The sequence below is a fragment of the Mus caroli genome, unplaced genomic scaffold, assembly GCF_978045245.1.
Source record: "Mus caroli unplaced genomic scaffold, Mus_caroli_1 scaffold_5, whole genome shotgun sequence".
Taxonomy (NCBI): Eukaryota; Metazoa; Chordata; class Mammalia; order Rodentia; family Muridae; genus Mus; species Mus caroli.
Genome location: NW_028227260.1, coordinates 91,186,373 through 91,258,461, shown reverse-complemented (window position 1 = coordinate 91,258,461; position 72,089 = coordinate 91,186,373). Strand labels below are relative to the sequence as shown.

General features: G+C 37.7%; 2 protein-coding genes across 2 annotated transcripts; both read right to left on the bottom strand.

Annotated features, from left to right (window-relative positions):
• Window positions 1-52,050: 52,050 nt before the first annotated feature.
• Window positions 52,051-52,938, bottom strand: LOC110287929 (ferritin heavy polypeptide-like 17E). The gene is made up of 2 exons (XM_085837676.1): window positions 52,814-52,938; window positions 52,051-52,450 (listed from the first exon to the last, which is right to left on the bottom strand). Exons 1-2 carry the CDS (start codon window positions 52,936-52,938, stop codon window positions 52,051-52,053), a joined length of 525 nt encoding a protein of 174 aa, XP_085693802.1.
• Window positions 52,939-63,304: 10,366 nt separating this feature from the next.
• Window positions 63,305-64,681, bottom strand: LOC147004675 (putative protein FAM47D). Its single transcript, XM_085837675.1, has one exon. It carries the CDS (start codon window positions 64,673-64,675, stop codon window positions 63,491-63,493), a length of 1,185 nt encoding a protein of 394 aa, XP_085693801.1. The 5' UTR covers window positions 64,676-64,681; the 3' UTR covers window positions 63,305-63,490.
• Window positions 64,682-72,089: the final 7,408 nt, after the last annotated feature.

Genomic DNA, 72,089 nt, shown 5'->3' with positions numbered 1-72,089 from the left:
TGGTGGTAGAAGATTTTAAGAAGGGCATTCATGACTCAATTAAAGAAATACAGGAGAACACAAACAGGTAGAAGGCCTTAAAGAATTATAGAAAAACACTGCTCAACAGGTAGAAAAATGTAAGAGGAAAAACAAAAATCCCATAAAAAATTACAGGAAAAGACAACAAAACAGATTATGGAATTGAAAAAAAAATCCAAGATCGAAAAAAAAAAAAATGGAAGTAGAAACAATAAAGAAAACCCAAGGGGAGACAACTCTGGAGATAGAAATCATACAAAAGAAATCAGGAACCATAGATGAGAGCATTAACAACAGAATACAAGAGATGGAAGAGAGAATCTCAGGTGCATAAGATTCCATAGAAAACATAGACACAACAATCAAAGAAAATGCAAAATGCTAAAAGATCCTAACCCAAAACATCCAGGAAATCCAAAACACAATGAGAAGACCAAATTTATGGATAATAGGAATAGATGAAAATGAAGACTTTCAACTTAAAGGGCCAGTAAATATCTTTAACAAAATTACAGAAGAAAACTTCCCTAACCTAAAGAAAGAGATGCCCATGAACATACAAGAAGCCAACTTGACGTAGAAAAGAAATTCCTCCCAACACATAATAATCAGAACAACAAATGCACTAAATAAAGACAGACTATTAAAAGCAGTAAAGGAAAAAGGTCAAGTAACACATAAAGCCAGAACTATTTAGAATTACACCAGACTTCTCACCAGAGAAAATGAAAGACAGAAGATCCTGGACAGATGTTATACAGATACTAAAAGAACACAAATGTCAGCTTGGTATAGGCTACTATACCCAGCAAAACTCTCAATTACCATAGATGTAGAAGCCAAGGTATTCCATGACAAAACCAAATTCATATAATATCTTTCCACGAATACAGCACTTCAAAGGATAATAAAGAGAAAACTCCAACATGAGGGCTGAAATCATGCCCTAGAAAAAGCAAGAAAGTAATCCTTCAACAAACCTAAAAGAAAACAGCCACAAGAACAGAATCCCAACTCTGACAACAAAAATAACACGAAGAAACAATTACTTTTCCTTAATATCTCTTAATATCAGTGGACTCAATTCCCCAATAAAAAGACAGAGACTAAGAGACTGGCTACAAAAACAGTACCCAACATTTTGCTGCATACAGGAAACCCATCTCAGGGACAAAGACAGACACTACCTCAGAGTAAAAGGTTGGAAAACAATTTTCCAAGCAAATGGTCCAATGAAACAAGCTAGAGTAGCCATTCTAATATCGAATAAAATTGACTTCCAACATAAAGTTATCAAAAAAGACAAGGAGGGGCAATTCATACTCAGCAAAGGTAAAATCTTCCAAGATGAACTCTCAATTCAGAGATATAGAACTTCAGACCAATTTCCCTTATGAACTTTGATGCAAAGTTACTCAATAAAACTCTCGCAAACTGAATCCAAGAACACTTCAAAATGATCATTCACCATGATCAAGTAGGCTTCATCCCAGGAATGCAAAGATGTTTCAATATATGGAAATCCATCAAAGTAATGCACTATATAAACAAATTCAAAGACAAAAACCACATGATCATCTTTAAATGCTGAGAAAGCATTTGTTAAAATCCAACACCCATTGATGATAAAAGTCTTAGAAAGGTCAGTAATTCAAGGCCCAATATGTAATCATAACAAAAGCAATGTACAGAAAACCAGAAGTCAGCATCAAACTAAATGGAGAGAAACTTGAAGCAATCCCATTTCCCCTAAAAAAAAATAGAAGTAGTCATTAATAGTCTTCCAACCACAAAAAGGACCAGATGGGTTTATTGCAGAGTTCTATCAGACCTTACCTATTCAATATAGTACTTGAAGTCCTAGCCAGAGCAATTCGACAACAAAAGGAGATCAGGGGGATTCAAATTAGAAAGGAAGATGTAAAAATATCACTATTTGCAGATGATATGATAGAATATATAAGTGACGCTAAAAATTCCACTAGAGAACTCCTAAACCTGATAAACAGCTTCAGTGAAGTAGCTGGATATAAAATTAACTCAAAAAAAAAAATCAGTGGCCTTTCTCTACGCAAAGGATAAACAGGCTGTGAAAGAAATTAGGGAAACAACACCCTTCACAATAGTAACAGATAATATAAAATACCTTGGTGTGACTCTAACTAAGGAAATGAAAGATCTGTATGATAAGAACTTCAAGTCTCTGAAGTGAGAAATCAAAGAAGACCACAGAAGATAGTAAGATCTCCCATGCTCATGGATTGCAAGGATTAATATAGTAAAAATGGCTATCCAGCTGAATGCAAACTACAGATTCAATGCAATCCCCATCAAAATTCCAACTCAATTCGTTACTGAGTTAAAAAGAGCAATTTTCAAATTCATCTGGAATAACAAAAAACCTAGGATAGCAAAAACTCTTCTCTATGACAAAAGAACTTCTGGGGGAATCACACCATGCCTGACCTCAAGCTGTACTACAGAGCAATTGTGATAAAAACTGCATGGTACTGGTATAGGGACTGACAGGTAGATCAATGGAATAGAATTGAAGACCCAGAAATGAAACCACACACCTATGGTCACTTGATCTTTGACAAGGGAACTAAAACCGTCCAGTGGAAAAAAAGACAGCATTTTTAATAAATGGTGCTGGCTTAACTGGCGGTTATCATGTAGAATAATGTGAATTGATACATTCTGATCTCCTTGTACTAATCTCAAGTGTAAGTGGATCTAGAAACTTCAAATAAACCCAGAGACACCAAAACTTATAGAGGAGAAAGTGGGGAAAAGCCTTGAAGATATGGGCACAGGGGAAAAATTCCTGAATAGAACAGCAGTGGATTGTGCTATAAGATCAAGAATGGACAAATGGGACCTCATAATATTGCAAAGCTTATGTAAGGCAAGAGAAACTTTCAATAAGACAAAAAGGCCACCAACTGATTGGGCAAGAATTTTTACCAATCCTAAAACCGATAGGGGACTAATACCTAATATATACAAAGAACTCAAGAAGCTAGACCCCAGAAAATCAAATATCCCCATTAAAAATATGGTACTGAGCTGAACAAAGAATTCTCAACTGAGGATTACTGAATGGCTGAGAAACACCTGAACAAATGTTCAACATCCTTATTTATGTGGGAAATGAAAATCAAAACAACCCAGAGATTTTACCTCATACCAGTAAGAAAAGCTAGGATCAAAAATTTAGGTGACAGCAGATGCTGGCGAGGATGTGGAGAAAGTGAAACATTCCTCCATAGCTGGTGGGATTGCAAACTTGTACAACCTCTCTGGAAGTCAGTCTGGTGGTTCCTTAGAAAATTGTACATAGTACTACTGGAGGATCCAACAATTCCTCTCCTGGGCATATATCCAGAAGGTGTTCCAATTGGTAATAAGAGTACTTGATCTACTATGTTCATATCAGCCTTATTTACAATAGCCAAGAGCTGGAAAGAACCCAGATGTCCCTCAACAGAGGAATGGATACAGAAATTTTGGTACATTTACACAATGGGGTACTACTCAGCTATTAAAAACAATGATTTTTTTTAAATTCTTAGGCAAATGGATAGATCTGGAGGATACCATCCTGAGTGAGGTAACCCAATCACAAAAGACCTCACATGATATGCACTCACTGTTAAGTGGATATTAGTCTAGAAACTTAGAATAGTCAAAACACAATTTGCAAAACACATGAAAGTCAAGGAAGAAAGAATACCAAAGTGTGGATACTTTGTCCCTCCTTAGAATGGGAAAGAAAATACCCATGTAAGGATTTACAGAGACAAAATTTGGAGATGGGATGGAGGGAAGGACCATGCAGTGACTGCCCTATTCAGGGATACATATCATAATAAACCACCAAACACAGAAACAACTGCATATGCCAGGAAGATTTTCCTGACAGGACCATGATATAGCTGACTCTAGGGAGGCTATGTCAGTGCCTGGCAAATACAGAAGTGGAGGCTCAGAGTCATCTATTGGATGGAACCCATGGCCCCGCAATTGAGGAGCTGGAGAAAGTACCTAAGGAGCTAAAGGGGTCTGTAACCCTATAGGAGGAATAGTAATATGAACTAACCAGTACCTCCTGAGCTTGTGTCTCTTGCTGCATCTATAGCAAAAGCTGACCTAATCGGCCATCATTTGGAGGAGAGGCCCTTGGTCTTGCAAAGATTATTTGCCCCAATACACAGAAATACCAGGACCAGGAAGAGGATGTGGGTGGTTTGGAGAACAGGGTGTGGTGAGTGTATAATGGACTTTTGGGATAGTATTTGAAGTGTAAATGAAGAAAATATCAACTAAAAATTGTTAAATAAAAATTCATAATCTGCAAATAATGCTTTTGCAAAGATGAACACGGGAACTGAACAAGAATAAAAACAAATGGCTCAGTAATACCTTTAGAAAAATGTTCATTGTTTCTTGTAATTAGTTAAATGCAAATCTGAACAACTTTGAGATTTCATCTTAAACCAGCAAAAATGACAAAAATGAAGAAGAAAAAAATTATAAATGCTAGAAAATGTTGGCTAGAACAGGATCCTTTTTAAGTGTTGTTTGTATTGAAAACTCTTGTAGACAATATGGAAATCAGTGTGGAAAATACTCAAGAATATATATATTTAAAAAGTACCATATGGCCTAGTAATATCACTCCTTGGTAGATGGTCAAAGGACTTGATATGTTACTTCACAGATAATTGCTCAGCCATGTTCATTGCTGCCCTTTATTTTTAATACCTAGAAAGCAAAAACAACCTAAATGTCCTACAATTGATGAATAGATAATGAAAATATAGTAATACGTATGATGGAATACCATTCATCTGTAAGGAAAAAGAAAATGATGAACTTTGTAGACAAATTAATGGAACAAGAAAAGATTATAAAGGGTGAGGTAATCCAGGCCCAGAAGAATACTCTTTGACCTCTGTAGCTCCTAGGTTCAAATCTTCATTTATAAGTATAGTTTTGTTCCTTCATCAGTGAAACTTGTCTTTATCACAGAGGAATACTAGCATGGAAATGCAACCAATCAAAATACAGAGTTAAGGATCCCAGAGCTAAAATGGAGACATTTAAAAAATAAATTCTGAATATTAAGTTTGGGGACCATTGTGGAAGAAGAGGCAGAAAAAAATCGTGCCATCTAGAAGAATAGTGAAACTGCTGTGAAGTTACATCTCCTAGCAATGTCAGGGAAGGTGCACCCATGAAGTGTCACTGATATGGATGCCTAATATGAGCTCACAAAGGACATCAGCAATAAGTAAATAATCTTTGAGTGAAGGAAGACAAATATTACACAGAGAACCAACCATGTATGGGATGTTGAAAGTATGAGGAATAGTCTTCACTGGGGAAAGATCAACTGGTTTTCCAATACCTAAGGGTCATCCCTGAAAACATACATTTCAGTTACATTATACAGAATGAATAAGTTGTATTTAGGAATATATAAGTACATACAAGAACAAATATGCATCCATAAAAACAAAAGTTGAGGTATGGGAGATATATAAGTGTTTGGAAGGAGGAAAGGGAAGTAAGAAATGATGAAACTACATTGTAATCTCAAAATAAAAATAATGATAATAATAATGGAATCTAATTTAAATGATATATCTTTAGTGATAGACTTTTGAGGATAATAATCATGTAACTAGAAGCCATGGTAATTTAAGGAAAGCATCATAATGTCAAGTGTAGATAATCCTATATGAGTTGGAGAGTGAAAGATCAGAGATTGAGCAAATACTACAGGATCCTGCTGTGCTTGTTGATTGCCCCTACAACTAGATGGCAAGACCTTATTGATGAAGACAACACATGACTTGTTTGTGATGTGGAAAGAAGTTAAGGTGCAACTAGTCAGGGAGAGTCCTTTGTATAAGAATTTTAACAAGCCAACTTTTAGTTTGAATGTAGAGTCTGTTTTAATATTTATAAAGTTCCATTTACTATACATTATTTTTATACACTATTCAAATTTATTTGTTCTTTCATTCATTGTACTCATATTTATAACTACTGTAGATCTAACATCAAAGCTTCTGTTTTTGTTTTGTTTGTTTGCTTGTTTGTTTGTTTGTTTGTTTGTTTTTTGAGACAGGGTTTCTCTGTGTAGCCCTGGATGTCTTGGAACTCACTCTGTAGAAGAGGCTGGCCTCTAACTCAAAAATCAACCTGCCTTTGCATCCTAAGTGCTGGAAATAAAGGCATGTGCCACCACTGCCCAGCAAAATTTTCTGTTCTTTATGTAGTAATTTTCTCATATTTTCTTTACACTTGCTTTGGTACTGCTTTAGTATAATTACAACAGTAACTGGTGCTCACAAAATGAATGGAAAATCATGTTAATGTTGAAAGGGATTTCTAAGTAGAATAAGATAGAAGAATCTATCCTTATTGAAAAGAAATGTAAATTTTATAAAATGTGCACTTGAGAGAACCTACTTCATGTCAGGTGTGCTAAGAATAGTTATTAGATATGCCCTTCATCTAAACTTAGATATCATCTATCCTCAGCAGGATCAAAAAGAATATTGCATAGGAAACTAAGAGAATTAACAGCAGTTTTTGCTATGATTCTCCATTTCTGTTGCCTGAGTCCAATTTTACTTGGAAATGAGAACTTTGGTCTGTAAATAAATGCTTGTGGAGAATGGAACAAGGCAATACTTTGAATAAAACAGAACTTTTGATATGTGAAAAAAAAGAAATGTAAATTTTAAACATAATTTTCTCTGAGAGTGTGGATATTCTGGTTCGTACTTTTCAGGTTACAGTTCTAAGTTGTTTTAACTACAAAGTGTTATACTGAGGCTCAGAGCATATGTTTAAATGTACATCATGAAGGTCAAACATATAATGTAGGACATAGTGTAAGATCCCGATGCTTAGTCAATGGTACTTACTTCAAGATACCCCTGAGTGAGACACCAAGATGCAGATCATTACAAAAGGAAGAGTTTTACTTTCCAGTGCTTTGCTTTTTTCCTTCTGGGGGAGTGACTAGAACGTGACCCTGAATGGCTATCACAAGCAGTTTTTATACTTTTTAGGGGCACAGGTTACATCAGCAAGGTTGCATTTCAAACGTATTGTCTAAGCATATTGACCTTTAAATCTATTGGCTAGCAAGCATGTCATGAATTTGAACTCTATCTGGGACTTTTGAGAGGGTCAGATGACTATCATTCAGTACATTCTGCAGTTTTTCTGAGAATTTTTTTCTGAGAACATTCTGAGAATGTTCCTATGAGTAGAGAATGGAGTTTGGCCTCACCTTGACCCAAGGCAGGCGAAAGCCCCTAAGCTGCTTCAATAGATGTATACACTGTTCATTTTATTTACCATTATTTATGTGGCTATTCATTTAATGATGACATAAATGACAAGATGTTCATCTCTACCTAACTTTATCATAAGGCTAAGCTCATTATCCTAAGATCACGAGGTTTCATATCCATAAGAGTTGAACAGGAAATATTTAACAAACACAAATTGTTATGATACACATCCATTGGTTTATTACAGGGGATTTCTTCAAACTGATTGTATAAAAAATAGAGTCAGTTGAGATTCTCTGTGAACTACGAACCTCTGAACTTCTAGAAAAGACCAATAATATGCACCAACATGGTAAAGTTTCATTTTATGGCTCTTGCATTTAAGGTGGCTGTGGGGCAGTGGACCCTGAGAGGTACCCTGGTCCTTGGTTGAACTAAAAGTTTTGAAGTCCCAGAAAACCTGAAGGTATGATAGGAGTTTTTGCCTTTTCCTGGGCAACAGGCCCCATCACTAGCCACACCCCCCTCATAGATTTGTGGTCATCAGTCACGTAGGGCAATGGCCCAACTCTCTTCACATGTAAATGAGGGAAAACACAGTACTGGTGGTCACATAGGCTCAAGACAGATCTCCATGATGATGAGGTACATAGAGGCCTGGAGGGCATAGCCAATAAGCTTCTCTTACCAGACATTCCTTGCCACGGCACTCCGGTCAGTCAGCTTGTCAGGCAGTGATGCCTAAAAGCCACTCATGAGGCAAAGAGTTTCAAGGAAGCTCTCCTCCTGGAGTCTGGCATACTCTCTAACCCATACATTAATTTTCCATTCCCTCGTTAGTCTAGTGTATGGATCCACGTGGTCTCTTATAAGTGACTTTTAAGATTGAATTCTGACATAGCTAAACCCAGTGTTCCAAGATCCCAGAAGCCCCGAGTTTAGAATCCTGTGAGAAAGCAGCAAGGAAGTTTAACTTATTCAGTAACTAACTGAGCATTACAATAGACAGAGCCCATGGCTCAACTGGTCTGCAGAAAGAGCCTGGGAATCTCACTGAGATAGAAATCTTTAGTACAGGCTACATTCTATACCAATAGCAAGTTGGTATACTCTCCTGACAAATGGAGATTCTCCATATAAGATAAGAATTAGCAAGGCCTAGGAATTTAGGGGTCTGTGACATTGCATTATTCTTGAGGCCTGCCAAGAGCAGAACCCCCTGGTGCTATTAACACTAAAGTGTGAAATTCTTGCCTGTCACTAGGCTGATCCTAGGCAGGACTGCTTATCTTTTTTGTAAACATTTACTTGGTACCTGCAATTCCTTTCAAAGTCATTCCTTTGTATCTGGTAAACGTCAATGTACCTTGCCTGATGTGACTTGCAAAACCCTGGTATTCTCTGTACTATAAAAAAGTCTGATGCTCGACCTGACATTACATTCAGATTCAACACAACCTCTCCTGTGTGCATCTGTCTGTCAATTCATCTGATGCTTTGCCCACCTGCCCCAGAGACCCATTCCACGCAGACACAGGGACCCAGAGGGTCTGCGGCAATTCCTCCCTATAAAAGGTATTTAATCTCAGGTCCACCCTGAGAAGTGGGGTATGGTTTTACACATCCAATTTCCACCATGACAATAAATGCTTTGGAACCTCAAACTCTCTTTTTTCATCAGGTTCCACTGTGGGCAGCCAGGGAGAAGTTATTTGCCTACAGAGCCACTGTCTAATCTATAGAAGGCCTCTCTGCCACAATCGCCACCATGCCAAGTCTACCACAGTCAAGCCAAGGATTCTCCCTGTGGAACCAGTTAGAGCTCCCCTCCTTTGCTTCCCCCTCCTTACCCACAACTCCTGACTAGATCCAGCCCTTGGGGTCCAGATTCTGTTCTCAGCTCTTCTGCAACTTTCAGCAGTGCCTGGGTGTCCAAGAGACTGTGAACTCCAGCTCCAGTGGCCCCACACCTCAGACTGCACTTTCCCACCACCAAGCAGTGCCTTGACACTTTCCTATGGCCCTGCACCCACCCAGAGTAGCATGGGATACAGCGCAGTTAATCTCCCCATGTTCTGTCTCCCCAAGCAGCCATGCCCTGTGGTGGAGTGGAGACTAACGCTATAGGTGGTTCTTGCTGAACTTAGTTGATTTGGTCATAGTACCCATCCATCGAAAAAGAAGTTGCTTAGATGAGATGTGAAAAGTAAAGGACCAAGACACCTATTTATAAACATATTTTAGATGAATGAAGCAAATATAACTTAAGAACACCAAGCAATGGATTTGAGGAATTAAAACAACACTGAAAGGACTAACATGAAAAGGAAGAACAGAACCATGCAAATATAGTCCTAAGATATTAAAATCCCAAAAATAAAATTACCGATAAAACCAAACCAGATGTTTTCTTTTAAAAAAAGAGAGCTTTGCAAAGTGAAGTCTCCTTTGTCTGTTGGATACTCTACAAGCCCTGCAGGCATGAGGTTTGCTCTGTCCCCTCAGCATTCCATCTTCCAGTACAGGACTCTAACTATAATCCCAGAGGCTTGAAGTCATTAGCAAACACTAGGTGAGACCACTACCCAAATTCCCTGCCTGCTGGCCCCTCTGAGCAAACTCAGCACATGGTTCTACCCTGCCCTTTGTGTACTTCACTTCCTGGGCTACAGCTCTGTGTGAATCCCTGACGGCTGGCTGCTGCCAGAGACAACTAAGTTGAGACCCCTAGGCCCCAAATCCCTGTGTGCTGGGTCACTTGCAAGCCTAGCAGCCATGATGCCTGTCCTGTCCACGCTGCATTACATCTACATGTCTACCCCTCTAACCAAATCCTAGATACCTGTAGCCATCAGGTATCACCAGGAACCACATTTCCCAATTCTCTGCTGATGGTAGCTCTGGGCAAAACTATTAGTGGTGAACTGTGCCTGGACCCTTTTGAACTCCATTTCATAGGCCACAACTCTTCCTATACATCTGGAGGCTTGCTGTAGCCCATGGCAAAGGTACACAACAATCAGGGATTATAAACTCTCCCTGAATCCCTGGAAGACTGCTTCCACCAGGGACAATTTGCTGTACCTGCAACTCAAAAGATGTGTTGTCACCAGGGACTACAATCTATGCTTGAAGCTCTGGAGGCCAATTTCCATCAGGGACTATCAGGCCTGTCAACACTAGGGACAAACAGATGGCATAAGAACGCAATCAATAAAAGTCAGGGCAATATGGCACAGCCCGCATCCACCTATCCTATTACAGCAAGCCTTTAATATACTAACACACCTGAATTTCAAGAAAATAACCACAAGTCTAACCTTATGAAGATGATAGGAACCTTTAAAGAAAAAAAATGAAAAAAAAAATGGCCTTAAATAAACACATGGAAATACAATCAAACAGGTAAGTGTCTTTAAAGATGAAACAAATAAATATAAAGTAACAGAGGAAAATATAATCAAACAGATGAAAGAAATGAATAAAACTGATCAAGACCTGAAAGTGGAAATAGAATCAATAAAGAAAACACAATCTGAGGCAATCATGGAGATAGAAACCTAGGAAAAAGAACAGGAACTGTAGATACAAATATCACCAACAGCATAAAAGAGATGGAAGACAGAATCTCAGGAGTAGAAGATATGATAGAAGAAATCAATACAACAGTCAAAGAAAATGCTAAAGCTAAATAGATTCTAACATAAAACATTCAGGAAATTTGGGAGACTATGAAAAGACCAAGCCTAATAATAACAGTAATAAAGGAAGACCCCCAATTAAAAGGCCCAGAAAGCATATTCAACAAATTCATAAAAGAAAATTTCTCTAACTGAAATAAAGAGATGCTTACAAACTATAAACATAAAAGAAGCTTTCAGAACATCAAATAGAGTGGACAGAAAATAAAAATCCTCCCATTATGTAATAACCAAAACACTAAATGTACAGAACAAAGAAAGAATATTAAAAGTTACATGGGTTAAAGATAAAGTATTATATAAAGGCAGACCTATTAGAATTACATGAGACTTCTCAACTGATACTGTAAAAGCAAGAGGGCCTGATCAGATGACTTACAATGTTTCAGAGATCACAGATGCTAGCACACACTAGTATATGCAGCAAAACATTCAATCGCCATAGACAAAAAGCAAGATATTCCATGAGAAAAATTAAATTTAAACAATATCTTTCTACTGATCCAGCCTTACAGAGAACACTAGAAGGAAAACTTCAACATAAGAAGGATAACTATACGGAAGAAAACACAAGAAATAGATAACTCCATACAACCAAAATCATACACTCTCTCTCTCTCTCACACACACACACACACACACACACACACACACACACAGAGAGAGAGAGAGAGAGAGAGAGAGAGAGAGAGAGAGAGAGAGAGAGAGAGAGAGAGAACAACCACCAACATCAAAATAAGAGGAAATAACAATCACTGGTCACTAATATCTTTCAACTCCAATGGATTCAATTCCCCAATAAAAAGACCCAGGTAAACGGAATGGGTACTGTGATGGTTTGTATATCCTTGGACCAGGGAGTGGCATCATCTGAAGGTGTGGCCTTGTTGGAATAGGTGTGACCTGGTTGGAATGGGTGTGTCACTGTGGGTGTGGGTATAAGATCCTCACCCTAATTGCCTGGAAGTCAGTCTTCCACTAGCAGCATTTGGATGAAGACATAGAACTCTCGGCTCCTCCTGCGCCATGCCTGCCTGGATACTGCCATGCTCCCTCCTTGATGATAATGGACTGAACCTCTGAACCTGTAAGCCAGCCCCAATTAAATGTTGTTTTTTATGACTTACCTTGGTCATGGTGTCTGTTCACAGCAGTAAAACCCTAACTAAGACAGAAGTTGGTACCAGGAGTGGGGTATTCCTGTGACAACCTGACCATGTTTTGGGGAGGACTGTGGAAGGACTTTGGAACTTTGGGCTTGAAGACCCATTCGTTGTTAAGAGCTCTGTCAGATGTTGTGTAGGAGCTTGGAAGATAATGCTGAGAACAGTGCAAAAGATGGAGGCCTGGTTTGTGAAATTTCAGAGGGAAAATTAAAGACTCTCTTCAGGGCCATTGCTGTTTTTATTGTGAAGATTTTGTAGTTCTGGTTAGCTGGGGCTGAAGAATCAGCTGTGATTAACAAGATACCAGAACTACTAAAGCAAAAACTTTGCATTACTGGGACTATTGATGCTGGTTAGCTGGGGCTGAGAAATTAGCGGTGATTAAGAAGAGACCAGCATCCTTGAGGTGACATCTTCTGGGAAGTGTTTTCTGAAAGCACAAAGAGGCTGTGTTCCAGAGATAGCCAAGGTTGTCCTCCTTCTGCAGTGGGACTTGGTAATGTGTAAGGGTCACCCAGGTGGTACTGGTTTTGAAGGCATGAAGGGGTCACACAGCAGCTCAGGCTCGGCACTGTGAGAGGCCATGGAAGGCCATTGGTGAAGGTGCGGCCCCAGTTGTAATTGAAGGCCCAGGACTGAAGGGGTCACGCAGTGTTTTGGAGATGCCAGTACCATGAGATGACCACCAAGAGCAGCAGCAGCAGTAGAGTACAGGCATCTGGAGCCCAGAGGACTACGTGTGTGCTACAAAGGGCATGGCTGGAGAAGTGACCCAAGCCCTTGGAGGAGCCCAGAAGATCGTGAGTTGGATCCCAGACGTTGGACAGTTAGAGATTGATTTCTGCTTTGATTGTGACTGTGCCCTGATATTTTCCCTCTTGAAGGAAGAAACTGTTTTAGTGGAGCCCACAGTTAAGAGACTTTTAATTGTAAAAAGACTTTGGATTTTAAAAGAGATGTATATTTTAAAGAGATTGAAAATTTAAGAATATGTAAAGACTGTGGGACTTTTAAAGTTATTTAGATCTTGGGGATGAATAAGAATGTAAGGGTTGAGGTTTACTAGTGATGTGTTTGTGTGTCAAGTTGAAAAGGGGTCAATTGTACTGGCTATTTTTGTGTCAACTTGACACAGCTGGAGTTATCACAGAGAAAGGAGCTTCAGTTGAGGAAATGCCTCCATGAGATCCAACTGTAAGGCATTTTCTCAATTAGTGATCAAGGGGGAAAGGCCCCTTGTGGGTGGGACCATCCCTGGGCTGGTAGTCTTGGGTTCTATAAGGGAGTAGGCTGAGCAAGCCAGGGGAGGCAAGCCAGTAAAGAACATCCCTCCATGGCCTCTGCATCAGCTCCTGCTCCCTGACCTGTCTGAGTTCCAGTCCTGACTTCCTTTGGTGATGAACAGCAGCATGGAAGTGTAAGCCGAATAAATCCTTTCCTCCCCAACCTGCTTCTTGGTCATGATGTTTGTGCAGGAATAGAAACCCTGACTAAGACAGGTACAAAAGTAGGATACATCATTCTTCTACATACAAGAAACACAACTTAGCAATAGAGATAGACATTATATCAGAGTAAAGGACTGGAAAAAATTTTCCCAAGTAAAGAGATCCAAGAAGCATGCTGGAGTAGCCATGCTAATTATGTGAAGCTCATAGCACTAAGTGTCTTCATGACAAAATTAGAATGTTCTCATACCAGTAATCTAAAATTCCACCCAAAAGCTCAAGAGAAAAGAAAGAAAGAAAGAAGAAGAAGAAGAAGAAGAAGAAGAAGAAGAAGAAGAAGAAGAAGAAGAATGCACACGAAAATGAGTAGAACACAAAAAATTAACAAAATCATGGCTAAAGTCAATCAGAAACAAAGAAAACAATAAAAGCCAAAGAAAGCAAGAGTTAGTTCTTTGAGAAAAATAAGAAGATAGACCACCATCTACCAAACTATCAAAAGACAGAGAGACAGCATCCAAATAATCAAAATTGTAAATGAAACAGGAGACATAACATAACAACTGACACTAAGGAAATTCAAAGAATTATAAGGGCTTACTTCACAAGCCTGTACTTCACAAAAATGTAAATTCTTAAAGAAATGGATGATTTTCTAGACAGATACCACTTACCAAAGTTAAATTAAGATGCTAAACTATTTAAACAGCCCTAACACCTTTAAAGAAATAGAAGCTGCCATTAAGTCTCCCAACAAAAAATAGCCCAGGGCTATACGGTTTTAGTGCAGAATTCTACCAGACATTCAGCAAATATCTAACTCATTCTGTTGCATACAAGAAACATATCTCAGCCATAAAGATAGAAATTACTTCATGGTAAAGGGCTGGAAAAAGTTTTCCAAGCAAATGGACCCAAGAAGGAGGCTGCAATAGTCATCATAATATCTAATAAAATAGACTTTAAACCAAAATTAATCAAAAGAGACAGGGAAGGACACTTCATACACATCAAAGGAAAGAAATCAACCAAGATGGCATCTCAATTCTGAACATCTATGACCCAAACACAATGGCATCCACATTTGCAAATGAAACTTTGCTGAAACTTAAATTAAACATCAAAATCCACACATTAACATTTGGAGATTTCAAAATGCTACTCTCACCAACTGACAGAATATCCAGACAAAAACTTAACAGAGAAACAAGAAAACTAATACACATTATGAATCAAATGGACCTATTAGACATCTATAGAATATTTCACTCTAACACAGAATTACATAACTTCTTCTCAGCTCCTCATTGATCCTTCTCCAAAATTGAACATATAGTCTGTCACAAATCAAGCCTCAACAGATACAAGAAAATTGAAACAAAGCCTTGTATCTTATCAGACCCCCATGGATAAATGTTGGACTTCAACAAAAACAGAAACACTGGAATGCCTATACACTCATATAAATTGAACAACAGTCTACTCAATGAATTCTGGGTCAGGGAACAAATAAGGAAAGCAATTAAAGACCTTCTACAGTTCAATGAAAATAAAGGCACAAAATGTCCAAATTTAAGAGACAAAATGAAAGCCGTGCTGAGAAGAAAACTCATAGCTATGCGTGCATCCATAAAGAAACTGGAGAGAGCACAAACTAGCAGCTTAACAACACATCTGAAATCTCTAGAGCAAAATGAAGTAAATACACCTAAGAGGAGGAGATGACAGGTAATAATCAAACACAGGACTGAGACGAAGCAAGTAGAAACAAAGAGACCTATACAAAACAAAACAAAAAAACAAAAAACAAAACAAAACAAAACAAAACAAAAAACCAGTGGTTCTTGAAGAAAATCAACAAGATAGATAAATCCATAGCCATGCTAACCAAAGGGAACAGAGTAAGTATACAAATTAATAAAATCAGAAATGAAAAGGGAGACATAGCAACAAAAAATGAGGAAATTAAAAAAATATATATATATATATATATATATATATATATAATTTAATAGGGTTATTTGGTTCTATGGAGTCTAACTTCTTGAGTTATTTGCATATATTGGATATTAGCCCTCTATCAGATATAGGGTTGGTAAAGATGATTTCTCAATCTGTAGATTGGCAATTAGTCCTATTGACATGACATTATCCTTCTATTTACAGAAGCTTTTCAATTTTATGATATCCCATTTTTCTGCAGTTGATCTTAGAGCATAAGCCATTGGTGTTTTTTTCAGGAGAATTTCCCCTGTGGCAATGTGTCTGAAGCTTTTTCCCACTATCTCTTCTATTACATTTAGTGTATCTGGTTTTATGTGGACATCCTTGATCTACTTGGACTTGAACTTTATAAATGGAAAAAAAGAATGAATCGATGTACATTCTTCTACATACAGACAGCCACATAAGCCATCATTTATTGAATATGCTGTCTTTTTTCCATTGGATGGTTTTGGCTCCTTTGTTAAAGGTCAAGAGACCAGAGATGTGTGGGTTCAATTTTGGGTCTTAAACTCTGTTCCATTGATCTACCTGCTTGTCGCTGTACCAATACCATGCAGTTTTTATCACTATTGCTCTGTAGTACAGCTTGAGGTAAGGGATGGTGATTCCCCCAGAAGTTTTCTTATTGTTAAGAATAGTTTTCACTATCCAATATCTTTCCTTATTCTAGATGTATTAGAGAATTTTTATTTCTATCTCTGTGAAGAATTCAGTTGGAATTTTAATGGGGATTGCATTGAATCTGTAGATTGATTTTGGTAAGATGCCAATTTTTACTATTCTAATCTTGCCAATCCATGAGCATAGGAGGTCTTTCCATCTTCTGAGGTCTTCTTTGATTTCTTTCTTCAGAAACTTGAGCTTCTTATCATACAGATCTTTCACTTCCTTAGTTAGCGTCACATCAAGGTATTTTATATTATTTGTGACTATTGTGAAGGGTGTTGTTTCCCTAATTTTTTTCTCAGCCTGTTTATCCTTTGTGTAGAGAAAGAGCAATGATTTGTTTGAGTCAATTTTATATCCAGCTACTTCACTGAAGCTCTTTATCAGGTTTAGGAATTCTTGGGTGGAATTTTTAGGATCACACACACACACACACACACACACACACACACATATATATGATTATATCATCTGCAAATAGTGATATTTGACTTCTTCCTTTCCAATCTGTATCCTATTGACCTCCTTTTGTTATCTAATTGCTCTGGCTAGGACTTTGAGTACTATATTGAATAAGTAGGGAGCAAGTAGGCAGCCTTGTCTAGTTCCTGATTTTAGTGGGTTTGCTTCAATTTCTCTCCAGGCAGTTTGATGTTGGCTATTGATTTGCTGTATATTGGTTTTATTATGTTTAGTTATGGGCCTTGAATTTCTGATCTCTGCAATACTTTTAACATGAAGGGGGTGTTATATCTTTTCAATGACATTTATCAGCATCTAATGAGATGATCATGTTTTTTTATTTTCCCTTTGAGTTTGTTTATATAGTGTATTATGTTGATAGATTTTCATATATTGAACCATCTTTGCATTCCTGGGATGAATCCTACTTGGTCATGGTGAATGATCATTTTTATGTTTTTGGATTGTTTTGTGAGAATTTTTTCATTAATGAGTAATTTTGCACAGATATTCATAAGGGAAATTGGTCCGAAATATTCTTTCTATTTTGGGTCTTTGTGTGGTTTAGGTAGCAATGTATTTGTGTCCTCATAGAATGAAATAGGTAGTCTTCCTTCTGCTTCTGTTTTGTTGAATAGTTTGAAGAGTATTGGTATTAGGTCTTCTTTGAAGGTTTGGTAGAATTCTGCACTAAAATCATCTGGTTCTGTGCTTTTTGTTGTTGTTTGGAGGCTCTTAATGGTTGCTTGTATTTACTTAGGGTTTATGGGGCTGTTTAGATGGTTTATGTGATCCTTATTTAGCTTTGGTACCTGGTATCTATCTAAAAAAATCATCCATTTCATCTAGATTTCCAGTTTTGTTGAGTATAGGTTTTCATAGTAGGATCTGATGATTTTTTTAATTTCTTCAGTTTCTGTTGTTATATCTCAATTTTCATTTCTGATTTCATTAATCTTGATATTATCTCTATGTTCTTTAATAAGTTTGGCTTAGGGTTTATATATCTTGTTGATTTTCTTAAAGAACCAACTCCTGATTTTGTTGATTCATTGTATAGTTCTCTTTGTTTCTACTTACTTCATTTCAGCCCTGAGTTTGATTATTTCCTGTCATCTCCTCCTCTTTGGTGTATTGCTTCTTTTTGTTCTAAAGCTTTCAGGTGTGCTATTAAGCTGCTAGTTTATGCTCTCTCCAGTTTCTTTATGGAGGAACTCAGAGATATAAGTTTTTCTCTTAGCTTTGCTTTCTTTGTGTCCCATAAATTTGGGTATGTTGTGCCTTCATTTTCATTAAATTATAAAAAGTCTTTAATTTATTTCTTTTTTTCTTCCCCTACCAAGTTATCATTGAGTAGAGAGTTGTTCAGCTTCCACGTGTATGTGGGTTTTCTGCTGTTTTTGTTTTTATTGAAGATCAGCCTTAGTCCATGATTATCTGATAGAATGAATAGAATTGTTTCAATCTTCTTGTGTTAGTTAAAGCTTGTTTTGTGTCTGATTATGTGGTCAATTTAGGAGAAGGTACTAGGATGTGCTGTGAGTCCTGATATTTCCTAGTTTACCATCTCTAGAGTTGTCTCCCTTTTTGATTTCTTTTTTGTTGGTATTTCCATTTTTTGATGCTGATGGCTTTGTTCAACTCGTTCACCTGTTTGGTTGCCTTTCCCTTATTTCTTTAAGGGATTTATGTGTTTCCTCTTTAAGGGCTTTTCCAGGTTTACCTGGGTTCTCCTGTATTTCTTTAAGGGATTTATTTATGTCCTTCTTAAAGTCCTCCATCATCATCATGAGAAGTGATTTTAGATCAGAATCTTGCTTTTTCGGTGTGATGGGTTATCCAGGGTTTGCTGTGGTGGGAGCTCTTGCCATTTGGTTATGTCTGGTGCTAGCTGACCTTGCTATCTCTTACTGGAGCTTGTCCCTCCTGTGAGCCTGTGAGCCTGTGAGCCTGTGAGCCTGAGAGCCTGAGTGTGTCAGCACTCTTGAGGGTCAAGCTTTCTCTGGGTAGGTTTGGTGTGCAGAAGGCTGTGGCACAGGGTCAGCTCCCAGTCACAAATGGAAAGCAGAAGGATGGTATTCCAGGCTGCACTGAGGTTCCTGCATCCACTACGTCCCGGGTGGGTCCCACTTGGGCCAGTTATTGGGACTGCAATGGTGGTCTCACCTATGAGCTTAGATGTGTCAATAGTCCTTGGGGACAAGCTTTCTCTGCGTGAGATTGGGGTGCATAGGACTGTAGCTTCAGGGACAGATCCTGGGCACATATGGAAACTAGAATGTGGCAGCAGTCTTTAGTGACTCTTTTCATGTAAGAACAGAAAGGTGACATACTTCCAATATTAAAATAATTTCTTATAAAAATTTAAAATTTATGAAAGTAAAGTAGGCATTGTTGTCTCCAATTCTTCAAGTAGCTAGAAGAACAAAGTACTAATTTTATATATGCCTATACATCATCTTTTAATTCTCTAATTTTTGTTTCCTATCTTAGCAATTGCATGGCCTCATGTACCATACTTCTAATACTATTTGTTTCTAAATCATATACAAGCCTTCCTCTTCTAAGGTAAACACATCTATCATTTGCTTGCATTTTATATATTCCTTCTTTTGCTACCCATCCCTTTTCTTCTTGGGACTACTTTAACTCTCTATACTTAATGTCCCCAAGTTCACACTGGCTAATTAATGCAGCAGTTGTTGGACTGGAGGGTACATGTATCTATTCATAGTTCCAAATTTAAGTCCAAGCACAGCAATCAACCTTTTCTACAAAGGAACTTGTAGGCTTGTATGGCGTCTCTAGTTATGTTGTCTAGCTCCCTTCTCATGGCCCTAAAGAGCTTCCACAGCCTTTGCTGATACAACTCACAGAACACACGAAGCTTAAGAAGGAAGGTTAAAGTGTGAATGATTCAGTCCTACTTAGAAGGGGGACCAAAATAATCACTGGAGGTAGAGTGATGGAGGGACTTTGAGACAGATGGAGGGTGGTGGGAAAGGGGGAAAGATCAAGTGTGGAAGGAGACCAGGGGAGAAGTACAGAGGATCAGGAAATTAAATGAAGGTGCGTAGCAGTGGGGGATGAGGAACTGGGGGTAGCCACGAGCAAGTCTAAGATGCCAGGAAAGCATGTGGCTCCCAGGACCCAACAGGGATGATTTTAGCAGAAATATCCAACAAAGGGGAGAAAGAACCTGTAAAGACCATGAAGAGAGGTTAGGCATGGTCCCAGTTGAGGGGTGGGGCCACCCACCCATCTCAAAAATACTAACCCTGAATTGCTCCTGTCTAAAGAAAATACAGGGTTGTCCCTGTATTTGCTTCCAACAACAGTGGAACTGAGACTGAATTTAAGGCCATCCAGAGACTGCCCACCTGGGGATCCATTCCATATACAGTTATCAAACCCAGACACTATTGCTAATGTCCAGTATTGCTTGCTGACAGGAGCCTGATATAACTGTCTCCTGAGAGGCTCTAGCAGAACCTGACCAATAGAGATGCAGATGTTTTCAGCCAACCATCAAACTGAGCACTGGGTCCCCAATGGAGGAGTTAGAAAAAGGACTAAATGAGCTGAAGGGGATTACACACCCATATGAAGAACAACAATATGAAACAACCAGACCGCAGAGAGCTCACAGGAACTAAACTACCAATCAAAGCAACCAAAGTGTACACATGGAAGGACCCATGGCTCCAGCTGAATATATAGCAGAGAATGGACTTATCTGGAATCAATGGGAGGAGAGGCTCTTGGTCCTGTGAAGGCTTGATGCCCCAATGGAGGGGAATGTTAAGGTGGTGAGGTGGGAGTGGGTGGGTGGGTGGTTGGGGTAGCACCCTCATAGAAGCTGGGTTGTGGGGGATGGTATAGGAGGTTTGTTGAGAAGAAACGGAGAAGGGTATAACATTTGAAATGCAAATAAATATAATAACCAGTAAAAAAAATATAAAATACTCATAACATTTTTCAGTATGTTTGCAAAGAGTTGTAAAAAGTGTTCTAGATACTTCTTATCCACCAGATGGAGAGGACATATAAACTAGCATTTCCACTCTGTTAATGGCTTTCAGAGTTTACCAGAATTTTAGATAAGGAGCCAAAATGATATAGAGAGACCATTAGTTAATGGACTGAATATTTTACACACTGTCAGTTCTGTTGTTTTTTGTCCAAATCCCGTTTTCAGAGAGAATAGAATGTGTATTAACCAACCAAATTCCTGTAATATAAGGATCTCCACCCAGGCTTCTGGTCCATGATGCTATAGGATCACCTAAACCAGTAATACAAAAAATAAAATTTTTCTGAACTATTACCTTTCTCAAAAATATATTGTTAAAGCTACAACTAAAGTAATTAATGAGTATGAATTTAATATACTATATACATAGTTTTTATACTCAAATGTAAAAATATGATACTCACTTGTTGTGCCTATAGTGAGAGTAAGGAACTTTTCAAATAGAACTGCATACAGTTGGCATCCATTCTTTTGCCTAAACACAAAGTAACAACCATTCCATTACCTTTAAGTAATATTATACATATATTGTTTAACTAATATACATAGAATATTTACATTGCATCTTATACACTATAAACAATAACTAATTTTACTAATATGCTCATGAATGCTCCTCATATAGAACTTCTGTGACCAAATTACAAGTTTTATACATATGTGTACTTAAAGTTTTGGTAGCATAATGCATATACATATATGTGTGTATACATGTATATTCATATACATATATGTGTGTACATATATACATATATTATATTATGCATATTATATATATACATATATATGTATATTACATATACATGTATATAATGTTTTCACTGTAGATTATGAAAATCATGAAAAATCTAGACTGTCAGAAACTAATAAGTGTATTAGAAAGACATCTTCATTCACGTATTGTTATACACTTACAGACTGGTTTGGAAATGCAGGTGTATAAATCCTGATGTGAATTGAAACTCTGTTTCTAGGACTTACATCAATTTAATTATCTTGATTTTCCTGGCCTAAACATATACAGCTCCAAAAAATACAAAACTTACTAATTCTCTGAAATCACATTTAGTGATTTAGAGAGAAGATTCAATTTTTAAGAGTATTAAAATCTGATATGGATATAGTATTTTTATCCATATATATATAGGATAATATTTTTTTAACCTATACTTGAATCACAGATTGGAATTCCATGCTAGTCTCTCTAATGTATACTTTAAATTCAGGGTTAATAACATTTTAGTATTACAAAAAAATCTATCATGCTGCATTTATATGTTTAATATTATGTATACTGATATATATGCATATAATAAAAACAATAAATTAAAAAACTAGCCCATGCTTTTGGTAGAGGGCCACTATGGGAGTCTTATCATACTTTTAGGAGGAAAGGGGAGAGGTGTGATATAATTATACTCTAAATAATCAATAATAATAATTTTACAGAATTAAAAGAAACTTGCTCTTTTTTTTTTTAAAAAAAAGAGTTATTTACTTTGTTTTTCTGTGTATACTCTAGCTGTTTTCAGATCCCATTACAAATGGTTGTGAACCACCATGTGGTTTCTGGGAATTGAACTCAGCACCTCTGGGAGAGCAGACAGTGCTCTTAACCACTGAGCCATTTCCCCAGCCCTAAAAAATAACTACCACTTAACACATTTTTGCCTTACATTTTATATTATCAGTGACATATAAGAACATCTAAATGAACACAATGAGTATCATTATTTCATGACATGAAATATTAATTACTTATATTCCCATATCACAATTTCAGAGGTAATACTCACCCAAGCTGTACCTTTTTAACTTATAGTCTACTCTAGTGAATTTGAGGAGAAATGAATAGTATTTTTCATCATGTCAGTTCCTATGCATTTATACAGTTCCATGTAGTTAATATGAATATTGGAAACTTGTCTTCTGTCTACTGACTGCTTGGAGTACAAACACAACCCAGAATAAGTTGCTTTGATGCATTTATAAAACTGTTTATTTACAAACAATATATTAAAATGGTGAGACTTTGTAGATGACAAATTGTGTGACTGTAATGCAGAAATTATAAGATGGATCAGTGACAATCAGAATACAAGATGATACTCCTCTACCTACCAGAAGTGAGTTCACATTGCAGAACATGAAACTTGGAGGTTGGGAATGATGTAGAGATTATATCAAATATAGATTTACAGAAAAATTCTTGGATTCTGACACCTTAATGACAACGTTGTATCCAGATGCTTATAAAGAGTGGACTATGTCATTTTCTACTTTGCTGTATTGGTATCTGAGAGAAAATCTTTGCACTTTACTGCATTTCCTGATTGACATGTTTGACATGGCACTATAACATGATGATTTATTATGATTAACCATCTAGCTTCATAGACTTGTTTTCACATAACATTAATGAAATTGAGGCTGAATACATTTACCTTACCTGATATAAAAGGTGATGATCATTTTCTTGTAATAATTATAATATAGGATGTGGTGTACATATATTGGTAGCAGTTCATTTCTTTCTATTAACTTTAAATCGTCAGCTGCTAGGTAGAGGGTGCAAAATTCCCCTGAAAACTGAACAAATAATAAGAACTCTAAAAGTCAGTAAAACACTGTTCTTTCTTTTCAGTGCCAGTGAAAATATTATAGCAGATGTTCTCATACAATACCATGAGCCGAGATACCTTTGTAAACAATGACATTTCTAATTGTTAAATGCTGCTGTTCAACAATAAAACAATGTTGACCTTCTGTGCACATCTGTATTGTGTCAGTAGGAGAAAATGGCAACCTACAGATTGGGAGAAAGTCTTCACTAGCTCCACATCCAATAGAAGGCTAATATCCAAAATCTATAAAGAACTCAAGAAAGTAGATTCCAAATCACACAATAACAAAGAATTCTCAAGAGGGGAATCTCAAATGGTTAAGAAGCATTTAAGGAAATGTTCAACATCCTTAGTCATCCAGAAAATGCAAAACAAAACAAAACAAACAAACAAACAAACAAACAAACAAAAAACTAGAGATTCCACCTTGCACCAATAAGAATGGCTAAGACCAAAAAGTCAATCATCTGTACTTAATAGTGAAGATGTGGAAAAAGAGGAACACTTCTCCATTTCTGGTGGGATTGTGGACTAGTACAACTACTCTGAAAATAAATCTGGCAGTTACTCAGAAAATTAGAAATATTCTTACCTGAAGACCCAACTATTCCTATCCTGGGAATATACCCAAAAGATGCATCATCACACTACATGGATAAGTGCACTACTATGCTCATAGCAGCCTTGTTTGCAATAGCCAGAAGCTGGAATGAACACAGATTTCCCTCAACCAAAGAATGGATGTTTAAAATATGGTACATTTACACAAAGAAGTACTACTCATCTATGAAAAATGAGGATATCATGAAATGTGTAGGCAAATGGAGCCTTATCATTATGAATAAGGTAACCCAGTCCCAAAATACCATGTACTCACTGATAAGTGGATATTAGCCAAAGAGTTCAGAATACCTAGGATAAATTGGGAAGAGAGGCCCCTTGGTCTTGCAAACTTTATATGCCCCAGTACAGGAGAACTCCGGGGCCAAGAAGTGGGAGTGAGTGGGTAGGGGAGCAGGGCAGGGGGAGGGTATAGGGGACTTTTTGGATAGCATTTGAAATGTAAATGAAAAATATATCTAATAAAAATTTAAAAAAAGAAGTGTAACAAGCAGAAAGGCCCAAGTGAAGATGTTTCACTCCCACTTAGAAGGGAGTGCAAAATGAGGACTTCATTGGAGATGGAAGGGGGAGGGGGAGAAGAGGGCATATAGTGTATAGAAGAAGATAGGAGAGAAGCTCATAGGTTGAAGAGAAAGAATGGAAATATGCACCAGTAGGGGTAGGGGGGACCTCTAGAATGTCCTGGAGACCTGTTATGTGTGAAGCTACCAGGACTCAATGGAGATGACATTAGCAGATATGCCCAACAGTGGGGAGATGAAACGTGAAGAGAAGCCCTACAATTGATGGCCCCCAGTTGAGGAAGTTAGGGATTTACTGCTGTGAACAGACACCATGACCAAGGCAAGTCTTATAAAAAACGACATTTAATTGGGGCTGGCTTACAGGTTCAGAGGTTCAGTCCATTATCATCAAGGTGGGAGCATGGCAGTATCCAGGCAGGCATGGCGCAGGAGGAGCTGAGAGTTCTATGTCTTCATCCAAAGGCTGCTAGTGGAAGACTGACTTCCAGGCAACTAGGGTGAGGATCTTATACCCACACCCACAGTGACACACCCATTTCAACCAGGTCACACCTATTCCAACAAGGCCACACCTTCAGATGGTGTCACTCCCTGGTCCAAGGATATACAAACCATCACAATACCCATCTTCAAAATGTTTAACCCAATAGTGTTCCTATTTAAAGGAAATGCAGGAACAAAAATGGAGCAGAGAATGAAAGAAAGGCTACCCAGTGACCAGCTCAACTTGGGATACATCTCATGCATGCACAAAAAAACCTGACACTATTGTTGATGCCATTTTGTGCTTTCAGACAGGAGCCTGACATGGCTGTCCTCTGAGTGTCTCTACCAGCAAGTGACTGAGTCAAGTGTAGATACTTATAGCCAACCACTGGATTGAGGTCAGTGACCCCTATGGAAATGTTAATGGATAGATATAAGCAGCTGAGGAGGATTGAAACCCCATATGAAGAACAAAAGTTTCAACTAACCCAGACTTTGAAGAGCTCCCAGAGACTAAGCTAAAAATTAAGGAGCATACATAATCTGGTATGTGTTTCTGAACACATGTGTAGCAGAGAACTGCCTTGTTTGACTTCAGGAGAAGAACATGTGTTTAATCTTTTAGAAAATTGATGCCCTGTTGATTCTGTCATTCATTTCACCGATTCCTTGTCCACCTGCAACCAGAGACCTGTTCTACACAGACAGGGACCAAAAGGGTCTGCAGCAGTACCCTAGGTAACAGGGATGCTGGTGGGGTTGAAGTGAGGGTAGTGGAGCAGAAGAGCCTTTCAGAAATAAAGGGGATAAATAAAAATAAAAATAAAATAAAAATAAAAATAAAACCCTGTAATTTGCAAGAAATTAGGATATATAATTAAAAACAATTTTCAACAGATGTGTAAAACACAAGTAAGCACTTAAGTTCCATAAGCATTGGATTATTAAGTAAAAGTAAGGGGCAAGCATGAGTTAGTTCACAGTGAGTACTTTATCAAAGAGTTCTTAGTAGCCCCTAGAAAAGTCATGTTTTAACTTACTTCCTGGTTGGTAAGTATAACTTTATAATAACATCCTATTTCTAGAGAAACCAAAAAATTTAAATGCAGAGCATAGAAAAATTATTCTTGAAGTCACTGGGAAGGATTCTTTCCTCTGCTTAGCATTCATAATGCTGTCATATGCTTCCAAGAGAGCTGTAGAAGGGAAGAAATCCTTGGATGTTTTACTGGATCTTGCTAGTTACAAATGGATCATCCACCCAAGAAGACCCTCTGATACATTAGTGTCAAACATGTTTAAGAGAGATAAACATAGTCCTCGTGATTTAATTTGAGATGGACTGGTCCACAATAGTTAATTTGTGTCCAGAATTGTAAATTTGGTGAAAACCCATACTGATGGACACTATGGGCACCAGGAGAGGAACCACTATGATTTTCTAAATCACCATGTTTTTCAAACTGCCTTCCCTTTATTAATATTTATATACATAGTTATGATCTCTACCTTGTCCAGGGGTAGTTTCTCTTGTAGTGAATATGTAGGATCCTAAGTGCACAATATTCTGAGAATAAGCTATTGAGCATGCTTATAGCAACACACCAGAACACAAGTATAAGGTAACATCTAGGAAGACATTATGTAAAGACTACAATTGTCAGAGCATAGAGATGAGGTAATTTGGAGTAAATTGAAGTATAAACATCACTTTGGTGATGTACATATAAATAAAAAGAAGCCCAGGTTACCATCATGAAACTTTTATGAGATCATGACAGTTTATAATTCCAGGAAACAAATGCCAATAAATCTGAATCCCAGTCCCTAGCCATAGAGATACTGGTAATTGATAGTTGTGGCTGAAGCAGAAATCAATATCCTTCTTGGTCTGCCATTTCTAGTTTTCTCACACTTCAGCATCTTACTGCTCTCTAATATCTGCCCAGGCAGAGCCAATTAGATTTGTTTTATTCTTAAAAAGGGTCATAAAAATAAAAACTTAAATAAGGAAGAAGACATGTTTGTGGATGAGCACCAGTGGATTGAGAGGCAATGAGTGGAGGATACACCTAAAGTTCTCAAATAATGAATGTGTATATTGACTGAAAGCTAAAATGATAAGGCAATGATTTATATCATCTGAAGAGAGACCAAAGTAGCTTGATATTGGGAATCATTTCCTCCTGTTGTATTGTCATGTCCATCTTTGATAAGATAGTTTTGCTTCATCTAACTATGTTTTATTTTGTCATGTTTGTCTTTTATCTCTTTGAATCCTGTTCTTCTGTAATGAGAGGCAGAAAGGGAGTGGACCTGGAGGGGAGGGAAGGTGAGAATGAACTGAGGGGAATAAAAGGACATGAAACTATAATTAGTAAATATTGTATGAGAAAAGGACCTACATTCAATAAATGAATAAGTGAATTCAGATTTTCTTTACTATTTAAAGGTACTATATAAAAGTTTAAAAATAAATTAAAATGAACTTTCCTGATATATGTGACTCAACAACTCCACAGTTAAATTTAATGTATTATATCATAAGAAAATCTAGAGATGCAAATTATGAGCAATAACAGAATTGCAAATTCATAGACAACATATATATAGCAACAAGAAAGATAAAAATAAAAAAATTATACAAGGAAATTAATGTTTTAATTGAAATTAAATAAAAATACAAAGAAAAACTTTTATCTTGGTGACATACGTAGTTCACTTATTATTTCAAATATGTTACTTCCAACTTTATTGACAGGTCTTAATTTGTAGTGGTACTGCTAGACTTGAGAACTGCTCATTAAAATAGTCATAGACAATATGAGATGAAAAGAAGGAACATAAATTTTCATAAATGTACTATCTATGTCTCAATAGGGCATGATTCTTGAGTTATTGTTTTACTAATCTCCATGTAGGAAATAACAAGAGGAATTTAAATAATTTGAAACTTAGATTCTACTTCTATTAACCAAAATTTTATATGACATAAACTTGTACAGTAAACTACTTTTTCCTAAGCTCAATATATATTTATTAAAATATCTAAGTCACCAGGGTGGACATTGTCTTGGTATCAATATCCATATATGCATACATTACAAACCTTGATTAATATAAATATGTACATGGAAAATGTCATAAACACAACCATTATCTAATATATATTTATTGCTGAAAAATTAAATCCCAAATTCATTTCAGAATGTTCCTTGACTTTTAATGAACTAGTATCACATTTACTGTAAATCCCAGTCTGTTGCTTCTTCTCTGGCAATATACTCTGTTTAATATTTCCAAATATTCAAGATCTGGCTGACAATTTTATTGGATAAAATTCTACTATTGCCAAATATCCAAGAATATTAATACTTATATTATTTCATTGTCAAAGCAAAGAAATATGATTATATAACCAGTGGACTACAAAAGGACATTCATTGCCCTTACACAGTAAGAGCAATAACAACGGCAATCAAGTCAATAATTATTCTGTAATTATAGCCATCCAGTTAGCTTTCTTAGATTTAGAGGAGAGTATACTTAAACTATTTTAGCTTATGATTCATCTTAGAATCTCTTTACACATCCAGTCACCAAATAGACACTAACTGTTATAAACTGCATTTTTAGATACAAAATATGCTTCCCACATAGGACATTTATGCATGCACCAATTAAAATGCATTTCTTTTTTTTATGCTTGTTGTCAAATAGTAGCATTTATTTTCAATTTGTGTTCTCTTCATTAGGTCATTAGTATCCTTAACAAATGAAACAACTGTTTTTTTTTTAAATATTTTTTATTAGGTATTTTCCTCATCTGCAATTCCAATGCTATCCCAAAAGTCCCCCATACACTCCCCCACCCAATCCCCGACAGACCCACTCCCACTTTTTGGCCTGGCGTTCCCCTGTACTAGGGCATATAAAGTTTGCAAGTCCAATGGGCCTCTCTTTCCAGTGATGGCCGACTAGGCCATCTTTTGATACATATGCAGCTAGAGTCAAGAGCTCCTGGGTACTGCTTAGTTCATAATGTTGTTCCACCTATAGGGTTGCAGATCCCTTTAGCTCCTTGGGTACTTTCTCTTGCTCCTTCATTGGGCACCCTGTGATCCATACAATAGCTGATGGTGAGCATCCACTTCTGGGTTTGCTAGGCCCCAGCATAGTCTCACAAGAGAGAGCTATATCTGGGTCCTTTTAGCAAAATCTTGCTAATGTATGCAATGGTGTCAGCGTTTGTAAGCTGATTATGGGATGGATCCCAGGATATGGCAGTCTCTAGATGGTCCATGCTTTCGTCACAGCTCCAAATTTTGTCTCTGTAATTCCTTCCATGGGTGTTTTGTTCCCAATTCTAAGAAGGGGCAAAGTGTCCACAATTTGGTCTTCGTTCTTCTTGAGTTTCATGTGTTTAGCAAATTGTATCTTATATCTTGGGTATCCCAAGTTTCTGGGCTAATATCCACTCATCAGTGAGTACATATTGTGTGAGTTCCTTTGTGATTGGGTTACCTCACTCAGGATGATGCCCTCCAGGTCCATCCATTTGCCTAGGAATTTCATAAATTCATTCTTTTTAATAGCTGAGTAGTACTCAATTGTGTAAATGTATCACACTTTCTGTATCCATTCCTCTGTTGAGGGGCATCTGGGTTCTTTCCAGCTTCTGGCTATTATAAATAAGGCTGCTATGAACATAGTGTAGCATGTGTCCTTCTTACTGGTTGGAACATCTTCTGGATATATGCCTTGAAGAGGTATTGCGGGATCCTCTGGTAGTACAATGTCAAATTTTCTGAGGAACCGCCAGACTGATTTCCAGAGTGGTTGTACAAGCTTGCAATCCCACCAACAATGGAGGAGTGTTCCTCTCTCTCCACATCCTCCCCAGCATCTGCTGTCACCTGAATTTTTCATATTAGCCATTCTGACTGGTGAGAGGTGGAATCTCAGGGTTGTTTTTTCAGGTGCTTCTCTGCCATTCGGTATTCCTCGGGTGAGAATTCTTTGTTCAGTTCTGAGTCCCATTTTTTAATGGGGTTATTTGATTTTCTGGAGTCCACCTCCTTGAGTTCTTTATATATATTGGATATTAGCCCCCTATCCGATTTGGGATAGGTAAAGATCATTTCCCAATCTGTTGATGGTCTTTTTGTCTTATTGATGGTGTCTTTTGCCTTGCAGAAGCTTTGCAATTTTATGAGGTCCCATTTGTCGATTCTTGATCGTACAGCACAAGCCATTGCTGTTCTATTCAGGAATTTTTCCCCTGTAACCATATCTTTGAGAATATTCCCTACTTTCTCCTCTATAAGTTTCAGTGTCTCTGGTTTTATGTGGAGTTCCTTAATCCACTTAGATTTGACCGTAGTTCAAGGAGATAGGAATGGATCAATTTGCATTCTTCTACATGATAACCGCCAGCATTTCTTTTATAGTACTTTTTCATGTTTTTAAAATCTATGGTTTGATTTTCAGTCAGTCCAACATAATAGTGCTATAGATAGATTTCTTTTACATTAAACTAAAAAACCTGGCCATTCCAACTTATAATTTATTTTAATTTGAAGACAAAATGAATTAATATTGACTTGAGTAGTCCTTTACATATCTCCAAGCTCCATTTTAAAAAACATACAAAATATATTCTATCAATGAGTATTGCATATATAATACTATGGATACAAAAGCATATATTTGTACTTCATTATTAAATTCCCAAACATAGTTGATCCCAGAATATTATAAAACTCTTTTTTATTTGGAGTGATAGAATTACTGTGAGTATAAAACTATAAATGTGGACTGATCAAAAATCATGTCTTGTGCCAGGAATTCAAAAACTGTAAACAGTTATGAAAGTGTAATTTAACAATTAAAAATATTGAAATAAATATTTGTCAACAGATTATAAATTAATATGGAAAATAGTTTGGTTAGAATAAGAAATTTAATTAAAACAAATGTCTTTTAGTTTTTTTCCATAATTAATCTAAACAAGCAAGGAATTATGGTGCAATATATATATGTGTGTATATGTGTGTGTGTGTGTATATATATATATATATATATATATATATATATATATATATATATACAGGAAAGAAGGTCATTCAGAGTTTCCTGGACAAGACTGAGAAATCAGAATTTAAAAGGATTAAAGATAACAACCAACAAGTAATATACCCTATGCCATGTCAAAACAATCTAGCTAATTTCTTGTGTTCATGCACTATCAATCGCTACATGAATACCCTCATATACACATACATGAATATCTACAAATACATAATAACATATGTGAACAAAACAGTACAAAATATGCATGCTAATGTGAAGAATTTTGCTTATCAAATAGGCTAATATGATAGGAAACCACATACAAACACACAATCAGACTTACCTTTTCTTCTTCCACTTCAGAAGGAGGAACCTCTTCAATGACAAGAAAGCTGATGACAGCAGCTAACAACAGAATCTTCATTTTGTTATTTCTCAGTTTCCACCTTCTTGAAAAGTTATCACTACTTCATTTTTTGGATAGGATGTGAATTAAAACACATTTCATGCATTTTCCTTATTGGATCAAAGGCAATATCAAGTGTGGTTCATTCTGGAAGCTTTATTGTTTTTTGTCAATGCATCCTGTTGGGCAATCAGTCCAAGAGTTATATGGAAATTTTTATATTTTGCCAAAGATATTATCACTTAAGAAAGGTTAGCATGATGTGGATTATTGACAAAAGGACAAGTTTCAAAACATATTATGTAATGTAGAAAGACAATGATGAGATTGTCCTCTTAGGTGCTCAATTAGATAATAGAGAATGAGGCTCAATTATCAATTTTTCAATAGTCAATTTATGTTATTTGTGTCATAAGATATTCATATGCTATAAGAAATAACCTAAGAAGTTACTCAGCTAAGTGTACCTATATTGACCAAAATATTCTCATGAAGGTAAATTCTACAATGGTAGAGAAGATTGTCTAGAGAAACAAATTTCAATAAGTAGAGACAGTTACATATGTGCAATGAAATTCGCAGATTTACATATAAGCCTTTAAGAATATCAAAGATTCATATTATTATAATTCTTATTCTCATTGTCTAGAAGCCACATTTGATCCTATCATCTTCTATGTAATCCATCTGGTCACAACATTTTCATGCTATTGAACATGAGGTAGTGTAAGTTTTACATTTTCACAATTTAAACTTATATTCATGGTCTCTACATGTATTGCTACACATTTAAGTCTTAACTCCTCCTAAGTTTATGGAAGTAGTATGTTATAATCTTTCATGCATTCATAGTCACATATCTGTCTTGTACACAGACTCTTGATCCTTGAGTGCTTACCTGGCAGTATGCCAAATGCTGACCATCATAATTTTTAAAGAAATATTTAGGCATCCATGATAGAAATGTGATGTTATGCTTATAATAGTTTCATTGATTAATTATATTAGAATGAAGTAAATGTAAAGATGAGCTTCAGAACTGACCTTGAATATTTCAGAGTCCTATTAACTACAAGTGTTTAAATCATGCCCACATTTTCTGATATTCACATATGTATAGTCATTTAAGACAATTTCTAAAGTAATAATATAGACAATGATTATAATAATATAATATATAAATACTAATGCATATATATGCAAAACTATTTTAAGAAAAAATGAATTTGGATGAGAAGAGATATAGGCAGAATTGCAAGATAGGCAAAAATAGTGATGATGTTGTCACACTCATGTGCTATGTTCTGGCAAATAATTTTAAAATGAGGCCATGTTTCTTGACCTGAGATTTGCACTGTTAGTATTTTAGCATTGTAATCAGAATATACTAACTGAGGAAAAAGTCTATTTTCAATACAAATATTAAAATGTTAATGAACTGAAATAATGACAGACCGTATGCTGTTTACAACTATTTTTATCTTTTTGTATGCTATCTAATCACACTGTGGTCAATTTTTATTTCTCTTTCAAAAGAATCATTTATCACGGGTTATATTTTAGATGACTCCAGAGGGAAACACATTCAACTACATGATGATTTTAGACATCTAAAGAAGATAAAAATATACAGTAGTGAAATTGCAAACTGCATGAATCAGGGGACAATCTAGATGGTGAAAACCTCATGAAAACAGTAGGTACAAAGTTATCACTTTGTGATAGAGAAGAAATTGGGGGGTTTAGTATTTGTTCCGTCTGTTCTTCTTCATGTTGGATTCATCCTTTCCATATGGACCTGTATGTGGAAATAGTTACTTTGCTGAGCAAGTTTTTGTTTGTTCTTTGAAGCTAGAGAAAGGTACAGTGGTTCAAAGTTATTAATATTGTAATGTAAATCACATTCTTTGAGGGACTAAGTAACTTCTTGTTACTGCAAGAAGAAAAATCTGGAAAAGGCACAATGCCCATCACTCAAAAGTCAACATAGTACATAATCATATTATGGTTATTGCGTTTGTAAAGAAAAGTATTATTTACACTTAGTCAAATTTACATTTTTATGAATAAATCCCTTAGAAAAGACAATAAAACACTCAAATATGAATATGTTTCGTAATTATGTAAGGCTTACCCTATGCTTTATTTCCTGTTTGAAAGTTGTTTCCTAACTTTTCTTTTCTTTTTTAGTATTACTCTTTATAGGATACATTTGGATTATGAGATTCTCAGTGGAATATTTTTGATTAATATTTTGATTTCACCTAAAAGTACTCTTGAATTACAATAGGCAAAATGTTTTACTAGCTTCAAAATCACCAAACTAATACTGTCATTGAGAATAGGTGTCTATTAAATATGTGATGTACAAAGGAAGTTGAAATTTATTTACTTGATTTCTTTTTTATTTATTTGTCTTTCATCTAGTTCATCCTGACTACAGATCCCCCTCCTGCCTCTCCTTCCCATCCATCCCCCACAACCTCCCCTCTCAGCTAGATCTGCTCATCCTCCGTTCCCAGACCTCCCAAGGATGTCAACTAAACAGGGCATTAAATGTTTGAGTAAGAATATCCATATATCAAGGATGTAAAGTCAACTCAGTAGGAGGAAAAGTATTCTAAAAGCAGGCAAAATTGTCAGAGACAGCCCCTATGCAAGGAGTCCCACAAAGACTCAAAGCAAAATAACCATAACATACATGCAGAGAATCGAGGTCAGACCTATACAGCATCTCTGATGGCTGGTTCAGTCTCTGTGAGCTTCTATTATGCACAGTTATCTGTGGTCTCTGTTCTTGCGGTGTCCCTGTGTCCTGTCTCTCCTACAGTACTTTCCCTTGTCTGCAGGATTTTCCAAGCTCTGCCTACTTTTTGCTTGTGGATCTCTACATCTGCTTCTATGAGTTTTTGAATGAAGCCCCTCTGAAGATGATTATGCTGGGTTTCAGTCCACATATAGCAGAATATCTCTAGGAATCTTTTGGTTTGTTTGTTTGCTTGTTTGTTTTTCTTTGTTTGTTTTGGTGGGTGGATCAGTCCCTTTTGTTCTTTCCTACTTTTTAAAACAATTTTTATTAGATATTTTCTTCATTTACATTTCAAATGCTATCCTGAAAGTCCCCTATACCTTCCCTGCTCCCAAGTCCACCACTCCTGCTTCCTGGCCCAGGCATTCCCCTGTACTGGGGCATATAATCTTGCAAGACCAAGGGCCTCTGCTTTGGGCAATCTTGCCTCTGATTCCTGCCACTCCAGGCAGTTTCAGGCATGGGCTCCATCTAGTGGCATGTGTCTTCAGTTGGATCAGTCATTGGTTGGTCACTCCTACAAGTTTTAAACCACTATATTTTTTAATTTAAGTTTTCATAAACAGAAAAAAGGAAATCAACATTTTTTCATGATTGATTTCTGAATTCAAATGTATATTTATACAGCAGCAAAGCACAGTAATTTACCATTTTTTGAGGATACCTTGAATGTGTTCAGTTGCAGTTTTGTGCAGTGATTTCCTTTTACTCATTACTCTTTATTTATTCACCATAAATCCCGATTGCAGCCCCCTCCTTTCTCCCCTTCTAGTCCCACCCTCACAAATCCACCTTGCCAGGCAAGGGCCATCAAGTAACACAGGAATAATCACATGCTTTCCCACTGAGGTTCAACCAGGCAGTCCAACTAGGGAAAGGGGTCCAATAGCAGTAAACAGAATGTTTTGGTTATCAGCTTTCACTCAGATATGGAGTTAGTGAAGATCTTTTCCCAGTCTTTAGGCTGCCATTTTGTGCCATTGACACTGTCCTTTGACTTAGAAAAGCTTGTTGATTTTAGAGTCTGAGTCAGTGGTGCTCTATTCATTAAATCATCTCCTGTACCAACGAGTTCAAGGCTATTTGTCACTTTCTCTTGAGGTTTAGTGCATCCAGTTTCATGTTGAGGCCCTTGATCCACTTCAACTTGAGTTTTGTACAGGGTGATAAATTATGGACATATTTGCTTTCTTCTACATGAAGACTTCAGTTGATTTCTACATCATGGTCCAATCCTTCTGTTCATCATAGGGGTTAAGGCTTCCACAAAGAAACTTACAGTTAAAAAAAATCCACCAAAAATTTCATAGGTATCAAAGTGATTAGATTTCTACCAGGTCCAAGAGAAACGAATAATCAAAATATACAAGGGGCTGTATGCAATGAATGAGTTTAATCATTGAAGTAAATAAACACCAGAGTAGAGAGGATAACATAGACAGGAACGGCTTGAAGTAAGGAACTCAGAAAAATGGAAATATATTTGAAATGTGATGGGAAAGAAAAAGTATTTAAAACATATGGTTATGGTTATAATTCTATCTAGATACTGTAGCATAACAGGATGGCTAGGATGAAGTATGAATAAAATAAAGAATACTACTTTTCCATTTTGGTGCTAAAATTAGCTTAAATAAACCTTTATATTAATATAAACATAGTATGATATTGAAGATGGTGTATATATGTGAATAACGATGAAACATCAGTTATAGATGGAGCAAAACTGAAATAATTCTCAGTAATAAATCTCATTAGTGGACTCTAAGGCTGATAAATATTTTTGTGATTTTAGATTTTTTATAGTCTTTTCTTAATTAATAGTGTTTCCTTTCTCAAGACTTGAGTTAGATTTTTGTGTACATTCTGATGTCTCAGACAGATACAAATAACATGTGCATTTGAGTCACAAATGATGAACTTTATTAAAACTATGGAAGATTTGAAAAATACTGTTTAGAAAATTCAAAAGAAATTTAGAGTACTACTCATACTTTCCTTACTTCTTCACTAAATTCATTCATCTCTGCCAGTAAATAAAAAACTCATTCCTGCCTAAATCAACTTTATTTATCTCTACATGAGTCCCATATATTAAATTATGTCATTGTATACTCCATACTTTATATGGGAATATTTTGTTATTAAATAGCTCAGTTGCCTTAAAACCTCCTTTACTATTTATCGTAGAAAAGTGATAATAAACATGTTCTATTTACCCAATCAATATCTTCATATAGAACACATGTCTGGGAAAAACAAGTATAAACAAATATAAAGTATATGTTCATTGATAGTCAAGTTATAGGCATAAGAATATTTATTTTTCCATATTCATTTGTGTGTGTACACGTATGTGTTAGCATGTGTTTATGTACTACATAAATGCAGAGGCCTGTAGAAGTAGAGGGCATGGGCTCTCATTGTACAGTGGTAGTAGATACTATTCAATTATATGGTTGAGGGTAATCATTCTAGGACCTATACAAGAGCAATATGAAAACTTCACCACTGAACCACTTGGGTATTCCAGAACTAAGAATTTTATTATTGTTTTCTGTACTGGAGATGAAAATCAAGAATCAAATTAATTTAATTTTACTTGAAGTTCATGATAATTTTTTTACAGTAGAAGGTGAATTGTGTCATTATCAGATCGGCTGACGTCTTGGATGTTAGCAATTGGGATGTCTAACCTAATCGTCAGCATCATGTATGCTTCAGGCTTGTGTTTGATAAGGTTGGACTTTTTATAGCTCCAGTTCATGCAGAAAAATTATGAAGAAATATATTAGAATCCTGCCAAAATAAAAATGTTTGAGTTCAACAAACTTAGCTGTCCAGTTGTAAACTCTGTAATCTCTACCCACACTCCAACTTCTAGTAGGTATTCAATAAAGCAAACACATCCCAGCCATTAGCTTCAAAGAATAGGTAGACTATACATAGTCTATATAACGTCCCATCCTCTAATTCCCAAGGATAAAACATCTATTAATTAAAGACAATGATGTCAGCCACCAACACATGTATAGGTATAAGCCAATAAAGCACAATTACATGACTGTTTCATACTATAGACATTGTTCCAATCCTATTGTTCCATATAATTTATTTATGGTGTAGATACACTCCATCCTAATATTCATTTTACATCAAATTAATTGGAAAGTGATATGGACTTTTGTCTTAGCACATTGACTCTCTCATCTTTGCTTATGAACAACCAAATGACATATTAAATATTCACTTTATAAAAATATGTCAGTCGTGATCTGAGGCATGTTTCCTCTGTATTTGTGAATTGATATGAACTTTGCTCATTTAAATTTAGAGGGCTTTGTTTCCCTGCTGTCTCAAACCCTCTTTCTTGCTAATGAACCTGATATATTCCTTTCCACAGCAGAAGTCGACCTTTGCAAAAAGTCAGGAAGTGTTTCTTTTGGACCTTGAGAAAATGGTTCAAGTTTTTTTCCTGTTTCTGTAACCTTGTCCAGACATTTAAGACTGACAAGAGACATAATGTCAAGGTTTCTCCTTCATATTCAGCCTGTACCTCTATTTCAGCAAAATGACCCTTACCAAACAGCTGATCTTTACAAGTATTGCCACCTCTGACTTTATTTTGTAATGCTATCTCCTTTGCCTCTTCTCTCCACCATGAAAACCATTGTAAATGTGGCCCAGGTTCTAATATTTCTTTTTCTATATCCTTCCAGTCATGGGGAATTATTCTATTTTTAATAGCTCAAGAAGTTGGGATTTGTTTACAAACATCGAATGCATTCCAAAATTAGTGACACCTTCCTTAAATTTTCTCAATCACATACACGGGTTGCTATCTAAATTCCTGACAACCCTGTGGATGATCATCATCTGCTGGCCTTTGTTGTATACTAACTGGAAAACTAAATTTTGTTTTCTATCAAATTTTGCTTGCCTTTCTCAAATTTTATCTTCTGTTTCTACATGAGTCTTTTCCCTAATTAATATTTTAAGTTCCTCTCTTAAGGTCTGTACCCATGCACCTTTTGTTATTCATCCTGTTCCATAAGTTTCTGTATTCTCTTTTCAATGTTGTGCTTCCACATTTTAATTCTTTCTTTACATCATAAATCTAATATTCTGATGTCTATTTTTATTTTGATTGATCAATTTTAAAAGTTTTTTTTAAAAGCCTTGCTTCCAATCCTCATTATTTTCTCTCTGCTGCTCTATGAGATGTCACATGCTTTGCTCTTTCTCACCTATGAAATTCTGCATTTTTTGTTCTAGTATCTTTTCTAGCTCCTATCTCCAACCTTCATGTTCTACTCTCTGTCACTTATCATGACAGAGAGTTCTATTGTTTTCTCTAACCCTTGTTTCCATCTTAAATTTCTCTCTCTTTTGTTCATGCTGCTCTATAAATTCTTATATCTTCTGTTCTAGACCCTGCTTCCATAATTTAAATTCCTCTTTATGTATTAATTCTGATATTGTAACATCTACCTTATTTTGATTTACTAACATTAGTCAATTATCCTCTGGACTCTGCTTCCAAAGTTTATTGCTATCTCTTTGCTGTTCAGTCTGATCTATGAAATTCTGCATTTTTGTTCTAACATCTTTTCCAGTTCCTATCTCCAACCTTCATTTTCCTCTGTCCCTTAACACAACCTATGAAACCCTGTAATCTCCCTTTAAGGCTTATAATTTTTTATCTAGGGCTTTGTCTTGTGAAAAGACATAGTAATCCAAGGTATTTAACATTGTAATGATGATAGCTGGCAAAGTGTTTGTTTCCTTTTTTTGTCTTAATTTTAGCATTTATTTTTGGTTTAAGCTATTAAATATTTTTAAAAGACATATATATTTTGTTATTACATATATATATTATTAGATATTTTCTTCATTCACATTTAAAATGCTATATCTAAAGCCCCTTATACCCTGCCTCCAACCCTGCTCCTCAACCCACCCACTCCAGCTTCCTGGCCCTGGCATTCCCCTGTACTGGGGTTAGTTTCCTTTATTTATTTTATTAGATATTTTGTTTATTTACTTTTCAAATGCTATCCCGAAAGTTCCCTATATATACCCTCTCCCTGTCCTGCTCCCCTACCCACTCACTCTCACTTCTTGTCCCTGGCATTCCCCTGACCTGGGGCATATAAAGTTTGCAAGACCAAGGAGCCTCTCTTCCCAATGATGGCCAACTAGGCCATCTTCTGCTACATATGCAGCTAGAGACACGAGCTCTGGGGGTACTGGTTAGTTCATATTGTTGTTCCATCTATAGGGTTGCAGACCCCTTCAGCTCTTTGGGTACTTTCTCTAGGTCCTCCATTGGGGGTCCTTTAAATCCACCTATATCTATCCATTCTTATTACCTGATCAGAAACTTCTTGTATCTTTTTATCCCTCTGGTGTTTGATTCAGGACACTGCAGTCCTCTCCAATTCTTTTATTCAGAAGGGCTAACTGTAGAAAGAGCCAGACTTCTGAGCCTTCTCTGTCTTTGTTTGGGTTGCAGCTGGCAGTGTGTATACAGATCTCAGACAGCCTGCAGTACAAGCAGTCAATAGAACCTGTCTGACTGTCCTGTATCCTGTTTAGAAGTAGGGGATGCAAGAAAGTGAGCACAGGAGTGCTCAGTAGGGCAGAGATTGCTGGATCAGCCAGCTGTGCCTGTGAGGTCTTTGAAAAGATAGCTGATGAAGTTTTGTTGTTGTTGTTGTTGTTGTTTGTTTACTTGTTTCAGCTGTTGATTCTCAGATGTGAAGACTGCTTCAAATACAGTTGTACTCCAGTGTCCTTGGTCCTTCTTCAGGAAGGAAACCAAACCTTGTTGTGGCACTGGTGCTGCCTAAGTCCTAGCTCAGGCTAGGGGTCTGCCTCTGATCTTTGAGATTTGCTTGAGGCTTGGGGAGGGAGTATCTCAGTTAGCTCTCTGTATAACCATTAGACCCACTCTTTGTTTAATTTCCACCGAGCTGGAGCTTTAGAGCACAGCCTTGGTTTATATTGGGGAGGCGAACTTTTGTCTCACATTATTTGGGTTCTATGTCCAACATATATGGTGGTGTGCCAAATTGTTATTGGGATGTCCAATCCCAATAAGCCCATATAATAAACACACAACCCAGTTATTATAATTATAAGCTATAAGCCTAGATTAGGCAGATCTAACACTATATTTAAGAGTAGTTTTTTTGTTTGTTTTGTTTTGTTATGTTTTTTTTTCTCCAGTGAGACACCCTGGAATAAAAACTAAATTTTTATCTGTAAGTAGTTATCAGTTGTGTTAGGGATGGAGGTTTGATCATTCCTCTTTCAACTTGTAGGACCTAATCTATAGCATTCCAATGCATTCCCATGCATGCGTTTCTGTGCACGCTGCCTCAGTTTCCGTGAGTTCAAATATGTGTCATTTGTGTTTAGAGGCCTTGTTTCCCTGGGGGCTCTCTACCCCCTCCCCCTCTTAATAGCAGTAAGGTAATAAGGTTTCTATACCTCTTCTTCAGCAGGGTTCTCTGAGACCTGAAGGTCGTGGATTTCATGGAGACATCCCATTGATGACAAGAGTGTCTATATTCTCTCACCCTATGCATATTGTCTGCTTTTGATCTATATTTGTTTCCATCTGCTGCAGAAGGAAGCTTCTGTGATGATGTCTGAACAAGAACTAATTTAAGATTATAGCAGAATGTCATAGATGTCAGGCTTAATGGTTTTTAAAAGAGTATATGGGATTGTGGGTTTTTGCACAACAGTAATGTGCTTGATTATCAAGGACAAGTCCCTGGGTTCAGTCTTCATCTTCCAAGTTCCCTCTTCCACCCTAATTTTCTTCACATTTGTGTATATTGTGTATATGTATGTACACAGCTATTTTTCTTGGCACATGTAATGAGTTATGATAATTTTACTCCATACCATAGTACTCATAAAAATTATACTGAGATAGAAAATCTTTTCATTTGAGTGCATTTAGTTCCCATTTTCTCATGCTCACAAACTTCACCTAAAATTTCACAGTCCATCCAACTGCCTATTCATGTAACCCATTCAATACGTTGTTAGGAACATAAAGGACCAGAAAGAATAGGATGGAAACTAATCATGTTTTGGTATTCAGGTGTGAGGAGCCACTTCATGTATAAGTGACTTGAAGGGAACAGGTTAGAGATAACTCAGAGTAGGCTACAAAGATTCCCTGTGGCCACATTGAGCTATAAATATGACAGGCAAAACACACTATTCTTTCTGTCCTACCATTATGATCTGCCTATTCTCAATAGCATCTATGGAGCAACTGCTTGAAAGTGTATCTCCTCCCACATCAATTCAGTTAACTGGAGATTCCAACACTCTTTAGCCCTTTCTTTTATTCCTTTCTTTCCAGGTATATTCTTTGTCCTATTATAGCATACTTGCTTTATCCCCCTCCTATCTCCACATAGCTAAATCTATGGAAACACCATCTCCTTGTGGAGACAGTTCTATTAGCTTTTCAAAGGCAGTCCCTGGGCCAATTTTCCTCTCTAAAACTCACTGACCTGCAGAAAAAAATTCCCAAAAACAAGGAAGCCACAGCCACAGCACTTCCCCAGTATGCAGAAATGGCAACAAAATCTAAGGAATCAAAGACTCATTGAAAAAAGATAAGAATAAATATCAACACGTAGAATCACATCAATCATCATAATACAGATGCAAAGACACAAGGGAAAAACAAAACACATTAAGGTCAAGGCAATATCCCTCCACCAGAAACCAGTAACTACTAGAATTTCTGCTGAAAGCTATAATATATCAGAAACCCAAGACAATGGCTTCAAAATAGTGATTACTACTATTCTCAAGTACCTCAAAGAGGATAAAATGGAGTCATTGGCCAACCCAAACTGACTGAAATTAGTGAAATTAGCATACTGTGTTTTGCTTTGCTTTGTTTTGTTTTGTTTTCTCTACATTTTGTTTAGATTTGATATTTTTAGCTTTGTGGGAGTTTCGTTTGTTTTGATTTTGAGTATGAGGGTCCCATGAAAGAGACAGAGAGAAAGAGAGAGAGAGAGAGAGAGAGAGAGAGAGAGAGAGAGAGAGAGAGAGAGAGAGAGGAAGTAAATAAATGAAAGCATTATTGAAGCGAAGGTTTAGAAACTCACTAGAAATGGGGCTTTTGTCAGTCAACATTATCAATTAAATTGGCTCAATTCTCTACTTACAGGAGCTGAGATCATTAACTGAAAATAATCCTGGTTTCTAATAGTGCTGCCAATCATATTAAAGTGTAAAATTGACTCTACTATAGCTGTCTACTATTTACTAATGGCAATAACTCTAAACTCATAGTTACCTGTTTTTACACCCACAGGTGCATTCCTTTAACTGAGAAAGAAATTGATATTAAAATTAGGAAAACAGTTTCCATGTTAATCTCCATCTAGAGCAAAAAATATACTCAGGTGGGGATTGAGCAACAAACTAATCTATGAGTATAAGGATAATTTATTAGAACTCAGTTCAATGCCAGGTCCATTTAGCAGAGTAAGTGCAGTTGGCATTTACATAGAGCATATGAACTTTTCTGAGTATAAATGTCATTGGCAAAATATAATGTCATTCTAAGACCAAAACTGACTGCCAGAGTACAAAATAAATCTTCCATTATGAACCACATTTAATTTATTGCCCTTGATCCAGTAAGGTAAACCCATGAAATCCATGTTGTTTTATATTCAGTTAACAGCAGAACAGAGAAATTCTTAAAATGGTGGAAATCAAGAGGTAGCAAAATGAAGATTTTGTTCTTTACTGCTGCCACCGCTTTGGTCGCCACTAAATCAGAACCTCCTTCTGAAGGAAAATATGTAGAGGAATAAAGCTGTAATTGTGGTCCTGTGATGTGCATGTGTGTGATCACTGTCACGTAATTCTACATGATTAGCACATTGGTTATTATTAGCATTCATACATGGCAATAATTTATTAAGATGTATAGTTATGAGTGTTTATTCATACTGTTTACTTGGTATATTGTATTCTGGAGGCATGATCTGTTACTTATAAGTAAATATGGTCAACTTTTTAGTTCTGACTTGTCTGTAATCCCCAGGACATTCTCAATGCTGGCTTCCTTAGTGCTACAATTTTACACACCACCTTATTTGGTTAATTCACATAAATTACAGGGAAGAAATTAAATTCTCATTGTTTCATTATATTGGTATTTCTGATAAAATTGTTTTACTCACATTAATATATAATGTTTGAACAGATATTTAGTTCAATAATGTATGTTGTTTAAATTATATTTTTCCCGATTCACTGTTGATTGCTTGCTTCCAGCATTTACAACCATGGTATAATATATCCTAAAAAAGTCACTACACATCTATTGCTGTTAGGTACACAGTAATTCTATTTATAATATGAAGCAACTTTAAGCTCTGTGACTTTTAAAGAAACTTGACATTTTAATAATATATATATGTATATATATAATGTTATACATGTAAGATACATAGACAGTAGATTCCATATTTTAGAAAATAGAGATGAGTGAGTAAATGTTTACTCAAAATTAATATTAATTAGATTTCTGCTCAAAAGTAAACTTAATTATTATAAGGTGAAATGGTTATTTTATTTAGAAAAATATAACTGAGTGTTGTATATACCAATCTTTCATGTTGGATTGTCTAAAAACAGTCAGTAATCTCAAAAGCATAAAACAAAGTGGTATAAAAGAAATGTATTTTAATGAGGGTAGATAAAAAATCCCATGTAGGAATAGAAATCTGTCTCTTAAAATGTAGTTAATTAAAGTTAGTAACTAAGGAAATTTTGAAAATAAATGTGACCTTGCTCTTTTTAGTCATTCAGTGTTACAGTGTCTACACTTCTTTTTTTTTAATGAATTTTTTTATTAGGTATTAATTTCATTTACATTTCCAATGCTATCCCAAAAGTCCCCTACAACCTCCCCCACCCACTCCTCCACCCACCTACTTCCACTTCTTGGCCCTGGCGTTCCCCTGTACTGAGGCATATAAAGTTTGCATGACCAATGGGCCTCTCTTTCCACTGACGGCTGACTAGGCTATCTTCTGATACATATGCAGCTAGAGACACGAGCTCCAGGGGGTACTAGTTAGTTCATATTGTTGTTCCACCTATAGGGTTGCAGATCCCCCTAGCTCCTTGGGGTACTTTCCCTAGCTCCTCCATTTGGGGCCCTGTGATCCATCCAATAGCTGACTGTGAGCATCCACTTCTGTGTTTGCTAGGCCCAGGCATAGTCTCACAAGAGACAGCTATATCTGGGTTCTTTCAGCAAAATCTTGCTAGTGTATGCAATGATGTCAGCGTTTGTAAGCTGATTATGGGATGGCTCTCCGGGTATGGCAGTCTCTAGATGGTCCATGCTTTCGTCTCAGCTCCAAACTTTGTCTCTGTAACTCCTTCCATGGGTGTTTTGTTCCCAATTCTAAGAAGGGGCAAAGTATCCACACTTTGGTCTTCCTATCTCCTTGTACTAAGGTGTCTACACTTCTTTGTTGAGTGGGTGTTTGCAGAGAGTTCCCCATGCTTATAGGATATAGTTGTTGAAACTGTTGTGGATCGCCCAGGGGCTAATTATATTTGATGTTAATTCTGTTCTCCTCTGAGTGGCTCTGAACAAGGAATGAGTCAGCACTCAGGTGATTTCCTGTAAACCTGCTTCCCACCTTAATTTGTAAAATAAAGAGAGTCGGTAATTGGACAGATAAAGGGAAGGTGGAGCAGAAGGTGGGGAGAGATAAGAAAGAGAAAAGGGAAGAGGGAGAGGACACAGAGGAGGAGGAAGAAGAAGAGAAGCAGAGCAGAAAGCCCATGGCCTGAAGAAACCGCAAGTTCTAAGGGGTCTCATAGATGTAGAAGATGGTAGTGTAGAGGTAGATCTGTCCAATCTAGGTGCACAGCATGTAATCATATTAACTGTGTTATGTTTTCACTTCCTCTCTCACTGACTGTGCTATCTATGCTTATTCCTTTGAGCTTTTCTTCAAGGTTGACCTTTCATTTCCTTCTGATTTCCAAGAAAAAACAAACAGGGAAAACAGGAACCTGTCTGCTAGAGCACACAGCCACCTCATGGCAGAGCATGCCCCTCCCCCCTCCACCTAAACCCACCAAAGACAAGGAAAAACTGTACTTGATGTCCTTAAGCATCAGGTTTTCAGGCTTTGTTTAAATGTTTGTTCTTCCTAACAGGAATACCTGAAACAATGTTTGTGCTTTTCAACCCCAAATTGATGTTATTACCATCAAACTGTACTACCCATGAAACAATTAATTGATTCACTAATCCCTTGCCTTCCCAACCCCCATCCTTAGCCCTCCTTACCACTCTGGCTTAGCTGTTTTTGCCCTCCGGCCTGTGTGGTACTGCCTCCCCACCCAAAATTTTTACTACAATTTACATGGTCACTCCAGTGACCCCTCTCTTTTAAAAAAGTAAAAAAAGGGAGTTGTGGGGCAGTGCGCAGTGATAAGCAGCCTGGTCACCATGCCACCTCAAATCCAGAGAAATCATATCTCCCTTAAAGAGTTGTTCGATGAATTCATCAGAAGACATATTGGCTGTGGAGATGTGGCAGCAGGGGGCTTCAGCAGGATGGTAAAAGGTATTATGCTAGTACACATGCAAAAGCATACAGAGATGTTGAACTATAAGGGAACAAGACTGGTAATGTTCAAAATCCAAGGATGGTGGTGTGATTGCTCTAGGAAGACTCTACTTTGTAACGATTCCCTAACTTCCAAATTCCCTATTACTGATGAAGAACCAAATGTTGAACATGTGGAGACATTCTTTGTTCAAACCATTAAAAGTTCATAGCATGAATTTTAGTCTATTAAACTAGCCTATGTTCCAAGTAGCTTCTGTTTTTGTTGTTACTTTTGTTTTGTATTTGTTTTTTCCAGACAGGGTTTCTCTATGTAGCTCTGTTCCATGTAAATTCTAATACAACTCCTCTGTCTTAACCCTTCTTCTTCCCTCTCTTTTCACTTTTCACTTCATATTACTGTGTTCATAAATTGTTCACCCCCTTTCCATCTACTCATTACATTATATTACATAACATACTATAATTAAGTAGTATTATACTACCAACTTCGCTAATGCACCTTTCCTCTTGGTTTATGTCTACTTTCCTGTGTTCTAAATATACTCAAAGGTAAAAATACAAAACAAAAACAAAAACAAAGCAAAACAAAACAAAAAGAAATAGACTTGAAGCTAGTCTCTTCATATGATGAATAAAACATGGTTTTCTTTATGGCCCAGGGACATTTTATACACTATTTTATACATTTTGTGCATTTACCTACAAATTTTATGATTTCATTCAGCCCCTTTTTGATTGTGTACCAAGTTTTCTTTACCCATTCCTTTTTTGCATGACATCATTGTTTATTTAAATATTAACTATTATGTATTAGATAGTAATGAAAATGAAATTGATACATCTATGAAGCATGATACAAAGTTCTTTGGGTATATGTATAGGAGTGATGCAGGTTGCTCATATGGTATTTTAGTTCTAGTATTTGAGCAGCCTCTACAAACACTTCAAATGTGTCTACACAAGTTTAGAGTTCTATTATCAATATATAATATACTCAGCCATCCTTGCATTTTTCATCGGTTGTATCTGAGACGATGGCCTTCTGATGGTGGTATGACGGAATCTAAACATTATAATGAGCATTTCTCTGAAGCTTATGAATTTTAAACAGTCTTTCTTCTTTGGAGAGTTTTCTGTTTCATTCTAAACACCAGATGATCCATTATCCCTACCCTACCCCTTCTCTGCCTTTGCTGTGCCAGCAAATCTCTAACAGCCCCTCCTCTCCTCATAAACATATCCTGGCCTACACCTCCCCTGGAAGCCTCCTTCCCCTCCAGATGCCATGCCAGCTCACTGTTCCCTAGGTAGCACCACCCACCCCTCCCTTTCTTGCCCAATATAGTCCCAACATCCCTTCCTCCCCTTGTCACCAAATATCTGGTGGAAACCTAACGCTCCATGCCTGGACAACATGCTGAATACTAGTCACAAGGCTAGCTCCCTGAAAACCAGGCAGAAGCCTGCTACTCCACCAAAAGCCAGGCCAGCACCCTATACCTTAGAGGTCAACAGGCCAGATGAGATGCTCTGTGCGTTGCCAGAAGTCCAGCCTGCAGCTTATACAGTAACCCACTGATAAACCAGAGACCATCCAGGTCATTGGAAGTCAACAACTCAACTTAAACAGAGACTCTGTACTCAACCACAGGCCACTTCAGCCAGAAGACCATAGAGAAAGCAGAAACCAACAAAAAAAAACACATATCCAGCAAGGACAAACCCAGAAGTCTGCACCTATACTTATACATACTCCAAAGCCAGGTGACTAAACCTTAGTGTAAAAATACAATAAACAATAGCCAGGGTAACATGTTACCACCAGAGACCAGCCATCCCACAGTAGCAAGCCATGAATATTCCCACATAACTGAAGCATGAGAAAACAACCTTAAGTCCAATATTATGAAGATGATAGAGGTCCTTAAAAATAAAATGAGTAAACCCTTACAGCAAATCTAAAAAACAAACAAAACAAAACCAAAACAAGACAAAAAACAAAAATAAAAACAATATATGACTGTTATAGGAGAATCATCATGCCAGGGATGGGTTGCCACATAAAATGTTGGTTGACAGGCCCCTACAATTTAAAAAATAATTATCACCAGTGATGTTGGCTTCATGCCTGAACAAGATAGTAAGACCCAACTGATAAGGATATTGCATGCTGTGAGTACATATGAGGGATAAATGAATCTGAGACTAAGATGGAAACGATCTCCTCTTATCCCATTTGATGGTGCTAGCAGTGCCTGAAGATGACAAGCTGGTAGCTGTCAGTTGGAAGGCTGTTTAGGAAAACTGTGAACTTACTGTGAACTGCAGATGGAGCAGAGTGAAGAATGTGGCCTTCTAGAAAGAATTGCATAAGCTATAATAATGGATGCACATGAAAGCAAGACCATGAAAGGAATGCACTGACATGGACAAATTATCCCCATGCAAAGCAAAGGACCTGAATGAATATTTTTGGCAGTTTTGGTATGAATAAAAATGAGGACATGACCACTTCAAGGTAAGCTTGAGAGGAAAGATTTTATTGTACATGCAATGGAGAAGACTCAGAAGCATCTGCAAGAGTTCAGAGAAGGGAGAGAAATAGTAGAGGAAATATTGCCAGCAAAATACATCAGGCCATGAGATGAGGGAGCAGTAAAAGTGGAATAAAAAAGACAGGGGAGAGGGCCAAGAAAAACAAGAGAGGAAACCAAAAGAAACAGGAATACCAAGGGGAAGGAAGGGGGGAAGGGAGGGAGAGAGGGAGGGAGGGAGTGGGAGAAGAGAGGAAGCAGAGGAGAAAGAGAAATAAGGACAGAACAAGAGAGCACGTGGGTGGAAGTGCATGGTCATATAAGAAAGAGAAGTTGAGGGAAAGAAGCAAATCTCAAGGGTGGGATATGTTTAGTGTAGGGACAGGGGTGAGAAGTGATGAGAGGAGCAGAGACTTTGGAACAGGTACTTAGAGAGCCTGGGGGCTGGAATATTTTATTATGTTTAAAAGGCATCACAGCTCACCATTTTTCCTAAACTTTGAGTTCCTTTGAAACTGACAGTATATGTGCCTGCCTGTGTGTGTCTGTGTAGTTGTTGTTGCTGTTGTTATTTTTCTTCTCCTTCTCCTTCTCCTCCTCTTCCTCTTCCTCTTCCTCCTCCTTATTCTGATGAGATGGACCACCCACATACCTTGCAAGTTATTTGTGTTTATGTCCATAGTTTATTGCCAGAGTCAGAATCCAATAGGTATTTCTTTGGTTGTTGTTTCCTCCCTTTTGTGTTTTTGTAATCAGACTGACTATGAAGCTCACCAACTGCCATGCTGTGGAGAGGCAGGAATGAATATAAAGGCATGAGAATATAACCCCTTACAAGAGGTGGGCAATTATAGCCATATATCTTTAAAGTTCAGCAGTCTTTGAAAGAGGGGGCTATGATGGAAAGAATATAAGAACTGGAGGAAGCCTGAGAGTTTGTGTGCAGGACTGTCTCTTTAGACAAATTTTTTTTCATTTTTCTGTGCTCCTTACACACACACACACACACACACACACACAAAATGAGGCAGAGAAGCAGACAGATACAATCTCAATCTAGGCTGAGAGTAGAACTGTGTAAGGCTCCAACCTTTCTGTGTGATGAATGTTGGGAGCCTTTAGAGGTCAGGGAAGCATGTATATATACAAAAGTATCTACCATGAAGCTACAGTTACTTTTTAATAATTTAACTGGGAGCAGAGTGGGATGAATTTTATATCTAGACATACAGTTTCTGCAGGTGTAGCAAAAATTAAAAAAAAACAAACAAACAAATCAAAAAACAAACAAACAACAACAAAAACAACAGAAAATGAATCAGGATAGGACTAAACAATATTTCATGGCTAGGGGCTATTTCCCAGTACAACCTTACTGAATTCTTCATGACCTGAGGCTATTACCCAGCAATTCCTTAGAAAATATCATCTTACATGGTCTTGTTGATTATTTACATTCCCATCCCATACTACCTAAATGCTATCTATTAAGTAATAGCTCTTAAAGTTTCTGAGGTAGGAGATAGGTTTGTGTGTGTGTGTGTGTGTGTGTGTGTGTGTGTGTGTGTGTGTGTAAGTTTATTTTTAGATGTGGGCCTACATACATACATATATGTAGTCTCAATCTATAAGATTATGGGGAAGCCCTCATCCCTACCTTCCTGATATTCCTGGTTTGGGTTGTTGTTGGAAACTTAGGAAGAATGGTAGATAACTGCTCATGCCTACCCCTGGGAAGGAATTTTAGAAATAGGGTAAGTAAACAGGTTAGAAAAACCCTGTCCTGAATATGGGCTGCATCATAAATTAGGCTCATACTCTGAAGCAAACACACAGAGAAGTGCATAACAGGCTTGCATACTTACTGGATATTTTTTGAGGTGGTGTGTCTTTTTGCCTCTGTTTTAGCTGTGGGTTCATAACTACAACATCTTCTGCCTTTAAATCTCTAATTATGTTAGAGAGGTTTCCAGGCTTTCAGCCTCAGGCTGGTGTTACTTTACATTTCTTCCTTTCCGTCTTTATTGAAAGGAAATGATGTTGCAGTTGCAAGGCCTTTAGAAGGCAGTATCAGCAATACCCTGCTTCTAAGCCTTCAACAAGATTAATAAAAACTCTGTAAATCTGAATTGAACTTCTTCCATCAACTTTCTGTAAGCCTTGAATATTCTGAACAGCCAGCTCTACAGCCAAGTGATATTGATACCTTTATATTCAATATTACAACCTTGACCTTCCTTCTTGGTATCAGCCCATCTGTGTTGGTAATAAACTGTTTGGAGTAGGGTACCATGTTACTTCAGTTAAAGAAATATTGGATTTAGGAAAACAGACGTTAGGTTTTTCTCTCCTGAATAAGTCAATTTAGCAAAACTAAAGGAAAAAGGCAGGTTTATTTGGGAATGTGCTATTGCTTGAGTTCACCAGTCTCCGGGATGAAACCAGTATTTACAGCCAGAAGATGGTCTGGGAAGGGGGCTTGTGAATTTTGGATGAAGGGACTACAGATACCTGTCTGGAATGTGAGAACTGTGGGACTGGGCCCTTTTGCCAACCTTTTGCTGGCCAAGTGGGTAGGGTTGGAGGGGAAGGGAAGAAATGGAATTTGCTGGACCCTGTGTGGAGAACAACCAAACAACATACACAATAAGTTATTGTACAGAAAATATGTATGTTTCTTTCCCTCCTCTCTGGTTATGGTAATGGTAAGAACCAGCTAATCCACACTGAAATTTTCTCTGTAGTCCAGAATGACATACTCAAATAAATTCTATGTAGTATGTTCTACTATAACCTACATTGGTTGTCTAGAAACAATAAATATAAGCATTTAAATATTTTACTGAACGGTGATTCTTTGGGTAAATTTTAAATTTAACTTCCTCTGTGTGTGTGTGTGTGTGTGTGTGTGTGTATGTGTGTGTGTGGGCCCGCATGATCCCAGTGTGCTCCCAGGCACTTTTCAGAAAACCCAGGGACTCATAGGCAGGATAAGCATCTTATGACATAACACAATTTTTTTTTTATTTGAACACCTGCCCAATCTGATTTTCTTCCACGCTGTTCCAGTGTCACTTATGCTTACTCTTTTACAGTACAAACCAAACTACCCATCCTATAAAAAGGAAAACACTTGGAATCACATGCTCCCATCAAAAATAAGAGAACACTAAGCTTGTTTTAAAGGCTCCAGGATCATTTTTACTCAATGCACAACCACTAGAAATCTAAGCTGGAAAGAGAAGGGACATAGTAGCCCTACTTTCACCCATTTGACAAACTTGAGAGTAGATGGACCTTGATTTTTGAAAATGAGTTTTGCAAAAAGACTCAATAAACTTTGATTTTGCTTTGAAACAAATTTATCGCAAACAGAGCCAGAAAACGAGTAAATTTGCTTCAAAAGTATCATGAACTGACACCTGGTCTAATGACCAGAGGAAGACCCCATGGCAGTGGGGACATCCCTGTTCAATCCAGTTGAAGCTTCAGGACAGGCTGAGCTTGTCAAAGAGGTACTCGGCCAAGCCGTACTCCGGTGCCTCCATCTGGCGCAGGTTGGTCAGGTAGCTGCCCATCTTCTTGAGGACATTGGCCTGCTCGTCCAGACAGTGCTGCTCCAGGAAGTTGCAGAGGTAAGCATCACCCTTCCCCTTGGCCAGCTCGTGCAGGTTGAGCAGGTTCTGGTTGATGGTCATCTCCATGTGGAAGGCACATTCCATGGCCCTGAGGCCCCCCTGCCAACTGTTGGGGTCTGGTCTCACAATGCGGGTCAGAAGAACATGGCCACCATGCTCATTCTGCAGGAACAGGAACACCTCCACACTGGCCTTGCAGATGAATCTCTGGAAGAATCTCTTGAAATTCCCCAGGGACACGTCATCAAGTATGAGGAGCAGATGTGGCAGCAGTCCCAAGAAGGCGCCAGGGATTGCAGCTAAGTCATATGACTTGCACCTGACTTCCTCATATAAACCACAAACATCTTGAGAGCTGCGCAGGTGTACCAGGTTACTGGCGAAGCCATTTTGGTGGAGATATGCCCCTGCTGCCCTGATTAGCTGAAGCTGCGTACCTGGTGAGGTGATGTGGCCTGCTGTGAGTGGATGGAAACTGATAGTATATAAGAGTGAGAGGCCCAGGGCTCGGGGTCTTTCGCCTACACAGTCAATGCTCTCCCAATAAACGTGTGCAGAAGGATCCTATTGTGGTGTCTTTCTTGCTGGCAAGTCAGGCGTCCCACAATCAAGGTCAAAGTAGAAGGCCATAGCCAGGTACACATAGGAAGCATGGAGCAGCAGCTGAATATGGGTGTTGATGGCGTCCTCACAACAGGGGTCATAGTTTTGTAGCACTTGTGAGGGCACTTCAGCCATGGGGGCCTCTTGAAAACAACCACAGTCTCATCAGTACTGTACCCTCTCAGAAGTGCAGAGCGGAGTCAGATGTCATGGGCTGGCTGTCCAGGAGCCCCTCCGAAGTGTCCCAATGGAGCTGAAAGCAGAGGTCTCAGGCTGCTCTGGGTAGCCCTGCTCTGCTCGTGCTCCGCCCCACTGGAAATGATGGTTGGCACCTGATGATGACATCATTTCAGCACCAGGGCTTAGAGAGGGGCCGGGCAGGCTCAGGAGTGCTGAGGGCCATGTCAGGGCTGCCTGCTGGGTCCTGACTGACCTGCACCTGTGAACTTTAAACCACCATGGTGTGGATGGATAATCTACAAGCCTTAGACTAAATTCTCTGGATGTTTACAAAGCCATTTCTCTAGATAACCACAAAACGTTATTCCTTTCAACTTGCTGCTCTATGCTTTCTCTAGAAAATTTTGTATCAGAATGCTTTATTTGACCGACCTCAACTATTATTCACCTGACTCTATGAGAACAGGGTCAGTGCTCAATTCCATCAGTTGACCAGGCAACTGTACGATGACTTCTGCATACATATAAGATTTCAAAAAAGGAGATTTTAAGATTTTAAAGTTTGCCGGGCATGGTGGCGCACGCCTTTAATCCCAGCACTCTGGAGGCAGAGGCAGGCAGATTTCTGAGTTCCAGGCCAGCCTGGTCTACAAAGTGAGTGCCAGGACAGCCAGGGCTACACAGAGAAACCCTGTCTCGAAAAAAACCAAAAACCAAAAAATCAAAAACAAAAACAAAAACAAAAACAAAAAAAAAGATTTTAAAGTTTTATTTTTCAGGAGTAATAGTATTTGTGTTTGTTTGGTTTAGTTTGTTTTGATTTTTAATGGATGAGGAGGGTCCCTGAACAGCAGAAGCTTTGATGTCTCTCCATGGAAAGTACAATTATTCCTCGTTACCAATCATCAGTCAACATTTGTTTTACTCTCATTGCCATTAAAGTAGCTTTTTGTTGTTTATAATAAAAGTATTACTCAAAGGTGCTTAAAACTAACATTAGAAATGTAGTTTAGGAGAGTGTGCAATACAGAAGCTAACAGTTTCTGGGACAGGCAGGAGCTACAGAGCTTCTGAGGCAGCACCATTTTCCGGCTCCAGACATCCTGCCACCTTCCCGGCCAGAGGAAAGGTGTCTGCCTGGCCCAGGAGGCTTTTGTCTCAGGATCCGCGGTAGCCATCTTGGTTCCAGGACTCCAAAAAAGTAGTCTGCACTGGTGAGAGTGTGGACTACTGAAGCTAACAGCTTCTGTGACAGGCCAAAGCAACACAGCTTCTGGGAAAGGTCCTGTTTTGGGCCTTCATCTTCGGCCAGGAGGAGGTCCAAATGCCAGATAACTGTGCACTTCCTCTGTAAGAGGAGAGCTTGCCTGCAGAGAATGCTCTGACCACTGAAACTCAGAGGACAGAGCTAGTCTCCCAGGTCTGCTGATAGAGGCTAACAGAATCACCAAAGGAACAATCTCTAACCAGAAACAACTATAAAAACTAACTCCAGAGATTAGCAGATGGCGAAAAGTAAACATAAGAATCTTACTAACAGAAACCAAGACCACTCACCATCATCAGAACCCAGCACCCCCACTTCGCCCAGTCCAGGGCACCCCAACACACCGGAAAAGCTAGACACGGATCTAAAAGCATATCTCATGATGATGGTAGAGGACATCAAGAAGGACTTTAATAATTCACTTAAAGAATTACAGGAGAACATGGCTAAAGAGTTACAAGTCCTTAAAGAAAAACAGGATAACACAATCAAACAGGTAGAAGTCCTTAAAGAAAAACAGGATAACACAATCAAACAGGTAGAAGTCCTTAAAGAACAACAGGAAAACACATCCAAAGAGATGATGGAAATGAAAAAAACCATACTAGACCTAAAAAGGGAAGTAGACACAATAAAGAAAACCCAAAATGAGGCAACACTGGAGATAGAAACCCTAGGAAAGAAATCTGGAACCATAGATACGAGCATCAGCAACAGAATACATGAGATGGAAGAGAGAATCTCAGGTGCAGAATATTCCATAGAGAACATCGGCACAACAATCAAGGAAAATGTAAAATGCAAAAAGATCCTAACTCAAAACATCCAAGAAATACAGGACACAATGAGAAGACCAAACCTACGGATAATAGGAGTGGATGAGAATGAAGATTTTCAACTCAAAGGACCAGCAAACATATTCAACAAAATTATAGAAGAAAACTTCCCAAATCTAAAGAAAGAGATGCCCATGAACATACAAGAAGCCTACAGAACTCCAAATAGGCTGGACCAGAAAAGAAATACCTCCCGACACATAATAATCAGAACAACAAATGCTCTAAATAAAGATAGAATACTAAAAGCAGTAAGAGAAAAAGGCCAAGTAACATATAAAGGCAAGCCTATCAGAATTACACCAGATTTTTCACCAGAGACTATGAAAGCCAGAAGATCCTGGACGGATGTTATACAGACACTAAAAGAACACAAATTCCAGCCCAGGCTACTATACCCAGCCAAACTCTCAATTAACATAGATGGAGAAACCAAAGTATTCCACGACAAAACCAAATTCACACATTATCTCTCCATGAATCCAGCCCTTCAAAGGATAATAACAGAAAAAAACCAATACAAGGACAGGAACCACGCCCTAGAAACAACAAGAAGGTAATCCCTCAACAAACCTAAAAGAAGACAGCCACAAGAACAGAATGCCAACTTTAACAACAAAAATAACAGGAAACAACAATTACTTTTCCTTAATATCTCTTAATATCAATGGACTCAACTCCCTGATAAAAAGACATAGACTAACAAACTGGCTACACAAACAAGAACCAACATTTTGCTGCTTACAGGAAACTCATCTCAGAGAAAAAGGTAGACACTACCTGAGAATGAAAGGCTGGAAAACAATTTTCCAAGCAAATGGTATGAAGAAACAAGCTGGAGTAGCCATTCTAATATCTGATAAGATTGACTTCCAACCCAAAGTCATTAAAAAAGACAGGGAGGGACACTTCATACTCATCAAAGGTAAAATCCTCCAAGAGGAAATATCAATCCTGAATATCTATGCTCCAAATACAAAGGCAGCCACATTCATTAAAGAAACTTTAGTAAATCTCAAAGCACACATTGTACCTCATACAATAATAGTGGGAGACTTCAACACACCACTTTCACCAATGGACAGATCATGGAAACAGAAACTAAACAGGGACACAGAGAAACTAAGAGAAATTATGAATCAAATGGATCTGGCAGATATCTACAGAACATTCTATCCTAAAACAAAAGGATATACCTTCTTCTCAGCACCTCATGGCACCTTCTCCAAAATTGACCACATAATTGGACACAAAACAGGCCTCAACAGATACAAAAATATTGAAATTGTCCAATGCATCCTATCAGATCACCATGGACTAAAGCTGATCTTCAATAACAAAATAAATAATAGAAAGCCAACCTTCCCGTGGAAACTGAACAACACTCTTCTCAATGATACCTTGGTCAAAGAAGGAATAAAGAAAGAAATTAAGGACTTTTTAGAGTTCAATGAAAATGAAGCCACAACATACCCAAACTTATGGGACACAATGAAAGCATTTCTAAGAGGAAAACACATAGCTCTGAGTGCCTCCAAAAGGAAACTAGAGAGAGCACACATTAGCAGCTTGACAACACACCTAAAAGCACTAGAACAAAGGAAGCAAATTCACCCAAGAGGAGTAGATGGCAGGAAATAATCAAACTCAGGGGTGAAATCAACCAAATAGAAACAAGAAAAACTATTCAAAGAATCAACCAATCAAGGAGCTTGTTCTTTGAGAAAATCAACAAGATAGATAAACCCTTAGCCAGACTCACTAGAGGGCACAGGGAAAGTATCCTAATTAACAAAATCAGAAATGAAAAAGGAGACATAACAACAGATCCTGAAGACATCCAAAACACCATCAGATCCTTCTACCAAAGGCTATACTCAACAAAACTGGAGAACCTGGATGAAATGGAGAAGTTCCTAGACAGATACCAGGTACCAAAGTTGCATCAAGATCAGGTTAATGATCTAAACAGCCCTATATCCCCCAAAGAAATAGAAGCAGTCATTAATAGTCTCCCAACTAAAAAAAGCCCAGGACCAGATGGGTTTAGTGCAGAGTTCTATCAGACTTTCAAAGAAGATCTAATCCCAGTTCTTCACAAACTATTCCACAAAATAGAAACAGAAGGTACTCTACCCAACTCATTCTATGAAGCCACAATTACTCTCATACCTAACCCACAAAAAGACCCAACAAAGATAGAAAACTTCAGACCAATATCCCTTATGAATATTGATGCAAAAATCTTCAATAAAGTTCTTGCTAACCGAATCCAAGAACACATCAAAACAATCATCCATCCTGACCAAGTAGGTTTCATCCCAGGGATGCAGGGATGGTTCAATATACGGAAATCCATCAACGTAATCCAGTATATAAACAAACTCAAAGACAAAAACCACATGGTCATCTCGTTAGATGCGGAAAAAGCATTTGACAAGATCCAACACCCATTCATGATAAAAGTCTTGGAAAGATCAGGAATTCAAGGCCCATACCTAAACATGATAAAAGCAATCTACAGCAAACCAGTAGCCAACATCAAAGTAAATGGTGAGAAGCTTGAAGCAATCCCTCTAAATCAGGGACTAGACAAGGCTGTCCACTTTCTCCAGACCTATTATTCAACATTGTACTTGAAGTCCTAGCCAGAGCAATTCGACAACAAAAGGAGATCAAAGGGATACAAATTGGAAAAGATGAAGTCAAAATATCACTTTTTGCAGATGATATGATAGTATATATAAGTGACCCTAAAAATTCCACCAGAGAACTCCTAAGCCTGATAAACAGCTTCGGTGAAGTAGCTGGATATAAAATTAACTCAAACAAATCAATGGCCTTTCTCTACACAAAGAATAAACAGGCTGAGAAAGAAATTAGGGAAACAACACCCTTCTCAATAGTCACAAATAATATAAAATATCTTGGTGTGACTCTAACTAAGGAAGTGAAAGATCTGTATAATAAAAACTTCAAGTCTCTGAAGAAAGAAATTATAGAAGATCTCAGAAGATGGAAAGATCTCCCATGCTCATGGATTGGCAGGATCAACATTGTAAAAATGGCTATCTTGCCAAAAGCAATCTACAGATTCAATGCAATCCCCATCAAAATTCCAAATCAATTCTTCAACGAATTAGAAAGTGCAAACTGCAAATTCATCTGGAATAACAAAAAACCTAGGATAGCAAAAACTCTTCTCAAGGATAAAAGAACCTCTGGTGGAATCACCATGCCGGACCTAAAGCTCTACTACAGAGCAATTGTGATAAAAACTGCATGGTACTGGTATAGTGACAGACAAATAGACCAATGGAATAGAATTGAAGACCCAGAAATGAACCCACACACCTACAGTCACTTGATCTTCGACAAGGGAGCTAAAAGCATCCAGTGGAAGAAAGACAGCATTTTCAACAAATGGTGCTGGCACAACTGGTTGTTAACATGTAGAAGAATGCGAATCGATCCATTCCTATCTCCTTGTACTAAGGTCAAGTCTAAGTGGATCAAGGAACTTCACATAAAACCAGAGACACTGAACCTTATAGAGGAGAAAGTGGGGAAAAGCCTTGAAGATATGGGCACAGGGGAAAAATTCCTGAATAGAACAGTAATGGCTTGTGCTGTAAGATCGAGAATTGACAAGTGGGACCTCATGAAACTACAAAGCTTCTGCAAGGCTAAAGACACCATCAATAAGACAAAAAAACCACCAACAGATTGGGAAAGGATCCTCACCTATCCTAAATCAGATAAGGGACTAATATCCAATATATATAAAGAACTCAAGAAGGTGGACTCCAGAAAGTCAAATAACCCCATTAAAAAATGGGGCTCAGAACTGAACAAAGAATTCTCACCTGAGGAATACCGAATGGCAGAGAAATACCTGAAAAAATGTTCAACATCCTTAATCATCAGGGAAATGCAAATCAAAACAACCCTGAGATTCCACCTCACACCAGTCAGAATGGCTAAGATCAAAAATTTATGTGACAGAAGATGCTGGTGAGGATGTGGAGAAAGAGGAACACTCCTCCATTGTTGGTGGGATTGCAAGCTTGTACAACCACTCTGGAAATCAGTCTGGCGGTTCCTCAGAAAATTGGCCATAGTACTACCGGAGGATCCAGCAATACCTTTCCTGGGCATATATCCAGAAGATGTCCCAACCGGTAAAAAGGACACATGCTCCACTATGTTCATAGCAGCCCTATTTATAATAGCCAGAAGCTGGAAAGAACCCAGATGTCCCTCAACAGAGGAATGGATACAGAAATTATGGTACATTTACACAATGGAATACTACTCAGCTATTAAAAAGAATGAATTTATGAAATTCCTAGCCAAATGGATGGACCTGGAGGGCATCATCTTGAGTGAAGTAACACAATCACAAAAGAACTCACACAATATGTATTCACTGATAAGTGGATATTAGCCCAAATCTTAGGATACCCAAGATATAAGATACAATTTGCTAAATGCATGAAACTCAAGAAGAATGAAGACCAAAGTGTGGACACTGTGCACCTTCTTAGAATTGGGAACAAAACACCCAGGGAAGGAGTTACAGAGACAAAGTTCATAGCTGTGATGAAAGGATGGACCATTTAGAGACTGCCGTATCCAGGGATCCATCCCATAATCAGCTTCTAAATGCTGACACCATTGCATACACTAGCTAGATTTTGCTGAAAGGACCCAAATATAGCTGTCTCTTGTGAGACGATGCCGGGGCCTAGCAAACACAGGAGTGGATGTTCACAGTCAGCTATTGGATGTATCACAGGGCTCCCAATGGAGAAGCTAGAGAAAGTACCCAAGGAGCTAAAGGGATCTGCAACCCTATTGTTGGAACAACATGATGTACTAACCAGAACCCCGGAGCTCTTGTCTCTAGCTGCATATGTATGGAAAGATGGCCTAGTCGGCCATCAATGGAAAGAGAGGCCCATTGGACTTGCAAACTTTATATGCCCCAATATAGGGGAATGCCAGGGCCAAAAGAATGGGAATGGGTGGGTAGGCAAGTGGGGGGCGCTATGGGGGACTTTTGAGATAGCATTGGAAATGTAATTGAGGAAAATATGTAATAAAAATATTAAAAATCAATCAATCAATCAATCAATAAATAAATAAATAAATAAAGGAGGGACCATTTAACCTCTTTTAAGACAGTACATATGCTGTCAATTTGCTCCCCTGGCTGTCAAGATCCTTTGTCAAACTAGATGCCAACCCACTTTTCCCTCTACTTCTACAGGCTTCCACCCTCCTACAGGAAAGAGCTTCCCTCATCTACATCCAGCATGCCATATCTCACAGTTCCCTGTCAGGTCCTATATCTGAGGGAAATGCACTTGCTGACCAAAGTGTCTCAGCAGGAATATACATAGTCTCCACTGAGCAACAGACGAATTCCATTTGCACATACACACAAATATAAAGGGGCTTCATGCTCTCTTCCCTCACATTCCCTTTGCTCAACTTCCAAGGATAATAAAAATATGCTCCTCTTATCCATCCCCTATTACCACCCCAGCTTTACAAATGATGGGCACCAATCCCTGAGACCTCAAATCCAATCAATGCCTTATGGCAAATTGATGTCACCCATATTTTCCAATTTGGTAGGCAGAAATATGTCTTTGTTACTGTCTTAGTTAGAGTTTCACTGCTGTGAACAGACACCATGACCAAGGCAAGTCTTACAAATGACAACATATGTTTGGGGCTGGCTTACAGGTTCAGAGGATTAATTCATTACCCCATAGCTGACCTATTTGTCTCCCATGAGCTTATTCTTGCCTTCAAATCAGTCTTTAGCTATGTCAATATTCTTCAACAGGAAAATCAATCTCAGAAGGAACTCCAAGCTAACCTCTCCTGGCTACAATACATCTAGTGTGCAGCTGAACTCCTTCCCTTAGCCACACACCCAACTGCTCCCAATGTTTTTATTGTGTTTCTCTATCTCAACCATTATTAGCAGCCATTCCCATTAACATTTCCCCTCCTGCCTCCATGGAGCCTTACCCACAAGGAAAGCACAAGATAATTCTCTCTTCAACTTACTATTCCCCATCTTTTCCTTGCAGGACCCTCCTATAAACCCCATCTTACCTGTGTCTGTGACATTGCTATCACCAAATTATTATGTCTTAACCCTCCTGTTCTTCTCGGGTGCAAAGGCACTATAGGCACCCATATTAACCCCTCTTCCCAAGGCTCCTGCAACCCCATGATTCCCGATTCCCAGGTTTATCTCTATGAAGCTGAAGAACTTGACTTGTAGATGGGAGGAAGCTGAAAGAAGAGAGGGATCTTCATTCCTCTTATCATTGGGCTGGGCCTCACTTTCTCACTGGGTGCAACAGGAGCCACTGGAGCAGCTCTTGTCCAAACACATCTGGCCAGCAACTTTCAGAAAAAGCTTAGCTAGGCAATGGCCTCCACTGCAGATGCCTTGAGTCTCTTCAACACCAGATAACCTCCCTAGGAGGAATTGTTCTCTAAAACCGGAGGACCCTGGGTGTACTGACTGCTGAACAGGGAGGTACTTGTATTTTGCTGAGTGAGGAATTTTGATTCTATGTCAATGAATCTGGGCTTGTAGAACAAGATGTACAAATGGTCAACAAGCTCTGGGGAAACCTCTGGGCATGCTATATTCCCAACACCCCTACCACTTGGTAGGTTGACTTCTTCCCTTCCTTGTCCCCATACTAGTCATTGAAGTCTTGCTACTTTTGCCACCCTGACTCAACCAATTTCTAAAGCAGCTCATGTGTAGCATTGCAAAGATCATTACTAATCAGGTATTGATTGGTTCGATATCAAACTGTCCCCAACATAGGAGACAGTTATTCTGATGACACCTCTCCATTATAAAAAGAAAAAGGGGAGTTGTATGGTGGTGGACCATGAGAGAAAGTCTGGTAAGATCGAACGAGGGCTTGAAGCCCCAGAGACCCAGAAGGGAAGGCAGGAGCTTTTCCTGCTCACAACTCCACTCCAGTTATATAGCCATAGTTCTCCATAGAGGGGCAGTGCCCACAAGTCCCTTCTCATATAGATAAGGCATCTCAGGCCAAGACAATAGGAGGCTCATATTTTCAGACCCGACCCACTCAAAGACTGTATATAAGATCTTATCCAGAAGGAATAAAGGCATGTGAGAATTACTCCATCATCTGAGAGCATCTGTCAAAAGAGTTGTAACACTACCGGGGAAGAGAATGCTCTCCTGAAGTTTTCTCCACCAGAAGCCCCCCACCTCTTACTTTACTTGCCAGCCAGCTTGTCTCTTCTCAGACCATTAGGAACACCAGAGAAGCAACCCTGGCACTTCTCCTCCATGCTAATGCCATTTCCCCTTTGCTTGAGCCCTCCTGATGGGCCAGGAGGTCTCCACATAGAGCCTCCAGTACACACACAGAGAAAAAAAAAAAAACATTGATTAGATTTAAATGCAAATGTTAAACCAAACTTAAATCACTAAATCATTACTAGATAAGAAAAGAAATGAAATGAAAATAAAGAAGAAAAGCACACTGACAGACAACTATTTGAAATTCAAATGACCACTAAATTATTGAATTTGATATCACAAGTACAGGCTAAATGCCAAGAAAGGCAAGCTAGCTCATTCATCATCACACTTTCTGCACAAAAAGGAGCAAATGAATAAAAAGTACCAAAGGGCATTGCACTGAATACCTGCAGACTCTGTGTGCGATAGAGGTTTATTCTTGAGAATAACAAAAACATTATCAGCATATGCATGCAAATAGAATAAAAGAAAATGTGCTTTTCTTTGAAGATGTGCTTCACACACAACAGGTAAATTGACCTTGTAGGCACTAAAGTGTGCCTGACATTGAATTCATTGGAGATAATCACTATCTGGGGAGAATAAAGGCTGTCATATGCAAGAAAAGAAAATAGCTGCCCATCATTTTACTTATACAATTCTAGTTTAGATGATAAAAAATGATTTCTACAATTATTTCATTACTATTTACATTTATAGGAATTATGCACATCTCCTTTTGCTCATTACAATTACAGTATTTTGAGATTCACCCATTTTGAAAAATGATACAACTGAGTCTTTGTATTAGTTTTTCTGTTTTTAATGAATGGTTTATGTAGTTTTACAAATGATTTTTGTAACAGTGTCAATGAAAGATTATGTGAGGTAATTAGATTCTAATGTTGAACTCATACTGTATAGCATATCAAAAATATTCTTGAAGGCAGAGTATAACTTCATTGAGAAATGTTTCTGAATGTTAGGATTTGTTTGTGGTTGTGGTGCCAAAGGGTGTCCACTCAATACAAATGAAAAATGAGGGGAGGACACAGTCAAGTAGTGGTGATAAGAAAATCTTTTTTAGTAAAGTTCCTTTTCACTGTTTTCATCATCTTCATCATCCATTTTTTGCTGAATCATTTCATGATATTTTAATACTCTTGGTATAGGAGTATTAACTGAGTTGTAATTCCATCCCTTTTTCATAAAAAGCTTCTGGAGTATTCCTGGCATATCGTAGCCCTTCTGTATAATGAAATCCTTAAAGGCAATTGCTCCGTAGAGATTTTCAAGTACATCTGGTTTGCAAACATTTTTACCATCAATTTCAGGCAAGCTCTTGGGGTCATTTAAAGGCTCTTTTACAGCCTGTGTTTTCAATTGCTTCAGTTTCTTGTATGATGGTCCATGTTTAAGCTTCTCCTTGGTGGACAGAGAAAGATCATGTGGCTTTTGGACTTTCATATCAAATTTTGATATCTGTTTGCAGAGTTTGATTCCATTTTCTTTGGTTAATCCTCCGAAGTATTTGAGCTTAGAAGGAAGATGACTGATTATCTTGTCGGAGAATTCGTCATAAGTTGGTTGGTTAGCATAGTCCATGTCAAATTGTTGCAACACATCCAAGTTTTCCAGTGCTTCATTCCATTCATGTATATTATCACCTCCCCTTTGTGTGCATCTATAATTAAGAGGGTCAAGCAAATTCTTATTTCTGGATGTGTGTGTAGGAAGGAATTTTTTTTGACCCAACCTGGAATTTTCAGGGGGTTGCAGGTTGTGAAGTTTCTTCCCATGCTTGCTATTCTTATTTACTTTCGTTTGATTTTTGAAGCTAGGCCACTTATTCAGATTCTGATCACATTTTGGCTGCTCCTTCAAATTTATGCTATAGTCTCCAGCATCATCTTCCATCTGAGACAAGTGATCCAGCTTGTATTGTGGTCTTCTAATTCCTTGCTGACCCACTGAAATTGAGGAAAACAATCCCAAATCCTTGGGTAGCTTTCTCTGACTCATTTTCGTGGCAGTACTGGATACTTTATGAGAAATTCTGGGGAAAACAGTCCCCTGGATGGCTTGTGAAGGAATCTCTTCATGCGGCTCATAATCTGTAGTAAAGTCATTCAGTTCTTCCTGAGAAAACTGTTGTTGATGGTCCTCCATGAAAGGAGTGGATGTCTGTTGTTCTGTCTTGTGCTTCAAGACAGACTTGCACCTGGGTAATCGAGGAAGCTGGTTCTCTGGCAGCCTCTGATCCCCCATGATATCTATGGCTCTGAGGCCTATGTTCCAGAATAAGTTATTGTTTCCATGAAGATGCTTTGTTGCTAGGAAACTAGAAATTCTTCATTGATGAACAAGAAGGAGTTCTATGGCCACAGTTCTTTCTATTCTATTCTACCACACTTGTATATAATACTCATTAATGATATACCAGCCTTTTAAACCCACCAGAAGATTAGGAGAACTTCAATACTTCCACATATTCCTAGCATGAGGTATGGTTAGACCTTTCAACCATATTGAATGGTTGGGAATATTCTAATGTTGGTACAGTGGTATTTCATCTTGTTTTTCATTTGCTTTTTTATGTGGTCAATGATATTGAATATATCCATATGCTGACTTGTCATTTATATATTCCCACTGGCTTATCATGTGTTCAACTTCTTTACCTGTTTAGTTTGTATTGACTATAAGACATATTTCATTGAATTTTGACAATTGTTTGTGTTCTGGATTAAATTCCTTTATCAAATATACCACTTATGAAAATTTTTGTTCCCCATCATTTGTCTTCTCATTAATCTGTTTCAAGGAACATAGTATCAAATTTGATAATGATCCCTTCAGCTAGTTTGATCCTTAATAAAGCATTGTTTTGAAATGACATTTAGATTTTTTTATTTGCAAAGTTTATGATTTTTTGTTTTTGATATGTAGAATTTATTTCTAGGTTTGGTCAGTTACCTAGTGAAATTTAATGTTTTTGGATCATGAATATATTGAATTTTTCTTAAATATTTTACCCGTGGTTGGATAATGTTAGAAAAGCTTTTGTGGAAAAATGTAAGATGTTATTCACACAATCTACTTTTGACTTTTACCAAATGCTAGTTATCTGAATGTTCTTTTGGATACCGTATTTTTTGCTTGTTTGTTTGTTGCTCATTTATCTCTTTCTCTCTCTAGCAAGCAATTTTGCTATATAAATTAACAAATAGTCTTGAAATGGGACTGTTAATTCATCAAACTGTGCCTATTTTTCCACAAAGTTTTTGTTGCTGTTGTATATGCTGGAAACTTTGAAGTTCTGTGAAAACTGTTAGCACTGCTTACTTAATGTCTGCAAATGATCCTATTTTGCTTTTGCTAATGGTTCTGTGGATTAGATTAATATCTTAATTGTTTGGATCTTCTGACCTATGAAACAGGTACATCTATTTCCATTAGTGTATGTGCTTTTCACTTTTTCAGCATTATTTTAGCATTTTGTCATATATCTGTCACTTAGTTTTCCTCTATCTTTTCCTTAAATATTTCATATCTGTGGTTCAAGTTGTGTTGAGAATGCGTTTTGATGAAGGTAAAGGTATCCCATTGAGCTCATGTTTGCTAGTGATGAAATTTTTCCTGTGTGTGGGAAGATCATGGCATCATCTGACTCTATAGCCCAAACAGGAATGAAACTCTGTATGTAGTTTAAGCTGGCCTTAGTCAATGCAAGCTTCTACTTCAGTCTCCTGAATCATGGGTTAGATTCATATGTGTGGGGTGTATTCTTCTGAATGTCCTGTTTGAGCTTTGGTTTAGAACTAATCTGTGTTAAACTCTGGATTATTATTATTATTATTATTATTATTATTATTATTATTATTATTATTATTATTTTGTCAGTAGTACTTTGAGCAGGTGACTCTACTGCTTTAAGACTTGTAGTGGTTTTGGTGGGTAGTTGAAAATGCTCTTGATTTTGTTTCTTTATATCTGAGTTATCTTTCTCTGGATGGCCAGGCATGATGTGGATAGCATGATATATGCCATTTCCACATATTTTTTCTGGATCAAGTTACTTATCTCATTACCCTTAACTTAGTGACAACACTGGTATCAGCCTTTATTCCTCTTTCTTGAACTTTTGCAGAAAGTCAGCAAATAACTTCAGACATTCATAGGGTTCTTTACATTTATTTTCTGTTTTATTAAGGATTAATCTCTGATGCCTGATAATCAGTGGTTGCAAACTCTTGCCTTATACATTTAACCCCTTTTTAGTTACATTCAAGAAGAAATCTATTCTGATTTAGTTGATTATGCTGAGAAAATGAATTATAAATTACTTTTATTAGTCTAGTACCACTAATCCAATGAAGCTGCTTTGAAGTGACTAAGCTCATACCATCCTGCTCTGATTCCATTTTGCATTTACTTTAGACAGGTCTCAGCCTTCTATCAACCAACCTACAATAGTCTGGTCTGCCTTGACAACATATTTCAGATTTTCATGGTCTTGACCATGGTCTAGGTGTTTAGCCAAAATAATCAGAGTAAATTAAAATAAGTAAAAATGGTATAATAAAATGATGTGTTTGTTATATCTAAAATAATTATTATCCACTATTAGGAAAGAGAATTTCTATGTAACTGACTCTCATCTAACTTTGAAGTAAATCATTGTCTTTCTAGGTTTTGCCTTTAAAACTCTGCATCACTGGTTAGGCAGTATGATGGTTTGTATATACTTGGCCCAGGGAGTGGTACAATTAGGAGGTTTGGCCTTGTTGGAGTAGGTGTGCCAGTGTGGGCACTGGCTTAAGACCCTCACTCTAGCTGCCTGGAAGTGAGTCTTCCACTAACAGCCTTCAGATGAAGATGTAGAACTCTCAGATCTGCTTGCACCATGCCTGCCCACATGGTGCCTTGATGATAATAGACTGACCCTCCGAACCTCTGAACCAGCCACTAATATATGATGTCCTTTATAAGACTTGTCTTGGACATGGTCTATGCTCACAGCGGTAAAATCCTAGCTAACACAGTCATTGATGGCACCATCTTAATCCCTGACTTGAGTAGGCAAATTTCTGAGTTTGGGGCCATCTACATTATGAATTACAGGATAGCCATGGTTACACAGAGAAACCCCGCCTCAAAAATCAAAAGAAACAACCAATTGAACACCCAACAACAACAATAAAGGTACAAAACAAAACAAACAAAACAAAACAAACCAACAAACCCTCTGTGTTGCTTGTTGAATTTGGACACCAAGAGACTGAGTTTTTAGAAGCACAAGCCCAGGCTTCATCAGGCCACCAACAAAATGGACTTAAACTTTTTTTTTCTTTTTTAATATTTTTATTGGGTATTTTCCTCATTTACATTTCCAATGCTACCCCAAAAGTCCCCCATACCCTCCCCACCAACTCCCCTACCCACCCACTCCCACTTTTTGGCCCTGGCATTCCCTTGTACTGGGGCATATAAAGTTTGCATGACCAATGGGCCTCTCTTTCCAGTGATGGCCAACTAGGCCATCTTTTGATACATATGCAGCTGGAGACAAGAGCTCTGGGGTACTGGTTATTTCATATTGTTGTTCCACCTATAGGATTGCAGTTCCCTTTAGCTCCTTGGGTACTTTCTCCAGCTCCTCCAATGGGGGAGCTGTGATCCATCCAATAGCTGACTGTGAGCATCCACTTCTGTGTTTGCTAGGCCACGACATAGTCTCACAAGAGACAGATATATCAGGGTCCTTTCAGCAAAATCTTGCTAGTGTATGCCATGGTGTCAGCATTTGGAGGCTAATTATGGGATGGATCCCTGGATATGGCAGTCTCTAGATGGTCCATCCTTTTGTCTCAGCTCCAAACATTGTCTCTGTAACTCCTCCCATGGGTGTTTTTGTTCCCAATTCTAAGAAGGGGCAAAGTGTCCACACTTTTGTCTTGGTTCTTCTTGAGTTTCATGCGTTTAGCAAATTGTATCTTAACACTTGGGTATCCTAAGTTTCTGGGCTAATATCCACATATCAGTGAGTACATATTGTGTGAGTTCCTTTGTGATTGGGTTACCTCACTCAGGATGATGCCCTCCAGGTCCATCCATTTGCCTAGGAATTTCATAAATTCATTCTTTTTAATAGCTGAGTAGTACTCCATTGTGTAAATGTACCACATTTTTTGTATCTATTCCTCTGTTGAGGGGCATCTGGGTTCTTTCCAGCTTCTGGCTATTATAAATAAGGCTGCTATAAACATAGTGGAGCATGTGTCTTTCTTACCAGTTGGAATATCTGGATATATGCCCAGGAGAGCTATTGCGGGTTCCTCCAGTAGTACTATGTCCAATTTTCTGAGGAACTGCCAGACTGATTTCCAGAGTCTTGTACAAGCTTGCAATCCCACCAACAATGGAGCAGTGTTCCTCTTTCTGCACATCCTCACCAGCATCTGCTGTCACCTGAATTTTTTATCTTAGCCATTCTGACTGGTGTGAGATATAATCTCAGGGTTGTTTTGATTTGCATTTCCCAGATGATTAAGGATGTTGAACATTTTTAGGTGCTTCTCAGCCATCCAGTAGTCCTCAGTTGAGAATTCATTGTGTACTACATTTTTAATAGGGTTATTTGATTTTCTGGAGTCCAGCTTCTTGAGTTCTTTATATGTATTGGATAGGAGTCTCCTATTGGATTTAGGATTGCTAAAGATATTTTCCCAATCTGTTGGTGGCCATTTTGTCTTATTAACAGTTTCTTTTACTTTAAAGAAGTTTTGCAATTTTATGAGGTCCCATTTGTAGATTCTCGATCTTACAGCACAAACCACTGGTGTTCTCTTCAGGAATTTTTCCCCTGTGCCCATATCTTCGAGGCTTTTCCCCACTGTCTTCTCTATAAGTTTCAGAGTCTCTGGTTTTATGTTGAATTCTTTTATCCACTTAGACTTTAGCTTTGTGCAAGGAGATAAGAATGGATCAATTCGCATTCTACTATATCATAACCACCAGTTGAGCCAGCACCATTAGTTGAAAATGCTGTCTTTTTTCCACTGGATGGTTTTAGATCCTTTTCAAAGATCAAGTGAACAAAGGTGTGTGGGTTCATTTCTGGGTCTTCAGTTCTATTCCATTGATCTACCAGTCTGTCACTGTACCAGTACCACGCAAGTTTTATCAAAATTGTTCTGTATTACAGCTTGAGTTCAGGCATGGTGATTCTACCAGAGGTGCTTTTATTGTTGAGAATAATTTTTGCTATCATAGGTTTTTTGTTATTCCAGATGAATTAGGAAATTTCCCTTTCTAACTCTATGAAGAATTGAGTTGGAATTTTGATGGGGATTGGATTGAATCTGTAGATTTCTTTTGGTAAGATGGCCATTTTTACTATATTTATCCTGCCAATCCATGAGCATGGCAGATCTTCTTCAATTTCTTTCTTAAGAGACTTGAAGTTCTTATCATACAGATCTTTCACTTCCTTAGAGTCACACCAAGGTATTTTATATTATTTGTGACTATTGTGAAGGGTGTGGTTTCTCTAATTTCTTTCTCAGCCTGTTTATTCTTTGTGTAGAGAAAGGCCACTGATTTGTTTGAGTTAATTTTATATCCAGTTATGTTACTGAAGTTGTTTATCAGGTTTACGAGTTCTCTGGTGGAATTTTTAGCATCACTTATATATACTATCATATCATTTGCAAATAATGATATTTTGACTTCTTCCTTTCAGAACTGTATCCCCTTTATTTCCTTTTGTTGTCTAATTGCTCTGGCTAGGACTTCAAGTATTATAAATAGGTAGGGAAAAAGTGGGCAACCTTGTCTAGTCTCTGATTTTAGTGGGATTGCTTCAAGTTTCTCTCCATTTAGTTTGATGTTGGCTTTTGGTTTGGTGAATATTGCTTTTATTATGTTTAGGTATGGGCCTTGAATTTCTGATGTTTCCAAGACTTTTATCATGTATGTGTGTTGGATTTTGTCAAATCGTTTCTCAGGATCTAATGGGATGATCATATATATGGTTTCTGTCTTTGAGTTTGTTTATATGGTGGATTACTTTGATGGATATCCCAATATTAAATGATCCCTGAATCCCTTGGTTGAAGTCTACTTGATCATGATGGATGATCATTTTGATATGTTCCTGGATTCAGTTTGTGAGAATTTTATTGAGTATTTTTGCATCGATATTCACAAGGGAAATTGGTCTAAAGTTCTTTTTCTTTGTTGGGTCTTTGTATGGTTTAGGTATCAGAGTAATTGTGGCTTCATAGAATGAATTGGGTAGAGTACCTTCTGTTTCTATTTTGTGGAATAATTTGAAGAGAATTGGAATTAGATCTTCTTTGATGGTCTGATCGAACTCTGCACTAAACCCATCTTGTCTTGTGATTTTGTTTTATGGTTGGGAGACTATTAATAACTGCTTCTATTTCTTTAAGGGACATGCAACTGTTTAGATCATTAATCTGACCCTGATTTAAGTTTGGTGCCTGGTATCTGTCTAGAAATTTGTCCATTTCATCCAGGTTTTCCTGTTTTGTTGAGTATACCTTTTGTAGTAGGATCTGATGATGTTTTGTATTTCCTCAGGTTCTGTTATGTCTCCCTTTTCATTTCTGATTTTGCTAATTAGGATACTGTCCCTGTGCCCTCTAGTTAGTTCTGGATAAGGGTTTAATTATCTTATTGATTTTCTCAAAATCAACCAAACCAGCTCCTGGTTTGGTTGATTCTTCAAATAGTTCTTTTCATTTCCACTTGGTTGATTTCAGCCCTAAGATTAATTATTTCCTGCTGTCAGCTCCTCTTGAGTGAATTTGCTTCCTTCTGTTCTAGAGCTTATAGATGTGCTGTCAAGCTGCTAGTTTATGGTCTCTCTAGTTTCCTTTGGTGTTACTCAGAGCTATGAGTTTTTCTCTTAGGACTGCTTTCATTGTGTGCACAAGTTTGGGTATGTTGTGGCTTCATTTTCATTAAACTCTAAAAAGTCCTTAATTTCTTCCTTCATTTCTTCCTTGACCAAGTTATAATTGAGTAGAGTAATGTTCAGCTTCCATGGGAATGTTGGCTTTCTATTATTTATGTTGTTATTAAAGATCAGCCTTAGTTCGTGGTGATCTAATAGGATACACAGGATAATTTCAATATATATTTTTTTATCAGTTGAGGACTGTTTTGTGACCAATTATATGGTCAATTTTGAAGAAAGTACCATGAGGTGCTGAGAAGAAGGTATATCCTTTTGTTTTAAGATAAAATGTTCTGTAGATATCTGTTAAATCCATTTGTTTCATAACTTCTGTCAGCTTCAATGTATCTCTGTTTAGTTTGTGTTTCGATAATCTGTCCATTGATGAGAGTGGAGTGTTGAAGTCTCCCAGTATTATTGTGTGTGGTACAATGGGTGATTGGAACTTTACTATAGTTTCTTTAATGAATGTTGATGCCCTTGCATTTGGAGCATAATTATTCATAATTGAAAGTTCATCTTAGAAGATTTTAACTTTGATGAGGATGAAGTGCCCCTCCTTTCCTTTCTTGAAAACTGTGTTGGAAGTCGATTTTTAATCAATATTAGAATGGCTACTCCAGCACATTTCTTCAGACCATTTTCTTGGAAATTTGTTTTCCAGCCTTTATTCTGAGGGAGTGTCTGTCCTTGTCC

Excerpts from the sequence above, each read along its gene's own strand:
- LOC147004675 (XM_085837675.1), bottom strand. The coding sequence starts at position 64,675 with ATGGGGGATCAGAGGCTGCCAGAGAACCAGCTTCCTCGATTACCCAGG.
- LOC110287929 (XM_085837676.1), bottom strand. The coding sequence starts at position 52,938 with ATGGCTGAAGTGCCCTCACAAGTGCTACAAAACTATGACCCCTGTTGT. Across the intron at positions 52,451-52,813 it reads GCTATGGCCTTCTACTTTGA|ACTTGATGACGTGTCCCTGG; the intron begins CCTTGATTGTGG and ends TCTGCTCCTCAT.